Source organism: Humulus lupulus, chromosome 2 (assembly GCF_963169125.1).
Source record: "Humulus lupulus chromosome 2, drHumLupu1.1, whole genome shotgun sequence".
NCBI lineage: Eukaryota > Viridiplantae > Streptophyta > Magnoliopsida > Rosales > Cannabaceae > Humulus > Humulus lupulus.
Window position 1 is genome coordinate 271,584,102 of NC_084794.1, and position 72,089 is coordinate 271,656,190.

Genomic DNA, 72,089 nt, shown 5'->3' on the forward strand with positions numbered 1-72,089 from the left:
CCAAAGATATAAAAGATTTGACTTAGTATAACAAAGAAAAGTTTTAGATGTAGGCGTGGAAATTGTTGGAATGGAGACAAGAGTTGGATGATCGACTGACTTGGATGACTAAGGCTTAGAATTTGTTGTTTTGGACATCTAATTGGTAAAGACCATCATAAACTTGACCCTGAAGAAGTACTTGGTTCATTTTCTTGTCCTTATTATGACAATAAAGAGAGTCAAACTCTAGAGTAACATTATTGTCATTAGTGAATTGGGACTTTTGGTGGTGTTGGGAACATGTAAAATGTCTTTAAGCACTAAAGATTGAAACTTATTACTGGTAGAAATTGAAATGTGTTGACCCTGATTTTGGCCAACTGACACGGGGTCAAATTTGCTTGATATGGACAAACACGTTGAAATAAATGTGATGACAAAAAAACAATAAAGAACACAAGATTTTATAGTGGTTCGGCCCCAGAATTTGGTAACAACCTACGTCCACTTGAATTGTTATTGATATAGGATTCAAAAGAGTGATCAAAGAACTAGGGTTCAATGAGTTTCACCAACCTCTGAAGAACAAGACAATATATCAAATAGAATGACTCTAGTCTCAAATAATTCGAAAGCCAAAAGTCCATTTCTTGAGCTATCTTTTTCTATTTTATAGGCTCAAGGGAGATTACATTAATTTGTTACAGATATTCTTTCCTAAATAATCGGATACTCAGGAAATTATGGGAGTCAATCTCGGGATTGACTAAGATCTTTATAAAATCATCATGAGACACGCGGAACCTGCGACCATACTGGTCGCAAGTAAACGTCGACTGCCTTTTGCTTGCAATATCTTTACTGGTCGATACCCTAGCAGAACTCCGCCAGGTATCAGCCAAGTGTCCAGAAATCACTTGCCACGTCATCCGTGCTTGTTTTTTGGATAACAAATTGGAACCAACATTAGCAATAGAAAAGGAAGAACCATTACCTACAATGACCTTGGTTTTACCCTTGTAGTCAGTTCTTGTAGCAAGATTGTTGGGATCAGCAGTGAGATGGAAGTAGCTCCACTATCAATAAACCAAGCATCTGAACTTTTATTTGAATTTTGCTCAGTGAAATAGGCTTGAGGAGTAGTATAGGCATTGTTGAGAGAGGAGGATGGAGAATTGGATTCTGGCCCAAAGAAATTGATGGCAAGCCTGTGAAAACACTTTTGGACAGTGTGACAAACTCGACCACAAAGCTGGCACAAGGGTCGGTTTCCTCTCCCAGTAGATGGAGGATTGCCACTTCCAAAGTTAGAGTAGCTGCCTCATGTGTATCTGTAGGTTCCTCAATTTGGTTTGCCAAAGGAAGTATTGCTTTGGCCTCCTCGGATAGAGAGATTGGAAATATTGGCAGTCACCATATCAAGACTTGGAGTTAAGTTCTGCTCCAGACGCAACTCGTGACTTTGCTAAAGGTACTGCAGTTCTTGAATGGAGATGGACTCAGCACGACAAGTGAGGTGAATAACCATACCATAGCCTCATATTCTGGTCCAAGACCACTTAGAATATATATGATAAGATCATCTTCTTTGACATGTTCTCCAACGGAAGAAAGAGTATCAGCAAAGCCCTTCATCTTCAAGATGAATTCATCAATGGAAAGGGAGCCTTGCTTGGTGGATTAAAGAAAGAACTGAAGTTTTTGTAGTCTTGCCTTGGATTTGGTTTGAAAAAGATTCTCAAAGACACTCCATATCTCAGCAGAGGTGGTGCAATAGATAATGTGTCCCGACATAGATTCAGATAAAGAGCTCATTAGCCAACTCATCAAGAACTGGTCATATTTGATCCATTGAGTGTAAGTTGGGTTAGGGACATTACCAGTTGTGGTCAGCAACAGACAAGTGGTATTTCTGAGCAGGTAATCATCAAGGCTATGAGCCTTAGCTGCTGGAAGAATGAATGAACGCCAAAACTAGTAATTGGTCTGATCAAGTTGAAGATTCAACGAAAGAAGATGGTTAGAGAATGGCAGAGGTGTCACCAAAGTGAGGGAAGATGAAGAAGCATCGGAATTGTTGGATCTTGTCGGCTCTGATGCAATGTTTCAACAAAGCAATGGTGTTTTGAGCAGAGAAATGGTGATTTAAAGCAGAGAGAACTAATGTGAAAAATGAGAGAGTGAATGAATAAAACTCAAGTCTACTCTATCTGAATAGAGATGCCTCCTTTTATCTTGAAAGAATCAGTTAAATACAAATTGTAACTAACAGAACATATTACAAATGAATTAAAAAATACAACTAAAGTTGTTACAAAGCTAATTGTTTGGATGGTTAGTTATATCACTAACAAAGCCACTAAGAATATGCTTCTTATAATAATTGGTGTAGTTGCATGAATGATTTTTGGGTTACAATAATGATGTTTTGCAAAAACTAGTATCTTTTGTAAGGATATTTTGGGATGATAAAATATTAAATATGTCAAAAATATTTTAAAAGATATATTTTCAGTCAGTTTATTTTGCGTATTGATGTGTTTGACAAGGTAACAGCTTATTTTTTTTATAAAAAAAAAAAAAGAAGAAAGAAAATAAGTAATTTTTATTAATAAACTCAATTTGATATAACCAATTACAAGTTCAAACTTATAATTTTCAAAGGAACGAAAATACATTCTGAAACTTTAACTAAATTCAATAAGTCCAACAATTTAGCATACATAGAATCAATTGTAAGATTAAAAGATTTATTATTGAAAAATAAACAACAATCTATAAAATATGTGAAAATTGACGTAGAACAACTAACCATCACAAACCAAAAGGCCAGAAAGTGATCATAAAAGTTAAGAACCCCGTTAGCAAATAGTATTTGGAAATGTGGACTCGAGAAAGGGTTAATGAAATTGGAACTTGGATAACAAATAACTAGTCTTTGTATAATCATTTTTTTTCCTGAAATTTTCGAGAAGAGTGATACTGCAGAGTAAATTCTTTATTATTTCTATCTTGGGAACATGAGGAAATTACATTTTATATGAGATTTTTAATAATGTGTGCAAAAATATAGCTTTTTTTAAAAAAATGTTAATATATGGTTTTTTTTTAAGAATTTTTACTTTTATGAGTTTATTTTCTCCTATTTTTGTATAAAGTTAGTTTATGTCATAGTTTTCCTCTTAATTAAGTTTTATTAATTTGGAAGGGTATGTTTATAATTTACTTATTATTTTTTTATATATTATTTTTATGTAACTAATTTTATATTAAATTTTTCTTTAGTTGTTTTGCAATTTTTTTAATATGAATTATGTTTATTATTATTTTTTATTTATTATAAACTTTATTTTCCTTCTTTTTAGATTGTACGTTTCTTTTTTCAAATCCTAGATAAGGTAATCAACTACTTGATTGATTTTTGACAATTATGAAGAAAAAAAAAATCTAGAGCTATGTTAAATAACATGTACCAGGATGGGTAACCAGTTATCCTGCAATGAGTAACATTATGCCATAAGAGGGGTCACCATTTACCATAAGAGGGGTGATGGGTTACTCATATCAAATATGAAAAAAAACATCAAATATGAGGGAAAAAGAGGAAGAACAATTCATTAAAAAAGGAAGAAGAAGTAACTGGGTAAGGTAACCAGTTACTTGATTGATTATTTTTTATCACCTTTTCACACCTGAGTTTTTTTTTTTTTAAGTTCTGGATGTTCTCGTTAGGGTAACCTGTTACCATCTCAGGAGTAACCAGTTACTTATATTATTTATTGTAAACATTAGTTTTTTTTTTATTTATTATAAATATTTTTTCCTTTTTTTTAGATTGCATGTTTTTTTCCAAGTCTAGGTAAGATAACTAGTAACTTGATTGATTACTTTTTATCACGTTTTCTCATCTGATTTTTTTTTTTTTTTTTTACGAACTAGATTTTCTCGTTGGGGTAACCTATTACCATCTGAGGGGTAACCAGTTACTTATATCAATGGTAACCAGTTATCATCTATATAACATTTTATTATCTTAAGGGTAACCGACTATATATTATGAGTAACTGGTTACCATCAATATAACATGTGACTATCCATGTAAAATCAGAGAAGGGTACTACTATCTATGTATTAAGATATAGACATAGCATATTAAATTGACAAAGCCACAACAAGTATATGTAAAGAACAACCAAGGGAATGGTGGAGGTACCGCAAATTACTTTTTGAGATGGTTTTCATTAATTTAATGCTAGATGAAAGTTTGTGACCTCATTTTATTAATGGCTTTCTCTATAGCATGTACATCTTTTTTAAGGTTGAGCATTGTCCTGTGTAACAAAATAAAACAATCAATCATAAAAATATATTTATTATTTATTTAAATAAAGTAATAATATTTAACATTCTATTTGGTTTTCTCTTGCAAATCCCCACTCCTCTATGAACTTATTCTTGTTTGCTTCCATTCATCCACCCATTTTGGCAGTGTTCAAAGAAGCATGTTTAATAATTAAGAAGAAATGTTTTAGCATTAATCAATGTTCATTTAAAAAAATGCTACCATCTCTACAAATTTAGATTCACTTCACAATATATTGTATCAAATATACAGATTATAATGCATATATGATAACCTTCAAACCAAGGAAAACAAAGTTCCAATATTTGACAATAAACTTCAATTTCTGCATAGAGATAAACATGTTGCTAGTTTCGTAAGAATATGAGCAACATAATCAAAAGAAATGTAAGACTCATGGCCTATATTGAGAGGTAGAGACATCTTTATAAGAGCACTCTTAATGGATGAGCTAAAATGTATTATTCTTTATAATATAGAGGAAAAATGGTTATGTAGTATTCCAATGGATGATGTAAAGTTATATTTTTTTACCTAAATGAATAGTATTTCTCTATATGTAGTGAAATACTATTCATCAAGCTATAAATATTTTATTTTATTTTTTATAAACTTTTGTATATATATGAGTATGATACTATTATATTTAATTATTTTATTTCTTAAAATGAATACAATATAATATATAAATGATGTAGAGAAAAAATAGAGAAGCAGATGTATGGTATAATGTAAAAGTTTGAGGTAAATTATAAAAATGTATGTTTTGGTGATAGATTTTGTAATACATTTTCTCTATAATATTTAGCTAAAACTCATAAAAACATCTTCAATCAGCTCTTTTATACATATATTTATAATAGCTATGCACAAACTCCAATTAATCAATATCTACATTTACTTAACATTTACATATCATTTATATAATATTTTAATATTATTATTAAGCTTTCTCTCTCCATTTAGTATATATTTATTATTTCTTTTTTATCTTTCAATTATTTTATTTTACTTTAAGTAATAAAATAGGTTTAAAGATATAATATTTAAATGATGTAGATAAATATATAGAAAAATTGATGTATGGTATAATGTAAAATTTAGAGGTAAAATAGAAAAATGTGTGTTTTGATGAGGTATTTTAAAAAATGGAGTAGAGCACACATTGTGAGTGATCTAAGGCCATAGAACATGAGACTCCCCACAATAAAAAAAGTTGTCATAATTAAGAAGGTCATCAACATTGTTAAGCTTTAATTTGCATATATAAAAGAGATTTGCTAATACTCCTCCAACAAAGCAAAGCAAGCAATATATTTTCGGTTTCTTCGAAAAAAAATCTCATGTCACGTTTACCACCACAAATGAAGACGCACTAATCAAGTACAAAAAATTAATAATGCTTCAGCTCCACAAAATAGGCATTGCTTCAAGTTATTGACTTTTTCCCATTGTATATCCATGTTTCATCATTATCAAGTACCAACAAACACAAAGAAACCTCTTAGATTTGGAACAACTATCCAAACTCACTTGTAAATATATAAATATATATATATTTATATATATATATATATTTATATATATATATTTATTTATATATATATAACGCATAAAAGGGACATTTTATATATGTAAAATTTCTTCTCTAAATATATCATATTATATAACTTAAATAGCATTAACAAACCAAAATGCATAGAAAAGAGCTTCATTTCATCTTCCAATCCTCACAGATGTTAAAGTTAATCACCATTTATACACAGAAGTCAAATGTTGGCAGTGCAATTAAACTAAACATAATCGGTATATAAACTTAAAGTGACAAAAATCAAACACCATTTTCGTCGAGTAGGACAGAGGAAAAAAATGGGAACAAAACAAACCAAAGGTCTTGGATAACACAAGACTGAGAAAGCAATGAGTTGAGGACTTTGATGGCTTTGGACAATCATGAGAGGTACAAAGATTGGCTAACTCCATTCCATTTGACACAGTTGAAACAAGAGATAACAACTAATATATATATATATATATATAAATAGATGTTTAACAGTAAGTAAAGGTTAGTACTATCAAAGAGAATGATGGAGGAGATGCCTATGCATCGGTAGTTGGTCGGCGATATCAGAGAACCCATATTCTGAACGAAGACAACGAAGATGCTAGATCTTGTTCTCCGCTACCGATCGAAGACCCTAAAGAATAGATCTTGTAACGACCCCAAATTCACGAATATGGCTTAAGGGCCTTGATTAGTGTGTCGGGAGGGCATATTTGGTCCATGTGTGGATTAATTGATTAAATACATGATTATATGTTAAGAATGCCTGTTTGATTATATGAATGCTAAATTGTGATTAAATGTTATAATTGTGAGAACCACATTATTATGTGGGCAAATCTGCAGCGTGTGGCCTGAGGCGATCCTAAGGAGCTAGATAGCGGGAAAAGTCACAACGGGGCTTAATAGTTGACTTTGGATAAGTCAGGGGTATTTTTAGGTATCGGGTAGTTATTTAGACTATCGGGTTATGAAAATAAATATATGGAGATATATTTGAGGTTAGGAAGTCTATGCGGGAATATTGGGGAATTTTACCGTTTTGGCCTCGGGGACGTTTCCGGCACCCCAAGCCTCGGGATTGACTTAACGGGATAAGGATAGGCTAAAGTTAAAGGAAAACAGTAGAAAGAAATAAACCGACTTTTTTTTTCCTTCTCAGCTCTTTTCTTTCTCTCAAGGAAACTAAGAAGAAAACACAAGGAACATTGAGAATTTTGGAGAAATTGCTGGAATTTGAGCTGGGATTTCAGAAGAATTCAGAGGGGAAATTAAAGGCTAGCTCAAGGATTATCCAGGGAACATTTAATCAAGGCTAAGGTAAGAATTAAATTGTGTTTTGAAGTTAGAAACCTTGAGCTTTTGGCTGAGTAATGAGATGATTGTGATATTGATGTTTAAGGTTGAATTGGAGCTGGAAAACTTGGGAATTAATAGGGATTCAGCTTAGAAAATGAGTTCAGCTGAAGAGGTAAGTTATAATTCATGATTTAGAGGCTTAAATTCGAGTTTTGCATGGCTGGTTTTAGTGTTTGAAGTTCTTGAGTTTCAGAAATTGAAGATGGGATTTCCATGAGTTTTAGTTGAGTTTTCAGTTGAATTATGTTGTTTAAGTCACTCTAAAAGTGTTGGGATTAATTGGTTTTGAATTAGGAAGCTTTGGGGTGATTTTGGGTAAGGTATTAAGCTTGGAATGGAGGGATTTCTGGGTTCGAAGGGAAGGGATGCGACTCTGTTCTATAGCGCTACGGCTCTAGGATGAAGATGAGCCAGGAGGGCTCGGCCAAGGGTGAGCGCCGCGGCGCCCAAAACAAGGGCCGCGGAGCGTGTCTTCTTTTAGACATGCCCTTGGTTTTGTTTTGAGGTCAGGGCCACGGCTAGGCTTCAAGGGCTACAGCCCTTAGATGCATACTTGAACGTTTAGGGATTTTAAGCATGGGAATCGAGCCTAGTGTGCTCGGGATCTATTTCACCACCGTCCTTGGTGGGATTTGATTTCCCGGAAGTTAGTTTGTACCCAAAAACCTATATTTGAATATTAATGGAACCCAATACCTTGGTTGTGATTAGGTGCTAAAGTTAGGGCTTGGGAAAGGATCGTGCTCGAGGGACGTCGCTCATAACTAATAAGCGAAGAAGTTAAAGGTAAGAAAACTACACCCTGTTGAATAATTGAAATGGGACTAAGGGCTCCCTAATATGTATGTTTGAAAGAATGGTATTATACCATGTAAATAGTAAGCCAACGGCCTAAGCGTGCCAAGGTTAAACTAACGCACAGGGCGCGGCTCGGCAACTGGTAGCCGAGGACATCTTATTATGCACTGAGCTCGGTTTAAGCGGGCCGGAGTCAGTGGGTTAAACAGAGGGTGCGGCCTAAGTCGTCGGCCCTGATTATTGTGTATTTTTGCTATTAAAGATGATTAATGTGATTATTTGGGTAATCTAATTGTTAATGGTGTTTACTTGTATCTTGGATTATGATTACATGATATAGAGTTGATATGAACATTGAGTGATTGAACATGCTTAAAAGGTTACTTGATTGCTAAATACTGTATATGATGTGTATTGTGTTTTCTTGCTAGGCCTTGGCTCACGGGTGCTACGTGGTGCAGGTAAAGGCAAGGGCAAGCTCGATCAGCCCTGATTTGGAGAGCTCTGCGGGCTGAATGTACATGACCGGCTGCTCAGCCGCCACGGTTGAGAGGGAAGGTAGGGACGAGAGGACCAAAAATGTTTACTTTGCCTTATAGTATGGCTGATGATTGTCTTTAACTTCTGAGATTTTGTAAACCAACTTTTAAACACTATTTTCTTTTTGGGATCCCATATGTGAAACTGTTTAATTTTATAAAATGTATCTTTTCTGACCAAAACTTCTTTTAACCCTAGCACACCTATGATTAGTGCCACGTTTTAATTAAATGACTTGATTAGCAAGTCCTACACCTTTACAAACACACAGTGTAACGGTCTTGGCTATCCAGGACGTTACAGATCTCCACCACAGAAGCAAGTTAGGCACACCAAAACACTAGGGTCCATGGTTGTTGTCACCATCAACACCTAAACCAGAGATCGATGACGAAAACAATCCCCACTTCACAACTCCTCCGATCTCCAATGCGATTAGTTCTGATGCAAACCTGACATGCATAAGAACACGCCAGTGGGGATTGTTTTAGGGTCGACCTTGGTTGATTTTTCCCTCTTGGTGTTGAATTGTTCTTCAGTTTTTACTTACTATTTCATGTTGGGGTTTTATGCACTAATTAAAACCCAATTTTCTTTGTAATCTCATTTTATTATCAATAAAAGAATATAAATCAATTTTTGACTTGATCAATCACTTTGCTCACATGTTTTATTTTCATGATTATTTGTTTAATATGAACTTCTATTAAATCTCAAGCATATAGCTAGTCATATTTATAGTGACATAATCACAGTTGAATATAACTATGATTATATGTTCAAAAATAAGCTAGTCGTAAGATTAGTCAGTGCACAGGATTTACACTGACTTGCCAATCTACAATATGATCTACTTACACATCGCAGTGTTATGTTCTTTCCAGAACATTAGCAAAGTAGATAAGATCAGATGTATTTGTTACATCAGACTGGACCGATATTAACACTAGATAGGATAAGTAAACATACTGTTATTATCTATTATAGTCATATCATATAGTTAACCATAGGTCAATTCAATCTCAATTCTGAGTGGTTAGTACTCTAACTAATTGTATTATTTGAGTTATTTGACTTGTTCGTTACCAGCTTACCCTACGGGCTAGCACATACTTACATCTTGGGAACTCAGTAGTATAATTGAGTGGGAGTGTTAATCATAGATATGAACATCTATAGCCTCTGATAAAGAAGTGAAACGATGGTTTCCTTTTAGTTTGGTTCAAGGTGCTAAATAATAGAGATCTCATTTCAGTAATTAATATTAGTTTACTGAAATATCATTTACAAGGAACTAAGTGTTTTAAGGATAAAATACAATGAGGGGTAAAACGGTATTTTAGTCATATTTCAATGTAGACCGTCTATAGAGGATTAAGTGACAATTATAATTGTAATAATGGATAATTAATAACGTATCTATATTTGTTATAAGCGTTCTATGAATTCGAAAGTACAATTCTGAGTCTTTAGTGGAGTCACAAGAAATTAGTTAGTGAATTTATTTGTTAAATTATGATAACTTATTGGAGCTTGATTTCATAGGCCCATGGTCCCCACTGTACCTTGGATAAAATCTTCTAGATAGTCTCTATTAATTGATTTAATTATCAATTAGAATTATCAAAGTTGACCAGGTCAATTTTGAATAGTTTCATAGAGTTATGTAATTTAGAGAAGAAAAGAAAATTATGGCATATTTATTAATTAAGATAAATTGGTGTCTAAATTAATAAATAAGTTTAAATCAAGTTTTAAATTATAAATAATTAATTTGATAAAGGATTTAATTAATTAAATCAATAAAAAATAAAACAGGTCTTGATTTTAAGTCCAATGGGCTTATAATTAAATGAGAAATTTCACAGGCCTAAAGCCCATGAGAATTTCGACCTAATGGCTGATATTATCTATTATTTTATTGATTTTTTTAATTAAAATAAATGACATAATTGATCGGATAAAATGAATGCTAAGTGAGAGTTGAAAATACAAAAGTTTCAAGATTTTAGAAAGATAATAAGTAAGGAGCTGAGTGCTGGTTTTTTCCTTCTCCCATGGCGAAGAAGAGGAAACCACTGCGAAGGCTAGTTTCTCCTGCAGGAGACCAAGAGCAACAGTTGAATCGGGAAGGAAATCTGATAATTGAGAGCTTTGATAACTCTCGTGAGGAATTAGTCCAGGAAAATGCTGGTACGGGCGCAAACGAAGCTGGAGATGAAGACTTAGGGGTTCATCCGTTGGGTGAGGACGATGGGCTGGACGACTCGGAACAACCTGAAGGTTTCATCGAGGAGTTAGATATGGTTGATTCGAAGTCTAATCGATTGTCCTGGGCAGACAAAGTGGAGACGAATGAGTTTCAAGCATCCGCACAGAAACAATGGCAGAAATTTCAGGCGGGTAATCTCTCCTTCTCTGATTAGAAGCTCGAATTTACGGAACCTATTTTCAGAGAAGGCCGGAAGTTTGCTCAAATTGATGCAGAGGAGATAAGAATGCAGTCTGCTAATTGGAGTTCGGCAGTCATCTGTATGGTGTTGGGAGCTAACCCTCCAATGGCTGTCTTTGAAGGGTTCATTAAGCGGGTTTAGGGTCATCTTGGGATAGCTCAGATAGCTAGAATGACGATGGGGCTAACAATGGTCAAGTTCAATGATGATGCTACAAGAGATCATGTCCTTGAACATGGCCTTATCCATTTTGATAGGAAACCGGTCATAATGAGGCCTTGGACAACGGATTTGAGTGTCGTTCGCCTGGTTCGAACGGTCCCCCTTTGGATTCTCCTTCAAGACTTAGGGCTTCAATATTGGGGTAGCAGATGCCTCAGTGCTTTAGTTAGCACCATAGGAAGGCCGATTATGGTAGATAAATTTACGAGAGAACGGTCTCGTGTTCAGTTTGCTCGTGTTTTGGTTGAGACGGAAATCACAGATAATCCTCCGAAGAGTATTCAATTCATTAATGAACATGGTCATATTATGGAGCAAGGAGTTGAGTATGAATGGCTCCCGATTAAGTGCAAAACGTGTGCTGGGTTTGGGCACTCAATGGCTGAATGCAGGAAAGAGGTGAAAGCTCACTGGGTTAAGAAAGAAGCTAAGGCCCAAACAGAGGAGGAGAAGGAATTAGGGGCTCAACAGGATGGTCAGTTGAAAGCAGATGGGATTCAGGAAGATACAGGAGAGAGTAAGGAAATGGTGGATCTAGAGGAGTCCTCCTTTTCAGGCGAGAATGCTAAGGATGATAACAAGGTATCAGGTTCGGTTTCTAATCCTTGGAAAACCCCAAAAAGAGTTGCAGCTCAGCCTAAGGCAGGACAGAGAGTTGTAAACCAAGCTCAAAAAACAGGTCGTAACTCAAAAGCTTTGAACAAGTTTGATGTCTTGACAGAAAAATAGGTGTCTTACAAGGATGACAGATTGCATCCTAGCTCCTCTTATGGATAGATATAACATTTTAAGTTGGAACGTGAGAGGGCTCAATAAAGTGAATAAGCAGAGCCAAGTTAGTGCGTTATGTAATAAGTATAAAGTGGGTGTTTGTGGACTGTTAGAGACTAAACTTAAGGGTAGCAGTGTTAGCAAGTTCATGGAGAGTCAGTTCCCAAATTGGGACTATTATACTAGTTCTATTATTGAAGGGCGTATCTTAGTCATATGGAGAAGGTTGTTTATCAAAACCATCATTCTTGAAGAATCATCTCAAGCAATTCATTGTCAGGTGAAATTGATGGGGTTGCAGCAGGAAGTTGGGGTTACATTCGTTTATGGTCTCAACTCAATAGAGGGCAGGAGATGGCTTTGGGATGGCTTACACAGACCTTATCACTTGCATAAAGCTTGGATTTATCTTGGTGATTTTAATGCTCCTCTATCAGGCAAAGACAGAGTGGGAGGCAAGACAATTTCTTATTCAGAGTTGCATGACTCTATTAATTGGCTGGCTGGTGCGCAGGTGGAGCCTCTTAGGGGTATAGGCTCCTATTATACTTGGTCTAATAACCAAGAGGGTGCCTCTAGAATATACTCTAAAATCGACCATGTCCATAACAATGAGAAATGGCTTGATTTATTTGCTAACTCTACAGCTACTTATAGGTGGGAAGGCATTTCAGACCATTGTTCCTGTTTGATGAGTTTTCAAACTTCTGAGCATCTGGGTTCCAAACCTTTTCGATACTATAATTACTGGGCTGAGCATAAGGATTTCAGGGAAGTAGTGTTTTCTAGCTGGAGAGGCCCAATCTCAGCTTTGGGTATGAATGCTGTCTTTTTAAAGCTTTTGAGGCTTAAGCACTGCCTGAAAAGTTTTAATATGGACCGAATAGGGAATCTTCAAAGTAACTATCATAAAGCCAAGGATTGTTATCTTCATGCCCAGCTTCAAGCTCAAGCTCACCCCCTTGACCCTTTTTATCAAGAAGCTGAGAGGTCTGCGGCAGGGGAGTATGCTATACAGGAGAAATGTTATCAGAGTTTCCTTATTCAAAGGAGTAAGGTCACCTGGTTGCGGCAAGTAGATCTGAATACTGCCTTCTTTCATGCTTTCCTTAAGAAACAAAAGGCTGAAAACGGGATTGTTTCGTTCATGACAACGGAAGGGCAGGTGGTTGATAACTACACTGAGGTGGTTGCTCACTTTCTTGATCACTTTAAATCGTGTTTAGGAAGTCCTAGTTCAGCTTCTGGCAGGGTTAATTTGCAGTATGTTGACTTGGGGCCAAAGCTTTCAGTTGATCAACAAATGCAGCTCTTGAATCTGTTTTCTAAGAAGGAAATCTGGGAGGCCTTATTTAGTATTCCTAGTACTAAATCCCCAGGTCCGGATGGGTATGGTTCGGGTTTCTTTAAAGCTGTTTGGAGCAAGATTGGAGAAGAAATTTGCTCAGCCATCACCTGCTGTTTTGAATCCGGCAAGTTTCCTTCTAAGCTTCATGATACAACTATCTCTTTAATTCCTAAGATTGATAATCCTTCTCGGGCAGTTGATTATAGGCCCATTGCCTGCTGTTCTACTCTATATAAATGCATGGCTAAGCTGATTTGCAAAAGATTGGCTACTGTTCTTCCTAGTATTGTTAACCCCAATCAAGGAGCGTTCATTAAAGGTCGATCTATTGCTCACAACATAATGATCTGTCAAGATCTCATTAAGAATTATGGGAGGGCTGTTACTTCTTCGAGGTGTGCTATTAAGATAGATTTGAGCAAAGCTTACGATACCGTAGACTGGCTTTTTCTAGAAGGATTGCTGAAAGCCTTAAAATTCCCTATAAAATTTATAGGCTGGATTATGTCCTGTGTTAGGAGTACTACTTACTTCTTAGTGATGAATGGTCGAGTGCAAGGCAAATTTAAAGGGGGGAAGGGGCTGAGGCAAGGTGATCCTATGTCACCCCTTTTATTTGTGCTCATCATGGAATATTTGACTAGGAGTCTCCATTTTGCTGCTCTTAATTCTCTGTTTCGCTACCACCCGATGTGCAAGAGTTTAAAGATCATTAATCTTTGTTTTGCAGATGACTTGCTAGTGTTTTGCAAGGGTACTCTTCCAGCTGTGAGGAGTGTCAAGAGGGTTCTTGACGAGTTTGCCGCTGCTACTGGTTTAAGTATTAACTTAGGAAAATCTCAGATTTATTTCGGTGGGGTCTCATTGAAGGATAGAGCTCTTATTTCCCAGGAAATTAATCTAGCTGAGGGTTCTTTTCCCCTTAGATATCTAGGGATTCCTTTAAGGCCTACCAAGTGGAATCACTCTGACTGTGAGACTTTCCTTCAGAAATTTTGATTGAAAATTCAGTCTTGGGCTAGTAGGCACCTCTCTTTTGCTGGTAGGATCCAGCTTATAAATTCTGTTCTTCTTGGGCTTCGCAACTACTGGATGTCTATATTCATTCTGCCTCAAAGTGTGGTCAAGGAGGTTGAAAAGCTTAGTAGAGGGTTTTTGTGGGGAGTTAATGGGCAGAGAAGAAAATTGCATCTCCCTTCTTGGCAAAAAGTTTGTCTTCCCAAAGCTTATGGTGGAGTGGGGTTTCGAGAGGGTTCTCTTTGGAACCGTTCTGTTTTGGCCAAGTATATTTGGGCCTTAGCCTTCAAACCTGACTTACTTTGGGTTAAGTGGATTAATTCCATTTATTTGAAAGATAAAAGCTTTTGGAATTATGACTTAAAGGGGGACTGTAGTTAGTATTGGAGGAAGCTTTGCCACCTAAAGAATCATTTCAGTTTTGCTGCCATTTCAGCTGCTGGTCTGAAGGGAAAGTTCCGGGCATTGAAGTTATACAATAGTCTCCTAATACAACAAAAGGATGAGTACTTTCGGGTAGTTTGGAGCAGGTGTATTCTCCCCAAACACAGGTTCATGTTATGGCAAGTGATCCACTCTCAGTTACTGACTAGGGATAATCTCAATAGGATGCATATTCCTATGGTTTCCCAGAAGTGCCCAGTTTTTTATGGCTTCCTTGAGACTCACGGCCACCTGTTTTTTGACTGTCACTTGTCTGCTAGGCTGGCTCAGCATCTGTTCAGTTGGTTGGGTTTTGCTGCTTGGCCTTTGGATTATAAAGGCTGGCTGGTTTGGCTCTCTAGAGCTAGGATCGGTACCAAGGCAAAAATTGTTTCTATGGTGTTTGCAGCTACAGTTTATAGTATATGGACAAATAGAAATAGTTGTTATTTTGAAGGTTGTTCCTCTTCGGTGTGGAAGATGGTTCAGGATATAAAATTCATTACTAAACATAGAATTTACTTAGCTTCTAACAGATATAGAACAGCTAGAGATCAAATGTACATTCAATATCTCCTCTGTAATTAGTGGTCTGGTGTGACCAGCTTCTGTCGGTTCAGTTTTTGTAGCTGAATTTGTTTGTATTTGTTTGTTCTTGTTCAATGAAGTTTCCATTCTTCTTGATCAAAAAAAAAAAAAGATTTTAGAAAGACTATCTGACAGAAATCAAAAGTTCTAGTCTTGATGCTCTAGGTTTTAGATTCTCTCTACAGCATAAGTCATTTTCTAAGTCTCAATATTCTCTTTTTCTTCTTCTTATTGTATCTATTTCATGTGTTGAGAATTGCTCACTCTAGTCTAGGTGATTCTAAGGATACTTTGGAAGGTTGTGAAGAAAATTGAATAACGGTTCAGTTTCTTCGTGATACCCTGCGACAGAAAAGATACAATAGTTAGAGAAACTGAAAGAATGACTCAATCATTCCGCTGCACAATAATGTAAGCGTTCTTATCATTATCTCTAAATGAATTCAATTTTAGAAACATGTTCTAGGTTGTCTTATATTAATTTATTTAATATAATATTTACATAAAAATAAACAAGATCATGTATAAGTTTTCCCAACATTTCATTTCCCACAAATTCTTTTTTTTTTCTTTAATTTTTTGCATAAAAAATAGAGAAAAGTATAATCCCATATTTTTGCACAAATATGCTCTAAAAGCCATAATATTGAAAAACTCCCTGGAAACATTAAGAAAACTTCATGCATTATTAAAATTGTTTTAAGTTGTTCTGTCAATAACTTTGGTTAAATGTCTGACAGAAAAACAAACTTTGGTTAAATAAAATATGACTTTGTCTTCATCTCAATTTCTTTTTTTGGATCAAAATTGAAGTCTAACTAAACAAGATTTGGGTATTATTTATTTTTCAAATGGTGATTTTAGGTGATGACCATTGACCTTGGGTAAAAGCGTGCAAGCAAAGAGCACATGTGTTATTTCAATAGTCAAATTTTGATCAAAATAGAAGTCTAATTAAAAGGTAAAAAATTATATAATTAATAGTGTATGGAGTGAAATTCTTTGCAAAAAATAAAAATGAAAAGATTAAAAAAATGATTTAATTCCTTTTTTTTTAAATAATTAATTTAGGTAGCACTCGAATACAAATTTAGATGGTAAATTCACAAAAATACATTAACATTTAAAAAAATATGAAAAATTCGGTAAATTACAAAAATACGGAATTTTTATGAAAAACACGGATGGACAAAAATGTAAATACAGAGTAGCAGTGAAATACAATTTTTTTTGTTAATAGCTGTTACAAATTCGTAAACATATGTTAAAAATGCATAAATCAGTTACATAAAAATATTTTTGTAAACAACATTTACTAATATATTACTAAATTTTACAGATTTGTAAACAAGTTTTACATTTTTATAGACAACATTTACAAAATAATTCGTTGCTAAATTTTTTTTATTTTTGTAACAATAGTTTACATTACTAATTTTATAGCTAAAAAAATTTATATTTGTGACTAATATTTTTAAAAGTAAGTTGTGAATTTAGTTAATATATTTGTAATAAAAATATATAAAAGTAAGTTTGTAATTAAAAGATATAATTTTATTTTATAACTAGTATATACAAAAATGTTAAATTGCATTAAACAAGTAACATATGTTTTTTTTTTAAATTGTAACTGCTAATAAAGAAATAATTATGTTCATTTTAAATAGTTATAAGTAAAATAAATTTATTTGTAATTATTATTATTATTAGCATACCAAAAGTATATAAAAAAAACTAAAGTGTAGAAAATAAAAGAAAAAAAAGTAAGATATTTATTTTTCAATTTAAAAAGAACTCAAATATTTATGATTATATAAATATATATACGGGGACTTCTTTAGTCCCTCGGTTCCCATTTTCAGGACTTAGTCCAACATTATTATTAGCCATAGGATATGTTAGTTTTTAGAGTGAATGGTTGGATTTGAATGTGTTGATTTAATGATACAAAAATACACATATACCATTAGGAACCCCCTTTAACTGGGTATTGATTGCCATTTACCCTTAAGCAAACAAGAAAGAAAAAAAAAATTCTTCCTCTTCAACCGAGTATTACTGAGTAACGTCCTGCTTCTTTCTGCCATTGCTATATCGTTGGAGTGGGTTGTGGGTGGAGCGTGGTTACCTACTATTTAAAGTGTTCGGCTACGTGAGTTTTGGCTTTTGCAGAGTCGGAGTTGGAGAAAAGGGGTGTTCTGTTGCTGGTAAGTTGTTATCTCTCTCGGTGTTGTTTTGTTTTTTTGGCAAAAATCCTCTTTTTGTAATTACTAGTTAAGATATTTGCATGAAAGTTGAGTTTGGGTATTTATGAAACTTCTGATGTTTGGAATTTATTCGGGCAATTTTTTTTCTTGAAATGTAGAAATTAGTGAAATTTGCAGTGGGCATTGGTTCAATTTATGAAATTTTTTGAGTTGTAAAGTTTGAGATGCATTTTCGGAGTTCGATAATGCTAAGAATGTAGGGCTCAATTAAGAACTTCACCACAGAAAACCAACCTCCAAGAATCACAACTAAACAACCAAGTTAAAAGTCACAATAACTCACAAACCAATCAGTAAAACAGAGGTGGAAAAACACAATCTTTTACGTGGTTGGAATTAGAGGCAAGACAACTGTAACCTACATCCAGGGGCAGTCACTTTTATTAGAACTTGATCTTCAACTTTATTTGAGTACAGATGTCACTACTCTCTCTTCTAGTATAGAATGTCTCAAATTACAAGTTTTTTCTCTGTTTCTGGACTATACAATAAAAGCTATATATATAGTAATAGCAACTGACTATTAACTGTCAAAAAAGATTTACAAATGATAGAAGGGTGTTATAACAGAATGTTGAGTGAGCCAAATAAGTAACAAATCTCCATCTTGGATCAGTAACACTTCCAGATTTAGTGACAGCACTTCAAGCCCCCTAAAGGGCTTAATCTCTTTTCAGCTGAATCAGATCCAAGTAGTGAAAGAACTTACTGCTTGGAAGAAGTTTGGTGATCATATTTGAAGGGTTATGATCAATAGAAATCTTCTGAAGTATAATTGATCCACGAGCTATAACTTCCCTGACAAAGTGTAGTCTAATGTGTACCTGATTTGTCCTTTCATGATAGACTTGGTTGTTGGACAGGTGAATGGCACTTTGGTTATCACAATAAACTGTGATGACTTGGTTTTGCAGCTTCAATTCTCTAGCAATGCCTCCTAACCATAGAGCTTCCTTAACAACTTTGGTGAGTGCCATGTATTCTGCCTCAGTGGTAGATAAGGCTACAACCTTTTGCAAGTTTGCTTTCCAGCTGATAGCAGTGCCAAAAGCAGTAAAAACATAGCCAGTGAGTGACTTCCTTATATCAAGACAGGTAGCATAGTCTGAGTCGACAAACCCTTCAATAACAGTTGTTCTGCTCTTCTCTGTAGCTCCACCATAAAGTAAAACTCTTCCAAGTGATCCTTTGATATAACCTAAGAATCCACTTTAGAGCTTGCCAATGAGAGTTTCCAGGATTTGACATAAATCTACTGACAATACTCACTGCATAAGCTATGTCTGGACGAGTACAAACCATAGCATACATTAGAGATCCCACAATATTTGCATATGGTATACTATCCATATATTCCTTATCTTCATTGGTCTTTGGTGCTTGATACACACTCAGTTTATACTGCTGAGATATTGGAGTTATTACAGGTTTGGAATTAAACATACCAAACTTACTAAGGATCTTCTTGAGATATATTTCCTGAGACAAATACAGTAGTTTCCTTTCCCTATCTCATCTAATCTCAATTCCAAGATCTTCTTTGCAGCTCGAAGATCCTTCATCTCAAATTCCCTTCTTAGATTTTCTTTTACCTTTTCTATCTCATACTTACTATTACTTGTTATTAGAATATCATCAACATATAACAGTAATATAACAAAATCATTGTTAGAAAGGAACTTGAAATATACACAATTATCATACCTGCTTCTCTAAAACATGATTTTGGTGATGAAGTCATCAAATCTCCTATTCCACTATCTAAGGGATTGGTTTAATCCATATAAGGACTTATTTAACTTGCATACATGATCTTCTTTTCCTCTGACTTAAATCCTTCAGGTTGAGCCATTAAAATGTTTTCATCAAGCTCACCATATAAGAATGCAGTTTTTACTTCCATCTTTTCCAATTGTAGATTAAATTCTGCTACCATTGCCAAAATAATTAATATTGATCTATGATTAACCACAGGTGAAAAAACATCATTAAAATCGATACCCTCTTTTTTAGTGAAGCCACAAGAAACAAGTCTTGGTTTAAACCGAGCTGGTTCAACTCCAGGAATCCATTCCTTCCTTTTGAAAATCCACTTGCAGCTTTCTATTCTAAAGTTTGTAGGGTTTACAATCAAGTCCCAATTATGGTTGTCATGAAGGGACTTTATTTCTTCATTCATAGCCTTAAGCCATTCATGCCCCTCCTTACTAGCTAAAGCTGCCTTCAAACTTCTTGATTCTTCTTCTAGCACTTCACTTGCAGCAATGAAAGAGAATGCAATTAAATCTGCATATCCATATCTTTCAGGAGGCTTAATCTCTCTTCTGCTTCTATCACGTGCTAACCAATAGCTATCAGTTCTTTGCTACTCTTTATCGGGTTCCTCCTCTCCAAGTAACCAACTTCTAGTTTGTTCTTCTTCAAGTTTTCCATTACGCTCCACCTCAAACTGTACACTTTCAGTACTATGAACTTTTCTAGGATTTAAACTGGACTGAGTCTTACTTGTAGGATTTAAAAACATCTAGTAGTTCTTACTTGTGGGATTTCATGGAATGAAGCATTGATATAGTTGAATGACTGTATTTGTCCATATTAATCTATTACTTTTATTTTCAACCTTGTTATCTAGCGAAGTGGACTGCTTACTTGTACACTAGTCATTGTTACTTGAGAAGGACTGTGTTTGTCTGTAAGAATCTATTACTTGATTACTTGTATATTAGTAAGTATTACGTGAGATTGAAATTAAATATTTGATTGCCATAGTTGTTATATTTTTCAATGTTTGAAATATATATACACAAGTTAATGATAACCAATTGTAGTACCTGAGTTTGAATTAATTTCCACTGTAGATCATTGGTACTTTGTGTATTTATTTTTTTTCCCCATTAATTGAAAAGAATTTTGTTGCCCTATTTCATTGTGTTCTCTTTTATTATTTTAATGGCAGGTGAACATTTTCTTCTAAAGTGGATTTCAAAATGGTTGAACCTGATAAATTAGACTATAGATGCTCTCCTCATAGGATCTTCAGCCTTATTTCCCATATGAATGGGGGTCAAAAAGAGATGCTGAAAGAGTTGGGATTCGGGGCACTATTAGGGTTGAAAGATTGTAACTTGAGAAGAAATCTTATATTTTGGTTGTTGAGTAGGTTCAACGTAGATGATGGATCTTTGGATGTTCATGGGAAGCACTTCAAACTGGACAGTAAAGTTTTTAGTGCTACCATGGGTGTTAATGATGGTGTCGAAGATTTACAAAGACATGGTAAGCCTGTTGAACAACCTTTTTACAATAAAGGTGAGAAGAATACTATTAGTTTGTTGGAGGAGAAATTGAGGCGTCGTGAATTGGCCGACATGTCCTTTGTTCGGCAATTTTTGTTATTTTTGGTTAGTGTTTTTTTGCTGCCTAATACGTCTCTCCATGTTGCTCGAGAGGTTGAGGGTCCTATAATGTCCTTAACTGACGTTGCCGCTGTTTGTCGTGTTAATTGGGCGTCAATGGCATATACGCATCTATGGAAAAGCATAAGACGGTATCATGGCAAAGCATCCAAGTTCGTTGGAGGATGCGTGTATTTTTTACAGGTACTTTTTTCTTTTTAGTTTTTGCAATAATGTTGGCATTGGTGAATGGTGCATAATAATTTTGTATGTCTTTGCATTTTGTAGGTATTTTACTGTCACCATATTATTTGGAAGGAAGGGTATGTAGATAGGTCCCTATGCCCTATTGGTGTTTGGTGTGACGATAATACCAAGGCTTTGCTTGAGTGGGTTGAAGAGGAAGGGGGGTTTGAGTCGAATACAGTAAGCATGGGTTAAAATTTAGTCATTTTTTTCTTTGTTGTTATGATGGCAAAGTCTATAATATGTCGGAGTTAATAATATTATGTAAAAAAAATTCAGATCCCCATGTTAGAATTGCAAGAAGGGGTCGATCAATTGAAGTTACCCGCCACGATATCGTCTTTGTGTGTAATGGTTGAATCTTTGGAGAAGAAATTGTTTGCTAAGGAGAATGAAATGGATAAATTTAAAGAGGAGATGAAGATTGAACTGGAAATGGGATTGCAACTCTTACAACAAAGTTTGAGTACTTCAAATCATCACATCATTCAAATTGACAATTTTAAAGAGGAGATGAAATTGTATTTTGACAAAGGATTTGAACGATTACATCAAAGTTTCAATACTGCGATAGGTTCAATGGTTCCCGGGAATGCTTCCCCCCATATTAGCAAGGAAGAGGCTTCTAAGTGTGTGCAGTTTGGGAAGTTTACTAAAGACCCAATCGAGCCAACCATTTACTTGCATGAGAAAACAAAGTTGAGCCAGCATAAGATGACAATTGACCCGATTTTTTTGGAGTGCGGCATAGGTCGTCCAAATGACTTTGAAGATTCTTATAGAAAGGGTTCAATTTCTAATATCGAGAGGGAAAAAGGGGGCAATACAAAATGATTTCAATGATTATGAACCAACTTTTTTACCCTCAGACAAGTGCAATGTTGATGTTGGGCCTTACAATGTTATCCAGAATGTTGATGGTGTGCTATCATGTTCAGGGAATGAGAAGATAGATGTTGAGAATGAGATTGGTTTAGAAGATGATGCTTCTAAATTTCGCATGGAAGGGAAGGAGAAGGAGAAGGAGGACTTGGGTATTTTGAATTTTGAAGTTATACCAGAAGATGTCATTCCATACAAAGCCAGTGTGTATGGTACCACAGACACTCCTGTTATTCACGAAATAGAGGACGATGACAACGTGAAGATCGATCCTACTATTTTAAGGAGAGACAAAGATCTTTGCAAAATGGACAAATCATTTCAGGATATGATTCTTAAGTATAAAAAAAGCAAAGGCAGGTAGATTGGTGCATTCAATTTGAAAGTAGCCCTACCATAGTCCAAGTTCGAACTTGGACTTTTCCTATTTGACTTTAGTTTGTCGTTGCGGTAGGTGATAAATTCTTATGTGAATAATTTTTTTGGCTATTGACATCACCATTTTTCCTTTGTTTCAATCATGTTAGGACACTTTTGTTCATTAATGAAGTCAATAATTTTCAGAGACGTGTTGGTCGATAATGTAATGGGACAGTTGGAGCGGTGGTACTTCAGAAGCCTTAGACCTGAAGCTGAGGTGGACATGAAGGTAAATAATGTTCTATTTAAAGCTCACCTTTGTTGAAGTAACAAAATTATGATCTTGTAGCACATTGCCCAAATCTTTTTTTCTTCAATATGAAGAAGTTGAGAAAAATATTTGACACTTCATACTGCTTTGCAGATTATTGATGCCTTTGGGTGTGTATTAAGATATAGAGACAACCCTGATGGTGTAATGGATGACGATGCTCAAACTTTGATTTTCCCAACCTATTGGCCCGGCCTGGTATGTTGTAATACAAATTTGAATTTCCTGGGTTCAATATTCCATTTTTTTGTTTTGAATTTAAAAAGTTATTTCAATAAAATAACTTGAAACAGCGATGTCATAATGGTGCATATTTTTGGGACACTGGCAACACTGCCTTTCTTGGTACCAATGTGAATCTTGATATGCTGCTCAAGAAAGTGTAGAAGGTAGTTATATTAGATTTATTTTACCACTTAGTGCCTTCTCAAAGTGAATTAGCTAATTGAGTTTTATTGTCTTCTTGTTAGATCCTAGTGCCAATGAAGGATGTCGAAAACAATCATTGGATACTAGCCATTATACACTGCCAAAAAGGTTGTGCAAGCGTGTGGGACTCAGTGTCTGGTCGATATAGGACACGGGTCAGGACACATATACTAAGCGAACTGGTATGGGTGTCTCCTAAGTATACTAATAGTATTGTGACATGTCGTTTTTCATTATATTAAATCTATTTATACTTCTTTGATATATTTAAAGAAGCTTGACGTGTTGCTTCATACGACCATGGGTAGTGCTCGTGTTGGTGGTCCCGTTTTTTCCGTTTTTAGTGTAGTGCCCTCTGGTCAAGTACCTCAGCAAGAAAATGGCCATGACTGTGGTGTTTTTGTCATGAAGTTTATGGAGTGGATTGTGGATGGGGAATCACCCCCGAAGTCCTATGTAAGTTTTTACTAGTTAATTAATATTTTATAAACGCTTTATTAAATAAGTCATAAAATAGCAGTTTTAGATTTTAGTTTTTCAGCGCCTTGTTCTGATTTTGCATAAAGCTGCGGATGCTGCTAGACTCGAGATTGCAATCGATATCTTGACCTGTGAGTCCAATAGGCTTCGATTGGGAGTGAAAGATAACGCAGCGACTTATTATAAAGCTTGTTTAAGTAGCGTTGAGAAATCCCCTGACTTAAAAGAACGGTCTTGTTATCCTCCAAAAGCTTCAGCTGTACCTCCCATGCTATCAACGAAAAAGGCTAGAGACAAACACTGGTCCAAGTTGGGTAAGAGAAAGAGGAAGAATTGATTGAACTTAACCACCATCCGCCTGCCTTGTAAAATTTTGGCACTACTTTCATTTACCATTAAATTAACTATATTTCGTAGGTGCAACCATCAAATTTAAAACTTTATTAGTTTAGTATTTGTTTACAAACAATTTACTGTTTCTTGCACATATTTTTCCTTCACAAATTTGGGAGGGATAATGAGCATAAAGCAGAATGTCACAATATTTGAATTGAGGTCATCCACAAAAACTAACAATATAGGTGACCTCCTTTGACTCCTACAATGCCTATAGTTGAAGAAATGGCCCAAATTGGGGTTATGTGATGATAATATGGAACTTCTTGGAAATTATAATGCCAAGGCATTCGTCTCTTTAACTTTTAATAATGGTAATGTTTGCATTTTAATTTTTGAAGTTAAAACAAACCACTTCTTTAGTTAAGGTTATATGAATGAACAATAATGAAATTTAATAAAAAACAGTTATTATTGGTTCCATCTGAAACACAAGAGTTTGTAAGATTTTATACCAAATAATATAACCAAATTGAGGGTTCAATCTCTGATTCAAAATTGATATCTTAAAATTTTTTATTTTTTAATTTTTTTGACATGGTAAACGTGTAGTATGAAGGATTTGTCCTTCAATTGTACTTAACTTTGGTGGCCCCCACAGAAGAATATGAAAATGTTAGATTTGCACCCAAATCCATTTATTTGCCATTGTATCCCACAAAATCAGGTACACCATGAAGAGTAAATATATTCCTGACATTGAGTAAAAACCCTTGTTATTTTGTGTTAGGTCCACCCACTACTACAATAGCCTCCTAATGTATTGATATGTGCTACGAATTGGAACAGTACAAGGTAAGGTGGCAAATGAACTACTCAAAAAAAAAAAAAAAAATTCTAAAATAAAATCTCATCTTCAATAAGTTATGACCTAGCCAAAATCTAATTTTTGTCTTCCTAATAAAAAATATAGCTCATTATCGTACTCTGACCACTTCAAGACCGGCCTATAGTAGTCATAAAACTCCATGTTGTAGACTAATTTATAATTTACAATAACTTAGTTACAACATCTAACTTAAAGCAAGGAGTTAACAAACAACAATAAGATTACCAAGTATTTCTAATTACCTCAATATTAAAAAAGTAATCATCCCGAGGTAGATAATATTTGTGGTTATCCCCTTCCATTATCCATGGACACCTCATGGCCGACAAAGTTATTTACTCTTTGCTCTAGGTATTCTTGGTATCGATTTATAGGCTCCTCCATCAGGTGGTGGATCACTTGCAAAAGTCGTTCATATACGATCTTCAACTCCTCATATGAGTATACTGCATCATGGATCAATTCTTGTAGCTTGTTCATCTTCTCACCAAGCTTTGCCTCCAACTGCAATATCTTCTCTTTGACTGACTTGTTGTGTTCCTCCAATAGGTGCTTGTCCTGGTTGATTGAGAAAATCTCGTGCTCCTTCTCGTGTAAGGTCTTCTTTAGATTATTAATGTATCTGATTGGGTCAGGTGGGAGGGTTGTGAGTCTGTACTCACTTGAATGTTCCAAATCCAGGAGATATGCTTCTCCCCATCATAAGTCGGCTACCACCTTCACATTGCAGGAATTGACAGTAGAGTAAGAATCCATAAGCAATTCCTGCAACCAAAACAAAAAAATAATATTGATATTTTGTTCCGAAATTAAATTATTTTTATCAAGTGAGAAATGTTCAATAAAGGGTCTACTCCAACTACCTGCTCTATATCTTGTAATGATGAATTTGATGACACATCTCAATTATATCCATTATGTGGGCCCTTGTGTACTATTGAACTTCTTCTTATAGCACTCGTAACTTGTAAAGGGGGAGAAACATACAACACATAGAACCATATTAGTTTATTGGCTGGGTGGACCCAACTATGTCTGCCTCCATGTGGTGTTATTGAGAATTTAGTTTAATGATGGAAGAGAAGAGATTTAACCACCATTTTTATATATATTGGGTCCATAAAGGCTGCCTTTTATATAAGAAAAAAAAACTTAACGGTGTGCTAATTACTTTAACTGTACATATTAAAAGTTAAATGACAATCAACGTTTGACTCACTCCCATAACAGGTTACGTGTTTCAGAATTTTTATGTGAAGTAATGTCATACCTTATGGAAGTAAGTAAGATATACAGACAAGTCAATATGTTAAATAATCAAGTAACTGACTTATTACCTGTGTGTTATCACCTAATTCAGATCATATGCAATCTGTAGTGCCTCGTTTACTGATAAATCAAATATCACTACCAAGTATAACTTGTACACATGTTACCATATACTAGCATGCACTACATCAAATCCGTAAGCCACAAGTTATATATATATACGTGTAGCCCTTGTGTTATGCTCACCTTTTATCTAAATCATATTACCCTCTCCTCTTTTCAATTTTAGTTTTCTATCTACCATGGATCATACACCCTGTGGAGATGGTAATGTATTTGGGTGCCCATACTTTGATGAATTACGACTTGAGCAAATGGAATACATCAACTACATATTGTTGGAGAACTTGAGGTTGGCAACCGAGCAGAGTGAGTTGGAGAATATGTGCAATGCCACAAACATGCAACACTCTACGCTAAATTCAGAGATACATGGGCTAGAAATGGCTTTAGGGATGATGCAGAAGAAGTCCATGGAAATGGCAAGTGAATGAAGAAAAGACCTCCAAGCCATGGTTGCCACGATCGAGGAGCTCCGTACCGGGCACATGGCAAAGAACACAACTATCGTCCCAAGTCAGAAGCCACCCATGCAGTAGTTACATATTTATAATTTTATACTACGTACGCTGTAGTGGTATGTATGTGTTATATTTGATTTTGGGTCCATGGCTCGAACAACCACACTAGTAGAATGTTCTTTTTGGGTTCGCAACTCCTAGTGTTGCTGGTCTGTTTTAATGAGTTCTGAAGACTCTTTTCCTTGATGTGTAAGACCATTGCAACCCTTGTCCATGGTCAATGTTTACTTCTTCCTAATATATGATGTCATGTAACTACTGTAAGTATTTAATGTGACTGTTTGTTATGAAGAATCAAGTTTTTTTTTTCATGTTTATTACTCAAAATAACATCTAACACAATTTATATAAATTACTTAGAATACATTTTTCAACTTATTTACTTAAATAAATGAACCCAATACATCAGCCTGTCCAATTCAATGAATTATTAATGCCACATAACAGGTCACAACAAACAACAACCATCTCATTAAATGACGAAGATAAATTGTATATATAGGTGTCACATGCGTGAACTCAATCTCAAAAAACACTAGCTTAACCCATTGCTCTGATTTTGTTGATGCAGTGTGATAGGAAGCCCCATTGTTTTTTATTCTTCAGTTTTACTTGTAAGTTGTTGAAGATAAATTAAGAGGTATATGTCACCAACTTTCATCAAAAAACATTGCTGCATAAAACACTTACTTATGTTGGCTTCGCTTTTTTTTTCAAACCTTACACTTTCGCTAGCTCTTATACTTTTCCATTTTTTAGTTATCATATTTTTAATTTTAGCTAACTAAATGTATGATTAAAATGCCATCTTCATTGCGGTTTTTCTAAGTAAACCTATGGTTTGATCTTGAGCATATGCAAAAATGTTAAGGTACGAGGAGGACGTATTCATGACACAAGTGCATTGAACTACTCTCTTAGTTTTTTATACATAAAATCACCTCCTCTCTTGTTGCAGGATGTTCTCAAACTCTATTTCCATGATTTACCGTACACCCTCCAGTAAGTGTTAAGGCACCAAATTATAGCCTCAGTTTGTAATAGTGTCACCGATATCCACATTGAAGATTGCATGGGGCCACATTGAGATACAGGTCAGAGTTTCTCTTACTGTTCCCATACTTTTATTCAATCATGACCTAGGTGACAAGTGAGGTGTCCACTTGATAATGTGCGAAACCATTACAATTTTTCATCTGTTTTGCATATAACATATTTAAAAACAATACATTAGTAGAGTTAATTTAAGAATCGACCATTATTAAGGGTTAATCAATTTATTCTCATTCACTGTTTCCTAGATCCATAGGTAGTGTTTTGGCGAGAATTTAGTGAACACACTGGATCTTTCACAATGCTCACTACATATATGTGTATATATGTATTTATAAGTTGCTTAAGTGAACCAGTGTAAGAGAAAATATACCCCCACGTACTACTATCTTCATTCCTACCATTACCAAACCATGTCACCCTCTAAGTTATGCGTGAATCTATTCCCTGGTGATGTTAAAGTGAAAATAGAGATTGAATCACCAACCAAACAATTTTCAATTCCCTTCCTTGTTAATTCCATACCCACTCCACTTCCATCCACACAAACTACTGAAATCACACCCCACCAAAATCAGTCCTTAGTAAGTCTAGGGGACACAATCTCACCAACTCATGCAGGGAAGAAAACACCAAGGGTCGGGTTTAGAGGGAAGTGCAAAAACTGCTTCAAAAAGGACGTAAAGATTGAGAAGCTAACAACTTTCAAAAATGTAGTTGCTAAGAAAGGCAATACTTTAAGGATGGATTCAATGGACATTAGTTCTTTCCTTTTTCAGCAGCGCCAAATCATAGACCATGTTGGTTCTATGGTGAAACGCCAACAGGCACTAAGTAGTGAGTTATGTGTTGAAGCGAATAATCAGTCACCAAACGACATAGACATCATCCTCTTGGACTAATCTTTTCTACATGTACTACATTTTGTTATGTGTTAGTACCTTAGTACATTGGACTACTATGAGTCCCATCTTCATGTTGTAGTATGTTTAAGTCCATTTCCCCTTTCTTATTAATGCTTGTAAGCATTTTCATGTAAGCTTAAGTATCTATCACCTCCAGGTACTGAGATTACCATAATCAATGGTTTTCGGTAATGGAAGTACCCATTGAAGGTCTTTTGAAGTCGGTGTCTTAATTATATGGTCGTACTGATCAATGCCCTTAAAAGTTTGATGAATGTATATTTCATATTATGCATTTTGTACATGGCTCAACTATGTTATTGAACTATCTTTTTCAAACCCCTTGTTTTGATTTTACGTGACATAACTAAGAATGGGGTCCGCCTATATAGATCAACTATATGACCACCGAAAATGGTCATTTTTATAAAAATTAGAAGGACCTTTATTTCTATTGTTTTACAATAACTTTACACTAAGGTCAAGTAAAAGATATGTTTGCCTTGTAAACATAAGGACAACTTTCCAATAAAATAAGTACACAGTATATTTACCTCATCCACCATATTAAGCTGAATGTTAATTAATGTACACTTAAATAACTCTTTCTTTGAGGCAGTGAAATGGTAGGTCAAACCCTTGAATTATAATATTGTATATAACATGTCCCATGATGCAATTAAATAAAATAAGTTATTTGGCCAAAATATACGAAGATGAAAATAAAAATTTCGTTAGTCTATTCATTACATATTTTTGGTTTTTTATTAATTATTAAGAAAAACAAAAGTAACAACCTAATGCAGCTTGATGCTTGTTGTATTTACCGCCCCAAAAATTCTAACTGATTACCATATCAATTAATTTTTTGAATTACTCAGGTAGACAAATACAAATGTAAGATATGGAGAATAAAATGGTCACAACACTTGCAGAACTTCAAATTTACAACAAGCAGCCACATGATCTGTCAAAAGAAGACATCATAGGCAAACACCTCGAAAGTCTCGATAAATGGGAAGAGTTTTTTTTCGAATACTCGAAATGGATGGGGTTTAGATTTCGCAAGGAAGATGTTCGACGTGACCATGAAAACAACCCGTGGCAACGTAAATGGGTTTGCTCAAACAAAGGTTTTCGACGCGACAAGTGGACAAACCTTCTAAACCGTAAGAAAAAACCAAGACCTATCACAAGAACGGAGTGTCTCGCACTTCTACGCGTGAACTTGGACAGGACGAAAAACACTTGGGTGGCGAAAGACTTCAATCTGAAACATAATCATGAATTAGCTTCGAAAAGGGAATTGCACTTCTTGCGATCTAATCGAGCCATACCAGAGTCAATCGGAGCCCAGGTAATGTCAATGCGACGATCAGGTATACACACTTGCCACATATTCAACCACCTAGCACAAGAAAGAGGAGGATGTGAGTATGTACCCTTCCTGAAAAAGGATCTTTACAATTGGATTGGTCGGCAAAGACTACTTCAACACGAAAAAGAAACTGACGCTGAAGGAGCATTGGGGTACTTGGCATGTATGGGCCGCTCTGATGCTGACTTTTTTGAGACACACACAATTGATGTAGAAAATAGGTTGGCAGACCTATTTTGGGCTGATGGAATTTCTCATCGTGATTATGCTTGTTTTGGGGACATTTTGGCTTTCGACTCCACCTACAAGAAGAACTCATACAATAAGCCCCTGCTTATCTTTGTCGGGTTGAATCACCATTACAGGACAATAGTCTTTGCAGTTGCTTTGCTATATGACGAGACCGAGGAGACATATACTTGGGTTTTAGAGGAGTTTCTAGAGTGCATGAAAAACAAACCACCTCCTGTGGTGGTCACCGACGGTGATCATGCTATGGCGAAAGCAATACAAAAAGTTTTCCCAACTTCTGTTCACCAGTTGTGTGCTTGGCATCTTCAGAATAATGTAACTATTAATGCGCCTCATCCGGTATTCAAGTCCAAGTTCAATGAACTACTTTATCAATACTGTACCGAGGAAGATTTCAAGGATACATGGAATAGAATGGTTTCAGAATTCGAATTTGAGGATAGTCGATGGGCAACAACTACCTACAATAGTAGGAGGAGTTGGGCAGAATGTTTCCTACGAGGGCATTTCTTTGGGGGACTAAGAACTACTCAAAGATCAGAGTCAATTAATTCCTACTTGTCCCACTTCCTGACAAGCAAACTCAAACTTAGAGATCTGGTTGGCCAAGTAGACAAGGCCATACAAAGTATTCGTCACACAGAACGGGAAGACGAATTCATCAGCAACCATAGTACGCCACAATTACCATCGAACATCCTCCGACAGTACTATGAACAAGTGGCTTTGATTTTGACAAGGAACATGTACAAAAAAGTTGAGGAACAGATCACGAGTGCCCTGGCTTACTCAGTGGAGTCCACCAATGTATCCATTGACTTCAGGTTCTACTCACTGACGCGGTTTCCAAAGGGACTTGTACGAAGTAGGGTGCGCTACCATATTGTCGATGGTCATATAAATTGTACGTGTATGTTGTTCGAGTCGGATGGAATTCCATGTCGACATATATTTGCAGTTATGAAGCACCTCAACATACCATGCATTCCTGAATCTCTTTATAAGGACCGGTGAAGAAGGATGCGAAAAACACGATTGGGTTAAAAAAATTATCCCAGTCAACGGTGCCACCGGATGTGCTAGTTTGTACAAGATGGGGATCTTTAACTTCGCGTTTCAATGCAATGGGATACTATGCCACAAAACATAATGAAAATTTTGAAGAGTCAATGAATGAAATGTCACGTATGGAACAAAAATTTAAGTCAATGTCAGTGGAGGTCCAATCTGTAGACCAAGTTTCAAATGTGGCTCCTACTAACAGTCGCGATCACCCCGCCAACAGAGGAATCTGAGACCCAACTGTGGTAAGAACGAAGGGGAGGGAAACAAACAAGTCAAAATCAAAAGAGAAGGACACAGAAAATGGGAGATCCAGGAAAAATAGGTGTCGCAACTGCAACCAGTTAGGGCATAATAAGGCTACTTGCAAATCTAATCCCGCAGCTCACACAATAGAAAAATATTACGAACCTTCTTGTAATAGTCCAACCACTGAAGCAGAACCGTGGCTATACCTCATGCCGTCTCAATTGAGCTTCACCGGAGACAAAAATCTTCAATTCCATCAATGGTATAGTGATATTCCCACTAGTTCTAATATTGGGCCTAAGTAGGATGATAGTAGTCACTTCATGTCAGCATGTGAATTAAATCATATATGAAAAAGAGTATGTTATATGTTTCAATGTTTAATAGTAACCTAACGCGATTAGCCATTGGTTGCCCATATTTTTAGACAAAGAACTCTATCACTCCTCACACACTTTTAGTGATTGAGTAATTGTTTTTTGGCACTTAACTTACATTATCGTACCACCCACTATTCATCTATGAAATCAGCTCCATTAACAGTTAATATTTAAAATCGCGCCACACGATGTTTATGTAAGTTTTCAATTAATTATGTAACTTCTACAGACCTATGGACAGTAGGGTCGTAACAGGTGTTCATTTGCCTAAAACTAGCGATGATGTCTATTAAGCTAATCCAAGTTTATTTCGACTACAGATATTTTGTACTGAATACCAAAACTAAAAATACTACATAAAAAAATACTCATTCGTCAATATTAAGGATGTATCTGCGATAACTAAAGTCTCTGGAACACATAATTAAAAATTATTAATAAGGGTAGTATCTTCAATAATTAAGTCATTAACATAGATTCCTCATTCACTTTCACTAGAAGTTGAAATGAAAAAAATAAACGAGTCCACTACCCTCGTTCTCAATCTTCAACAAAGAGTCACCAACCTAGATGCTCTACAATTTCTCTCGAATAGCTTCAGCATGTTCGTCGATCCACTGGCACATCACGTCCCACTATATTCTTCACTTTCATGTGAAGATACTATTCGTATTTAGTAACCGCTTCCTTCTTAAGCTCCTGCACTGCTCGGGACATCTGTTGATACTCGGGCGTGAGAAGACCCGACCGTAGTTCCTCTAATTTTTTTGTCTTAACTTCCACCTCTGCTTCCAATTCTGTGATCCTCTCTTCCAAGAAATTGTTTCTTTGTTCCAACATACGATTATCGAAATTTATAAAAAAAAAATTGCTTTCCCTTTGCTCCAATTTCTGATGCAGATCATTGATGTACTGTATAGGCTCTGGGGGCAAGTTTGTTACTCTGTTGTGACTAAATTCTTCCCACTCCGGCGGGTCTAGACTTTGTCGGTTGAGCTCGGGGAACACCTCAATATTACATGAGTCAATTGATGAATCGGAATCCATTGCCAACGTCTGCAAAGAGAGTTGAAGGTAAATATGATAAACTAACTAAGAAATCAATATGGAGGAGGTGAGATTTTGAAGAATGGAGTACATGATCATTTATTGTCCAATACGTAGGGTATTGAAGATTTGGGCCCGCAATATCTTTAGGGTATGGACAAGTGATACTTCAGTCTTTGGTATTTCCATAATTTTGTTGTATCTGAAGTGAAGAAATTGGTCCCCACCCATTATTTGGCTATTTGGTTGGAGCACACACTACACTTAATAAGTTCACCCATAATAATGGGTAGAATATTCAGAATTCCATAAGAAAGTGAAAATCGAACACTGAAACAAAAATCTTTTGTTCACCTAACACTTCCCTTTAATAAACTAGTTCACTATCATATACTTGATTATAATGCGACCATATGAACTATTTAACCTTACATATATATTTTCAGTATCTATATGATGGGACGTACTCCAAACTAGTGGTTAACATAATATATATATTTAAGACTATATGGCACATCCGTTTAAATCAAAATTAAGTTGCTAAGCTAAAAATTACTTTCAAAGCACCAATAATTTGAAATGAAAAGGTGGTGGCACGTGTTTTTCCATGATTCGGAATTGTTTTTATTAACAAAGTTATTCTTTGGCGATGTACTCTATATAATGCCCAAAGAACTTGCAATCCCCACTAACTGCACGCACGTAAAACAACACAAGCATCCCATTCCAATTTTCTTTCTGACTCCGAGAGGTTAATATAAGATTTTCCCATTGGAGAACGTCATGACGAGCTCCAACAAAGATTCAACTGAGGTGAAGGATGTCAACATGTCTGAATCCACCTCAAAGGCCGATGAACGCGTGAAATCAATCTGGGATAGTAGCAGGAATGCCTACCTTCTTCATGTACCCGAGTCATTGAACCTTCAAGTAACCGAAGTGGCACCAGGAATGAAGTTAACTACCCTGGGTCCCCGAGAGGTTGTTCCTAAACCAGCGCACAAAGAACCAGAGAAGAAAGAAGCGTTGGACGTTGATCGTTTCATTCGTGAGGAGATTCAGAAGTTTGATGAGGCTATGAAGAACGCACAATTCGTCTGTGCAAAAATTGAAAAGAAAGGATTGAACTACAAGAACATTGGTCGAATGCAGGATGCATTAGACACTATGAGTCTTTGCTTCCAAGAGTTGGAGAACATCGAGTTCTGACAACAGGGAAGAAGCCAAAGCTTAAGATGTATCACCTAGTAGTTGAATGTTGTGTATGTGGGTTATCACCTTTTCTCTTTTAGTTGACCTTAGTATGTCATTATCCAATATTTTTGGTATGTCACATTCTGTATCCTCTCTATTTTCCCAATACTAATGCATGTGTGGTAGCACTTTATTGGAGTTGGCATTATTTGACAAATTTTCCTTGTAAACATAGTGCAATGGTTTAACCGAAGCTGATTTAATTTAATCCTGCTACTAAACCATTTTTGATAGACCACCAACATCAGCAAAAGATATAGACTAAAATGCAACTACCATACTTAACGGTCAACATCCAACTCCATTCTCTGTCTAGTCGGCTGTCAATTCATTGAGTAGTGTATGGTATAGTGATGCTTCTGCATTAGGTGGCTTGTAGACTCCTACGTTTAGTAGGCTGGTAGTAGCTACTCATTTGGTTAAAAATAAATGTATTCACATGAACCTGAGCAATGAACAAGTATAAGAATAATTACTTACACTTTCTTTAAGCAACTAAAATACAGTTTATTAAATGGCATTAAGATAAATATGTTACAATAGAGTCGATCATCAACATGGGTAGAACTAATAAGATAAATATGTTACAAAATCGTAGCCAACTGAATAGATTATGATTTACAACAAGTTTTGATATAATCGGTCGCGTGAACCTACCAACTGCATCTAAACGCACATCTAACTTGAACAAGGAAGAACCACATGTACATGAAACAACAGAGTCCTCTCTTTAGCACGGACATCCATCCATTACCACATCACCACCCATGATTTTCTTCACTTTCAGATCCAGAAACTCTTGGTATCTGGTAATGGCTTTTGTCTTAAGTACTTCAATAGCCTGGGATATCCGTTGATAATCAGCCATGATACAACCCGACCTATGATCTTCAAATTCCTTGGTCTTCTCTTCCACCTGGGCTTCCAATTGCGATATCCTATCTTTCAATGAACGGGTCCTTTGTTCCAACCTAAAATTCTCTAAATTTATAAAGAATATTTCTCTTGCCTTCACCTCCAATTTCTCATGAAGATCGTTGATGTATTGTATAGGTTCTGCTGGCAGGGTTGTTATCCTATAATGAGTGAACTCTTCCCACTCTGGCGGGTGTGGTTGGGGTCGTTGTACGTCAGGGATAACCGAGGGATTACACCAGTCTGTTGATGAATCACAATCCATTATATTGCACATGCAACAATAGATAAATAGGAATATATGAGATTTAAACAAAAATATTCATGTAAATAGCTTTGGCCGAAATTTGCAAGTACTGAACTTCATTTTATGAGTATGAGGGTTTGAACTTCATTTTATGAGTATGAGGGTTTGATGAAGAGAGGTAGGATGATGGTGCCAATATGTACCCTATGCGTAGGGTCTATTTAAAATAGTATATTGATAGTATAGGATGAACATGTGGCATAGTTATTGAGTACAACAATAGGATAACTGAATTTTTTCAGTTGATCATGAACATTTTGCAGCTGTAATATTTTGCTCACCTAACATCCCACATAATGTGTTGTGTTGACCAATGACCTCAACAATTAAAACAAGTGATAGGATATGATATATTTAGCCTGCCATGCTATTCTATACTTACTCACTACAAGAAAAATAATTTTTACCTACTATAGCTACCAAATATATTTGGTGGCAATTAGTTATATTTTACTATTAAATTATGGTAGCAAAAGAATTCAGTTGCAAAATCTAAAAATAGAAGATCTACTATTTTTACTACCAAAATTATTAGTACCTAATGAATAATTTTAGCTATTAATTTCTTTTGGTAGCTAAATATATGGGTGCCAAAATATAAATTTTTTAACTTTATATATTAATTGCTTCCATTTTATTTTGATAGCAAAACTCAAATCTTTAGCTACTAGTTTTTTGGTAGAAAAAAATAATTTTTTTAATTATATTTTGCTACTAATTATTTTGTAGCAATATAAGTATTTCAACCACTAATATTATTCTACTAAAATATCGATAGTTAGAAGTATAAAATATAAAAACTTAATAAATCATATTTATTTTGAACATATTAATAATTAATTTTTGATAAGATAATTATATATCCATATTTTAATCATCTAGATTTATATATAATAATACATCTATACGTATCCATGTAAAAATTTGTATTCATATAACATCAAATAAATTAACTATGTATAAAATAAATTAAATAATTTTAAATATATATTACTATTAATATAAATACTTTATTATGTTAATAAAACATAACTAACCATAAAACTGTCAATTACTTGCACACTCTCTCTCACACACACTTTATTTCCACTACCACTAACACTATCTAACAAACCACTTGCATATATAAATATATATGTTGGGAATTAATTATAGGATTATCACTGCATGGGCCCATAGTGTTATTGCAGGGCACGGCCCTAGATTGCATTACATGCTAGGGTGTAACCTTAATTGAATTATTATATGTTTGAATGATTATTTCGAGTTGTACTATATGTGATTATAGTAAAATGAACGGCAAAGGAGCCGAGAGCGGCGAAGGCCGAGAACAGCAGTGAGGCCGGAAGTAACACTTCGCACATGGAGTGCTTATAGTCAGGGTGGGACCCAATGGATACATGGGATATCCTTACGGTGAGGACCGAGACCCCAAGCTTTGGTAATGCTTCTAGGACGACATGGCCGTGTTTGTTTAGTGTGATGGACTACTTGTTTATCTGTGGATTATCTGATATGTTAACTATATAATATGCATATATTATATACTGTATGAGTTTTCTTGCTGGGCTTCGGCTCACGGGTGCTCTGTGTTGCAGGTAAAGGCAAAGAGAAATTCAACCAGCCATGAGTATGGAGAGTGTGGGGGCGGCGCGTACATGTTTGGCCTACCCGACTGCTTTGGTTGGGGGCATTTTGAAAAAAAGGTTGTATTAACCTGTGATGTTGATAGATAATCAATTGTAAATCTATTTTTGAGTTGTAAATATTTTGTAAACCTTATTTTGGGATCCCAGATGTTTGATACTTGAAGTTTTCAATGAAACAAAGCATTTTCAAAGATTACAGCCTTAACTTTTGTTTAGTCACACTTTTGTTTTAAAAACCTCGTACAGCAAGTTAGTTGCACATTTTTCGTTTTAAACTCACTTAGTAACGGCTCTAAGGTAGTAGGGCGTTACATAAACTGTGTACCATCTTGTACTTTTGTATCAATAAAGCAATTTTAGTTTGAATCTTCAAAGGTGAACACGTGAAATGAAGACTTTAATCACAAATTAAACACCTATTTCCTATTTTCTCATCAACAACCATAAAGTGGACACATTAAACATATGTCTACCATACTAATAAGCTTTTGCTGATTATGAACATAAATCATATCACTGAAGTTCCAAAAAACAAAAAAAATCGCTTCGATGAAGTGAACGAGTACATTTACTAACTAAAAGTCACTAATAAATATTCACTAACGGAATGCCTGGAAATCCCTAATTAGGTCTAAGGGTCAAAGTAGTAGGCCGTGAGGGCCGTAACTGATTTATTATCTCATTTAACTATTACATGCATGTTTATGTGAAATATATTATAAGATGATGTTAAATGCATGCATGCGGGTCAACATTTCCTCTCAGGGGTATTTTCGTAATTTGCCCCGTTGAGACCGTAATTGTACAATTGTATTCACATAGGTGAACTGTTGATGAGACCACATTATAATGTGGATTTTTTCAATCTATTCGGCATGAGACGATCTTGGAATTCAAATTATCGGTTTGGTCATAACAGGGTTGAGGTCGGGGCTCGGGGTGCGTGTCGCGGTGATTTGATGATTACAGAGTTACCGGGAGTAAAAGGGTAATGGATATAATTTTATTAGTATTTCAGAATAACAGGAATTTGAGAGTGTTAATTATGAATTTGAGACTGTTACTTATGAATTTGAGAGTGTTAATTATGATTAAGGATGAATTAAGCATGGAGGGTATTTTGGTCATTTCACCTAGCCTATTATAATATGATGTTAAATGGATGCATGTAGGTCCACATTTCTTGATAGGGGCATTTTGGTAATTTGACCTGTGGAGGGCGTAATTGTGTATTTTCATGCATGTTGGTGAACTATTATTGATGCCACATCACAATGTGGATTTTTTTGAGACATTCGACATGACACGATATTTCAATATAAATTAACGGTTTGGTCATAACAGGTTTGAATTCGAGGCTCGGGGTGAGTCTCGGGGTGGTTCGATGATTAGAGCATTTTCGGGGATTAAAGGGTAAAGGGATATGATTTTATTGGTATTTGAGAATAGTGCTACGAATTGGAGAGTGTTAATTATGATTAACGAGATAAGTGTAAAAGGACGGTTTTGCCCTTGGCGCGTGTGAAGAGGTTTTGAAATGAGTTCGAAGGGGAAAAATAGGGATTTTTGCCTGAGTTTCAAGTGGGGCCGCGGATCTGTTCTGGAGCGCCATGCCCCAACCTCATTGAAGAGGAAGGGAGAGGTTGCTGGGTCGTTGGGCCGCGGCATGAAGAAGGACGGCCGCGCCCCGTGTTGGGGAAATGGATTTGTGGCCGTCTCTATTTGGGGAGGCGGGCCGCGACATGGTTTTCCACCTTAACCTATTAATAAAAGCTACAACCACGTTTATAACCAAATAGCTCGATTAGCGAGTTAAGCACGATTCAAAGTTCACAGTAACGGTCCTGGAGTAACCAGGGCGTTACAATCGCCTCAAGCCGACATCACAAATGCATTCACAAAATAATCAGATCCTCAATCATTTAACATATATACTCAAATTTATACCCTCAACAAGTCAAAATTACAAACATGGCCTTATTAACAATAACAAACCCATATGCATATGTAATACACGTAAACATGCACATATCCACATATTCAACCACATAAATCATGTATGCGACGTACTCACACATTTATTCAAGTAATTCCACATAATTAATCTAATTATTCTCTCCAGCACCATAAACAAGGCACTCAACCTTAATACTAAATTCGGGACGTTACAGACTTACTCACTAATTCCTTTTACCAGTACGATACCCAAAGAAACTCTTACCAACACCTCACACACTCTCTTTAACGTTTATCTATCCTGAACTTGGAGCTTTTCAGATTTGGTTTGGAGAAACTTAAAGCTTCACTTACACAATTGAGGTAAGGTTATGCTCTGTTTATTTTTTTTATATGAATTACATGCAGTTGTTTAAGTTTTAGCAGAGTTTTAAACCAATGGCTGGGTTTTTATTTGGGTAAGAGATTGGGGTTGGTTTTTAAATAATTTTTTAATTAAATTTACTATAATATATGTTAATTTATTTTATTTTATCATTCATTTAGTATTATCTTTGTGGGGAACTCATTTACTAATCTATATTTTCAACAATTGAGGAAAATATATTAATTTATATATTCAATGGGACCTATGTATTTTTTTTATAAAATATTATCATATAAATTTAGCGAATTATTAATTTACGACACAGTCCCCGACTCGGGGCCAGACAATAGTATAATTTAAGCGAGTTGATTAATTAATCTGGTATGAATTTGTAGATATTTTACTATATATATAAAACAATATATACATGCTAATAAATTATAATAATTGTTCATGTCGCCATTTAGAAAATTAAATTATACATCGTAATAATTGAAATCATAATCAAAATATTTAGTTTATTTAACTTCGACATTAATCATTCTACTAATTTATGTTAAATGTTGTTCGAAGTAGTATTTTTGAAATACAAATTTTTTTTTCGGTGTACCATATTGGGTCCATTACAAAAAAAAAAAAATGTATATCATATTAGGCCCATTAAAGCCCCAACTCTTCCTAAGCCTCCAAACACCAACAATAAAAGCATCGGCAGTCTCCCAAATGACTTCAACAGTCAAGATAATTTAATGCAAAAAACGTGTGTTGCAAGCAATACATTTCTTATCACATCACAGTGCTGTCACATACATTATAAAGAGGTATGCGATTCGACAGCTCCACAGAGTAGCCATCATTCCCTAGGGTCTTACATCTAAGAACAACTATTCAATTTGTAAACACCTCAGGAAATTCATTAAGTTTAGTTCAGTTACCCATTTCAAAAGGCTTCCCATTTCATATTCTCCATCTTCAGAAATAGTTATTCCGACAAAACAAAAAAATGCGCTTCAAGACCTTCGCTAACCGCCGACGAACAAATGCCAGTGAACGGCGGGAGGAGGAAGGTGAGTCGTATCCGCCTACGTTGGTGGTCTGTGAAATGTTGGAACAGAAGAAGCCCCGTTGAAGGCCAGGAAAAAAAGTGGTTCCTCCACTACCGAAAGCTCAACCATCGGAAGGTGACTGTATGACTCAACCTTTGCCCAAGCGAGGTCAAAAGTTTATTCATTTTTTAAAAAAACCAAAAAATGTAGTTTTAGGTGTAATAAGTAGTGATTTGGTGTTTAAGTGGCCTTTTCACAGTGCTATTTAAGTCTCTTCATTTAGTCACTACTTTTTTTGTTTTAATTATTTCGGTGTAATGAAGGACGACCAAGAAGAAATGAATATGTTGCATTCGAAGGACCATCTGCTCCAAGGACCAAAATAATGCGTCGCCGGTGACCATATCGTCTTCCAACTCGGAGGTTTCAGATGCAGAGATAATCATGAGCCGAACCACTTTCCAAAATCTGACTTTCAGCATGTTGTTTAATCTGCGTACTGATGTGGAGGAAATCAAGAACAAAGGGTGTTGCCATTGTTGTACTGACAAATCAAAGGAGCCTCATACCGAAGTTCTTTCTCCATCTCCACCACATCGCCCCTCTAAGACCAAGTAAGCCATGTCCAGAGAAGACTGCTTTTGTGTATAGTCTAGTGATGTTTAATCAAGTGAAATCCTTTTACCTTATGTCTGTTTTTGAGAAGGAAAAAAATATCTAGTTTATATCTTATATCAGGTTGTAATGTAAACATGTATTACGGACAACATCCTCGTGTGAAACTCTTTAAATCGGTTCAAATTATAAAAGCAAAGTAATTTTGTGTTGTTTATGATTTCGATTACATGCTTCAATTAACACCTTATACAATTTTTATTTCGTATTTAAAAACAAAATGAAATCATATTAATATTATTAACATGAACATATCCTTAATTGAATCAACCCTAAATTTCACCCTAAGAAACATGGTTATGAAACGAGACAGAAAATAGTTGTTTTCATAAAATATGATAGTGAAAATGAATTTGAATTAAATTTATGTTGAACTTTATCATCAACTTATGCATCTGGAGTTTAGGGAGGATGACATACGACATACACGTTCCTACATAGAATGCATGAGCAAATATTTGGTTCCCACCGTGCCATGGGATTAAACTTTGGAGGATGCAAGACAAACTTAATACCAAATACATATACCAACTTTTAATATCAGCCAAGAATCAACTTTTAATTGTACAAATATATTGTTATTTCTATGGGGGCATAAATTAACTTAGTATGCTAGATCTTTCCTATATTACTTATGAATGAGGCAGGCCACTAAAACAAAAATTGGCCCAACAAAAATTAATTGCTATGTGTTAGTAGAGGTTCTGCACTCCAACTTATTTAAAGCTCCCAATTTGTAAAGAACAAGTTGCACAGAACATACTTCTTCCATAAATATTAGCAAAGCAATAAGAAAACAAAATCCTCTCCATTGGGGTAAGATTGAGCTGCATATGGTCATGTTCATGGCCCAACAACCATCCATTGAAACTGAATCAATTGGGCTCATTTCTGAAGGAAGCTCTGAAGGAAGCTAAGCGACCACTCCAAATACAAAAGGTAATTTCAAAATAACTACCCATATCTACTGCATTCAACCTTGGTCAGTACTTTACACTTTCATCTCACCTCATTTCCCAATTTCAAAATCTTATATTTCATTTCATTTTATTTCCTATTTGCGAAATCTCAATCTTCGTTGTATTTTTCCAACTCCAAATTTTATTTAGTGTCATCAAAAAATTATGAAAGAAAAACTTTTCAAAAAAGGACTTGATTAATCACTGTACTATTAATTTCAAAGTGGGTCTTACTTTGGTAGCCCATATATATACCCCAAAGTTGTTCACAATAAAAGCAAAATAAGTAGCCTTCCTAGTCTGGGCTAAGAAAATAAAGGCATTTTCTAAACAAATTTTGTGTGGTAGATCATACTCATCAATTGAATCCAAAAACTTTTTTTTGTTACACTGCAATATGTTATTCCCCTCCTTATGAGATAATTTTAATCGATTTATAGGTCCTAATAATTTTTTTCTTTGCCTGACAGTATTAATGCATCACTAATTTATTCAGGTTAGAGTAAGTACGAACATTCCAATCTCAACAAGATTAAATAATGTCCAACGACGAAACAAATTTTTAGGACATTAAACCAATTCAATTAATTCACTGTATAAAACACAGAGAATTCCGCTTATGACCCACAGAAGGACAAGCTCCCAACACACCTATTGCGACATGTCTCACTCCCAAAGCGTCACACACACCCATGTCCACTGCCATTTCCAACTGCCAAATACTCAAGATTTAGAAATGCTAACGGAAGACATGCAATTTTTATATTTGACGAAGGACAATGTGGTGTATATGCTATTGTTACAAATTCGGTAAGTTGCTAAACTCACCCCTTAATATTCAAATTATTAATTGTCATTCACATTTTCAACAACATTTTATCTAGCCATTCACACTACTACAAAAAAAGCCTTTCTCTGCGGATTTTTTACTCAATACACTGTGGTTTTCGAGAGTATTGAAAAGCGCAGTGTATTCGACCGCAGAGAAAAGTGTTACGCAAACCGCGGAGAAAAGCTACACTTTTCTCTGCGGTTGTAGTAAGCCAACCGCGGAGAAAAGAAAGCTTTCTCTGCAGTTGTAATAAGCAAACCGCGGAGAAAAGAGAGATTTCTCTGCGGTTTTCTTATTACAACCGCAGAGAAAGCTTTCTTTTCTCCGCGGTTGGCTTACTACAACCGCAGAGAAAAGAGCTTAATAAAAAAAAAATTCAATTTCGGTTGATAACCCAGCATTTTTATTTCTAAAAATAATTAATTTTCAATTTTAATTATAAATAATTATTTTCAATAGTATAACTAATTTGTTAAATTGTTATATATACATTTCATATCTAATACAAAATAATTGGCTAGTAATGAATCAAAGACTTTAATCATTCTAACCATTATAAGTTAGCACTTTAATCTTACATACATACAAAAATTTAGATTTCATAAACAAATGGCATTAATCTAGCTAACCAATCACTTTGTAGAGGTAGTAGATCCTCTTTGACATTGAATTGCTTTTTGTCAAACCACTGCAAAAATTGAAAAGTTAATATAGATTAGATAATTAAATACTATATCTAGTTTTTCTTAAGCAAAAAAGAGTTTAAAATATAACATACTTTCTTCTTGATAACTTCTGCTGGATTCGGTGCATTTAAGATCATAAATGTATCTTAGTACATAATAACCACATTCATGACTTTCAGGTTGTTTTGGACAAGAACCTCTCACCAATTTTGTAAATGTGCCGATGTATTCATTTTCCAAACATTGTGCGTATGCTCTACAAAAATTAAAATTAATTAAATACATATTATGCTCTCAACTTTTAAAAATTAATAATGCATACATTACAATTGAAGAACTTACTTTTCCATAACCTCCGTAATTATTGGTGGAGATTTATGATTTTTTAAAAGGTCCAAAATTATGGTCATCCCCTGCATCATCACGAGCACCAACATCCAATGTCCACTAAAATAATAATAAAATATGATTATTATAAAATTAAAATTCAACCATAGTAGTGATAATGTTTAAGTAGTTCGTTCTTACTCAAAAATCCAAGGAATGAAATATATTTGGCCTCGTCTATCCATAGTCATCATCCATTTGGCTATAAGATCCACCGTATAGTTTTTACTTTCATCATTGCCAATAGAAAGATGTTCGGTGTCAAAAAAATTATATAATTGTCGTGAATTTGGGTGCATGCTTTCCCAAATGCATCTGTAGAGAATCAATCATTCATATTACATTTTCAATTAATAAATTAATATCGTCAAAAAAAAATTGGGCAGAGCTTCCTCTGTTTCTATAGCATATCCAAAATTATTAGAACCTATAAATTCAATTCAGACAAAGCATACAACAAACAACATGCATGTTCTCAACCATAAGCCACCGCATCACACAAAATTCGCAGAACCTACTTCACTAAGACACACATGTTCTCAACCTTCTGTTATCTCCGCAGCACACAATTTCATCTCAGAACTTACTTCACTACGGATGAATATCTAATATATTCAAACTCCTCTAATAGTTTGTAATGACATAATAGATTGATACATACCTCATACCAAACAGCATAGCTGAGGATCCAATATTATCCATGGAGGCTGCTTGATAAACATCTTCCGAAGTGATGAAGATAACCTCGCGCTCTCCTATAAACTCCAGGTCAACGGGAACTTGTACAACCCCATCTATTCCTTTATTGGAATAATACTCCTTCACTATAAATTTTAGACTCAGATCAATTTTGTCCCATTGGTTATCTGTTAACCAATTTGAAGGTTCTGGTTGAGTTATTTCAGGGGGGATAACTACATGAGATCCAACCGATGATAAATGTGGGCTTGGTGATAGGGATTTGTGATTAGATGAAGATGGACCCTACATAATAGCATTAAACATATCAGTATAGTGTACCCATTTAAAAATAAAATTTAAATATCTAAGCAAATAATTTTATACCTGACAAGCGACAATTAAATTTTTAGGCCAAGGCAGGAATGTGTCTCGTGTGTCCCCAACATATCGTACGTTACCAAAGGGAATAGGGATCTCAGCTTCTTCTTGTAAGACATCTATAAGCCAAACCCTCGCAACTGAATCATCAAGTACATTTCCATGGACGGTAATTTGGCTACCCATGTTTGGTACAATGAGTACACCCTTAGCCACCACATTGTCAATATTATCAGAACACAAATAAACTTCATAGCTCGGTGGTGGCGGAGACTCATAAATTGATGATCCATCATCTTCATCAAAAGGATAGTCTTCGGTTTGATGAAAATGATAATCTGCGTTAGGGGCAGGTCGATAGACTTCATCACTTGTATTATCATAATATTGTCCCTCATCAAATTGCCCTTCATCGTAGTATCCACACTCATCGTTTTCCTCATTATATTCTTCATTTTGAGCTAATTCCTCTTCTGTGCTAAATTTATGTCTTTTTAGCTCTTCAATCTCAGCTTTTAGTCGAGCAATCTCCTCTCTTGCTGTCATTGTTTTATGTTTTTTTCCAAACATTTTGGAAACGGTCGCAGTGAACCTACAAAAAAAAATCAATAAAGTCCATCAATAAACCAATCTAAATAATTCTTAAAAGAAAACAACTATTATAAATTATCATACCCGCCAGCTCGAACACGACCTGGGTGTTCTGGTGTCCCTAATGCTTGAGTCAAGATGTCATCTCGACCCTGAGCTGTAATTTCGCCACGAATCAATTTTTCTTTGACGTCCTCCTACTCAATATATTATTTGGTTAAATTAGTTTATATAACTAAAAACAATATATTGATTCTGTGTAACGACCCACTAATCTAGACTACTTGGACCATTAACGAATCTATACATAAAACTTACATTTTTGCGGAAATACCATAATTTTATTGAAAACTTATGGAAACAAAGGTTACTTTCATAAAATAAGTAGGATATGGGTACCCATTGTCTTTAAAACAAAAATAACTTAAAAACTAAAAAGAGTTACATAGAAAATGCGGAAAATACATTTAAAACCATAAAAACATAAATAAGACTACATCCTCGAATCGAATAACGCCCGGCCCCTTGACTCCATTCACCATCGATACACATCCTCTAAGCGTCACGAATCTTTCCACCTCTAAAGCTTATTTCCTGCACATAAACAGAAAGGAATGAGCCTAATGCCCAGCAAGGAAAAAATCTAACACATAGTCATAAACATAAACATAATTTCATAATAACGTAAAGACATATCATAACACATAATTCACTTATTATAATGGCCATTATTACTTGGGGTCCCATAGACTAAACAAGCATATGCCCATGGGATTAGTGGGGTCCTACTAGCTAAGTAGGTCATATGCCCATAACCCATTTGGGGTCTTGTTAGTCATATGGGTCATATGCCCAAGCCTACAAACATACACATATACATATCATAACACTTTTAATAACATAAAACATATAGATAACATAAGCACATAACATGTTGATTCTAGCCTATTTTCCTTACCAAAGTTACCGGGATTATGGACTGAGTTGGGACTTTTGGAACACTCCTAAAACCATAAGAAAGAGTGAGTCTAAAGAAAGGAGATGAAATGAAAGAGATGGAAAGACTAAACCATAAAAACATACTTACCAACTTATATGCTTAAGAGCTTGGATTCCCTAACCAAAATAAGAATAAGGTTAGGGGACTGAGTAGAAGGTTTTGAGAAAAGAAATTACATAAAATACAGAAAGGAACTAGAGTTTTGGGTTTACCTCAAAGATTGCAAGATCACTCTAACCTTTACCGAAATACTATAGAACTCACTTCCCAAAGTGTTTGATAAGCTTATGTTGTTTAAGCTTATAGTTTTTCCCCAAACCAAGTGTTTACACTCTCACACTCACTTAACACTAGCAGCCTCTGAACTTAGAGCAAATGGTGAATAATGGCTGGGTACTAGGTCCTATTTATAGAGTTTGGGAATGAAAATATCTTGATTTTACTTGAATAAAAATAATGGCTTTTTAGGTGAAAATCATTTGAATAATCGTTCAGCAGAGGCTGAAGACTCGTTCAAAAGATGCTGGACTGTTGAAGGAGTTTGAATGGCTGAAAGGAAATGAATTCAAAAGAGTTTGAATCCATGCTGAAGGAGGCGATATATCGCCCCCTGTAGGCGATATATCGCCTGGGCCAGTATGCCCGAGGCGACCGTGCATCGTTTCGTGTTTTCCGTATCTACGTGCTGCGACATATCGCCCCCTATAGCTGCGATATATCGGCACACGCTGAATATTTAAACACGAAATTACACATTTTTAGCTAAGTTTGAATGGAGTAAACAGCCTTGACTAAGCCCTCAACGTACTCAAAGCTGCTGACTGACCCTATAACATTCAAACTTTACTCCTTATTATATTTAATCCTCAAAAATCTTAATCCTTAATTACCATTCAAAACATGTGCTTAAAATCCTATTGGTTGATGTCTAAACCTTATAATATAATAATATAATCCTTAATATCAGTCACATTAATCAAACCTTAGGTTATACTTAATATTCTTAAACTATAGATTAAACTTAGAAAATCTATAAGTACTACTATGAGTGTCCAAATAATTCCTGGTTTGAACCAAAAATCCTCAGTAACAAAGATAATGCTATAAATACTATCATACTATTATCTATCTTAGCTAAGTAAAGTTCTTGGACTCTACAATTCTCCCCTACTAAAAAGAATTTCGTCCTCGAAATTTACTTATCACATAACTCCGGATACCGGCCTTGCATGTCCTCCTCCAACTCCCACGTTGCCTCGCATTCAAAACTATTGCTCCATAGGACTTTGACTATAGGAAAGCTCTTAAACCGTAACTACTTCATCCCTCTATCTAGGATGCTAACCGGTTGTTCCTCATAACTTAAGTCTTTCTGGAGTGCTATTGTATCGTACTTGAGGACGTGAGATGGGTCTGACACATATTTGCGTAACATTGAGATGTGGAAGACGTTGTGACTATCAGCTAGTGCTGGCGGTAGGGCTAGTCTATACGCAACTGTTCCCACTTTGTCCAATATCTAAAAGGACCTATGAATCGGGGACTAAGCTTGCCTTTCTTTCCGAACCGCTTGACACTTTTCATAGGAGATATCTTCATGAAGACTTGATCTCCAACTTGGAATTCCACATCGCGTCGCTTGGTATCCGCATATCTTTTCTGACAGCTTTGAGTAGCCAGCATACGCTGTCTAATAAGCGTTTCTGCTTCTTGAGCTTGTCTAACAGCTTCGGGCCTTAGAAGCTGCCTTTCTCCTACCTCGTCCTAGTGCAACGGTGATCGGTACCTTCGTCCATATAGCAACTCATAAGGTGCTATTCCGATCGTTGACTGGTAGCTGTTGTTGTACGAGAACTCGATCAGTGGTAAGTACTTGTTCCACGATCCTCCGAAATCAAGTATACACGCGCGTAGCATATCCTCTAAGATCTGAATCGTACGCTCAGACTGCCCATCTGTCTGAGGATGGAAAGCTGTACTAAGGCTTAACTTAGTACCCATAGCTTGCTGTGAGCTTCTCCAAAATCTTGACGTAAATACTGATCCTCTATCTGACACTAACGTCTTGGGGATTCCATGCAATCGTACAATCTCTTGGATGTAGATGTCTGCATATTGGTCTGCCGTGCATGAAGTTTTAACAGGCAGGAAATGAGCCTACTTGGTTAGTCTATCTATTACTATCCAAGCGGAATCATGCTGCTTATTCGTCTTTGGCAGATCCGTCACGAAGTTCATGGTTATGTCGTCCCACTTCCATTCTGGTACGCTAAGCGGTTGCAATAAACCTGCAGGCCGCTGATGCTCTGCTTTCACTTGCTGGCATACCAGACACTTAGATACATACTCCGCTATGTCCTTCTTCATCCTTGGCCACCAATAGACTGCCTTGATGTCATGAGTCATCTTGGTAGACCCTGGATGAACTGAGTACGGAGTATTGTGCGCTTCTTCTAGGATTGTCTTCTTAATACTTTGATTGTCTGGCACGCATACCCGATCCTTATATCTCAATAATCCTTGTCTGGATATTGAGAAATCTGTAGTCTTGCCTTCTCTGACTGCATCCATATGTGGTGCTAGCGATTTCTCATGTCTCTGACCAATCCGTATGTCCTATTTGATTGGATAGACAAGTAAGCCAGCTTGCCTATAATCACATCTATTCCGGCACTGATAAGCTCCTGCTATAGAGGCTTTTCAATTCCGGATAAGGCTGCTAAGTTCCCATAGCTTTTCCTTACTAAGCGCATCGGCAACTACGTTCGCCTTCCCTGGGTGGTATAGGATTTCGTAGTTGTAATCCTTGACTAATTCTATCCACCTGCGCTGCCTTATGTTGAGCTCCTTCTGTGTAAAGAAGTATTTTAAACTCTTGTGGTCCGTATAAATCTCGCACCGTTCTCCGTAAAGATAATGGTGCCAGATTTGCATCGACCATCGCTGCCAACTCCATATCGTGAGTTGGGTAGCGTTGTTCATACTCCTTCAACTGACGTGAGGCGAAGGCTATCACTTTGTCGTTTTTGCATCAACACGCTTCCCAATCCTAGCTTTGATGCATCGCATTAGACAACGAACTTATCGTCGGGTGTCGGTACACTAAGTACTGGTGTTGAGCAAGGCTTATCTTTAAGCAACTGGAAGCTTTCTTCACACTTATCGTTCCAGTTAAACTTTTGTTGCTTCCGGGTCAGGTTGGTGTGTGGAGTGGCTATCTTAGAAAAAGCCCTCTACAACTTTCTATAGTAACCTGCTAGCCCTAAGAAGCTTCTTACTTCTGACGCGTTCTTTGGTCTAGGCCAATCCTTCATGGCCTCTACCTTCGATGGATCTACTGCAACTCCGTCTTTTGATATGATGTGCCCGAGGAACGCCACTTGCGAAAGCCAAAATTCGCATTTCTTTGAACTTGGCGTAAAGTTGATGCTCGTTTGATCGCGTCAAAATCATCCTCAATGTTCTTCGTGCTCTACTTCATCCTTGGAGTATACTAAGATATTGCTGATGAACACAACGACGAATTTATCCAAATAGTCTTTGAAGACCCTATTCATTAAGTCCATAAACGCGGCTGGTGCGTTAGTAAGACCCAAAGACATAACCAAGAACTCGTAATGTCCATAACGAGTCCTAAAGGCTGTCTTAGGAATATCTTCTCCTTTTACCTTGAGCTGATGATACCCGGACCGTAAATCGATCTTAGAAAATACAGTCGCACCCCAGAGTTGATCAAACAAATCATTAATCCGAGGTAGCGGCTACTTGTTCTTAATCGTTACTTTGTTCAGCTCATGATAGTCTATGCACATGCGCATACTTTCGTCCTTCTTCTTCACGAATAGTACCGGAGTTCCCCATGGTGAATGGCTTGGCCTAATGAAACCCAAGTCTAGGAGTTCTTGTGGCTGTGTCTTTAACTCCTTGAGTTCCGTAGGTGCCATCCGGTATGGTGCCTTAGAGATAGGCTCGGTGCCCGGTACTAATTCTATCGTGAAGTCTATTTCTCTAGTTGGCGGCAATCCTGGCAAGTCATCGGGGAAAACTTCTGGAAATTCTTGTATAACCCGAACATCTCCAACTTTGAGTGATGTCTCCTTCTCCACATTCGTGATGCTGGCTAAGAATGCTTGGCATCCTTTCTCTATCCTTTGTTGAGCTTTGAGAGATGACACTAACGGGGTGCGTAATCCTGGAGCTTGTCCCATGAAGCATCGTCTCTGGTCGTCAGGAGTCTCGAACATCACCTTCTTGCGTTTGCTGCCGATCGTTGCGCCATGCCGTGCTAGCCGATCCATGCTTAGTATTACGTCGAAGTCCTTGATCACTAGCTCTATCAGGTCTCCTTCTAGTTCTATGTCCTCAATCTTGATCGGTACGCCTCGTACTATTCGTGATGATAGAACTACTTTGCCCGAAGGCAACTCGGTTACAAACCTAGTTCTAAATCTTTCACTAGGTTTGTCTAGTTTTTCTATCATTCCTAACGAGATATACGAGTATACTGCTACCAATCTAGCGATACATAAACTATTGAGGATAGGATCTGACCTATAAATGCTTGTTACTAGCATGGGTTCCTCCTTGGGTCAATGCAAAGACTTTGGTCTGGAACCATCGTTTAATCCCTCTTAGCATTCCTCTGAATCCTTTTTGTTGTAGTTTCCAGGTCTGCTAGCTTAACCCCTAATTCCATCTTTGGTCTAAGTCCTCTGACGAACTTGGTCAATCTCGTAAAGTCGGTTGGGACCAACTCTGGTGCAAACTTGACTAATCTGTTGAACTGACGAGCATATTCTTCTACCATTAGCGATGACTGCCGAGGTGTAATACTTCTTGTGGAACGGCTCCACAAATCTTGTCCATATTATGGTGGTGACATCGTTAGTCTGCTGAACTAAGTCCCACCATATTCTGGCATCCTTCCTTAGTAATGACGAGACGCAGGATATGCGGTCCGCATTACTGAGGTTCATGCGCGTAAGAATTGGCTTCACATTCCTTAGCCACTCTTATGCCTCAAAGGGGTCTATAGTCCCTTCGAAGTTTGGAGCGTGCTGCTTGCGGAACCTTTCATACACTGACTCCATATTCGTTACTGGATGTGGCGCGTAGTTCATCACTGGCCATCCCCCATATGGACCAACTTGTTGGGGTGCTAGGGCCATTTGTTGTAGCTGCGGCTGCGGTTGCGGCGGAGGCTGAGGCTGCGCCTGTTGACGTTGTTGCTGCAAGAGTTCCTCGACTTGTTGTCGCCGTCTAGCGATTTCCGCGGTGTTAACAGCTGACGGTGTCGGTGCGTTGCGGCTAGTAGTAGCACGCACTCCTCTTCTGCGAACTGGAGGGCATCATTGGTCGTTGGAACAACGTTGGAGGCGTTTCCGTTGGTGCGTGCAGATCTTCGGAGCGACATCTTCACCAAAAGTTCTAACAGTCGAGAACTTGTTAGAACTTACCCTAATAGGCTCTAAGGCAAAAACTTATTCTAAAACAAACATATCTCGGACCTATGTATTATGACTTCTTATGAAAAATTATATAGGTCTTTATTTATTATTAGAGTGGGTTTCTATACTTAGAAAAACAAGTCATCTTTATTTTCTAAGTGTGTTTCTAATCATCCTATATGACTTAATTCTCAGGCTCGAAACTTATCTTTGTTCCAAAGTTAACCATATTGAGGGAGGGCTGGGATCAGTAAAATCGTTCCCACTACTAAGGCCCCCTAACTCTCAATAAGGAAACTTGGTTCATTGATTTGTATCCACCCTCACTGAACTTGGTCATTATTCATTTTATTTATTACTTATTATGATTGCGAAAATAAAATCAAACTCATACATGATAAAATAACATGAAATTAATTTGGAAAAAGATTTTCACTTATTACAATCATAAAATAAAGAAATAAACAAAACAAACAATGAAAAACTAGCTATTCTAAAAATCAGGATCTTCTACATCCGATCCTTCATCTAGCATATCATTATCTATCTCCTTATAGTCATCATTGTCTTGAGCCTCAAAATTTCCTCGGGGAAGATTCAAGAAGATCCTATGTTGTTGCTCATTAGTGAATTGAAACTCTAAATCATAGGTGAACTTAAGTATGAGAGAATAATATCTTAGGGCTGCTTGTAAGTCATCATCATTATTTATATTCTCCCATATTTCTTCTAAAGTTAAAATTGCTGAAGGAAAATCTTTTAAAAGCCTAATTACTAGGACATATTGTTCTGCAGCTCTCATCATGATTTGCTTAGACTCTTGAAGGTGACCTATCTCTTTGTGGAACAAGATCAATCTTCGAGTGATCTTTTCTAGTGCTCCTACGGTGTTTCTTGGCTCCCTTATTCTTTTTAAAGCCTTAATGGCTCGGATATCCTCATTGCTTAAAGCTCCATTCATTCTTAACTGAAACATAAACACTAAAGTCGTTAGCTATACACATAGACAAAGTAACTTGTAACTTAAACACTTACTTGGCGGTCCGATTCGGAGCTTTGAGCATGTGTATCGAGGAGAACTTCATGCGAAGGAACCGTTTTCTCTGATACCAACTGTAACGACCCACTAATCTAGACTACTTGGACCATTAACGAATCTATACATAAAACTTACATTTTTGCGGAAATACCATAATTTTATTGAAAACTTATGGAAACAAAGGTTACTTTCATAAAATAAGTAGGATATGGGTACCCATTGTCTTTAAAACAAAAATAACTTAAAAACTAAAAAGAGTTACATAGAAAATGCGGAAAATACATTTAAAACCATAAAAACATAAATAAGACTACATCCTCGAATTGAATAACGCCCGGCCCCTTGACTCCATTCACCATCGATACACATCCTCTAAGCGTCACGAATCTTTCCACCTCTAAAGCTTATTTCCTGCACATAAACAGAAAGGAATGAGCCTAATGCCCAGCAAGGAAAAAATCTAACACATAGTCATAAACATAAACATAATTTCATAATAACGTAAAGACATATCATAACACATAATTCACTTATTATAATGGCCATTATTACTTGGGGTCCCATAGACTAAACAAGCATATGCCCATGGGATTAGTGGGGTCCTACTAGCTAAGTAGGTCATATGCCCATAACCCATTTGGGGTCTTGTTAGTCATATGGGTCATATGCCCAAGCCTACAAACATACACATATACATATCATAACACTTTTAATAACATAAAACATATAGATAACATAAGCACATAACATGTTGATTCTAGCCTATTTTCCTTACCAAAGTTACCGGGATTATGGACTGAGTTGGGACTTTTGGAACACTCCTAAAACCATAAGAAAGAGTGAGTCTAAAGAAAGGAGATGAAATGAAAGAGATGGAAAGACTAAACCATAAAAACATACTTACCAACTTATATGCTTAAGAGCTTGGATTCCCTAACCAAAATAAGAATAAGGTTAGGGGACTGAGTAGAAGGTTTTGAGAAAAGAAATTACATAAAATACAGAAAGGAACTAGAGTTTTGGGTTTACCTCAAAGATTGCAAGATCACTCTAACCTTTACCGAAATACTATAGAACTCACTTCCCAAAGTGTTTGATAAGCTTATGTTGTTTAAGCTTATAGTTTTTCCCCAAACCAAGTGTTTACACTCTCACACTCACTTAACACTAGCAGCCTCTGAACTTAGAGCAAATGGTGAATAATGGCTGGGTACTAGGTCCTATTTATAGAGTTTGGGAATGAAAATATCTTGATTTTACTTGAATAAAAATAATGGCTTTTTAGGTGAAAATCATTTGAATAATCGTTCAGCAGAGGCTGAAGACTCGTTCAAAAGATGCTGGACTGTTGAAGGAGTTTGAATGGCTGAAAGGAAATGAATTCAAAAGAGTTTGAATCCATGCTGAAGGAGGCGATATATTGCCCCCTGTAGGCGATATATCGCCTGGGCCAGTATGCCCGAGGCGACCGTGCATCGTTTCGTGTTTTCCGTATCTACGTGCTGCGACATATCGCCCCCTATAGCTGCGATATATCGGCACACGCTGAATATTTAAACACGAAATTACACATTTTTAGCTAAGTTTGAATGGAGTAAACAGCCTTGACTAAGCCCTCAACGTACTCAAAGCTGCTGACTGACCCTATAACATTCAAACTTTACTCCTTATTATATTTAATCCTCAAAAATCTTAATCCTTAATTACCATTCAAAACATGTGCTTAAAATCCTATTGGTTGATGTCTAAACCTTATAATATAATAATATAATCCTTAATATCAGTCACATTAATCAAACCTTAGGTTATACTTAATATTCTTAAACTATAGATTAAACTTAGAAAATCTATAAGTACTACTATGAGTGTCCAAATAATTCCTGGTCTGAACCAAAAATCCTCAGTAACAAAGATAATGCTATAAATACTATCATACTATTATCTATCTTAGCTAAGTAAAGTTCTTGGACTCTACATTCTGAAACCTTAGAAAACTTACTATATTTTTGGCAATTTGTTGGTCTAGCTCTGTCACAAGAACTTTATTTTTTTCACGCGATCTAAGCCAAACTTGATACCTCTCTGGATTTTGAATATTTCGTTCTTTTTTCTGCATTGTACAAGATAATTATAGTTATATGTTGCGATAATATCAACCATTATTTAAACTATAATATCAAATATACTTACCAAATCTTCTCTTATATTAGCCATTCCTCTACGAGAGGTTCGATGCCTTGACTTCATTAGTAATGCACGTTTTTTTTGTTCTTGATGCACTATTTGAAACTCTGGACTTAGACGACTAGTTACAAATTGTAACCATTCTCTCTCGTCAATTATATCGCTATACCTCTTTGGGGGAAATTTGAGTTCTTCCATCATACCCATTTCAGCCAAAGGTTTGATGTACTCGGTAGAGAGTTCACTTTTAAAATCTCTCATTATTTGACCAGCTTTTTTCAAAATCTCATGTTTGAAGGTTTGAGGAATGTTGTGACCACCCTGAGAATATAATTAAGAAAAGTAATTATTAAATTTAGATATCACACATAAATAAATAAATAAATATCATAATGATAATTTCTTACAATGATATCCTCCCATAGACCATCTTTCAAATCTTGTGGGACCTTCCTCCAATCACCTGAATTGATAGAAATCGTGGCTCGTACTCTAGATCCAAAATATGATATTATGTTTGTATACACATCACCTATTGGTTGTCCCAAATCATTCCATTGAAGATTTTTCTTGATTCCTTTGGCTTTTTGTTGGATCATGTAACTCATTCTTGTTTTACCACGACCTTGTTGTTTCTCTTTGTCATCTCTGTTATCCGCCATCTGCATCACACAAATTACAAGTGTTAATGCATTATACAAATAAATAATCACAAGTGTTAATGCATTATACAAATAAATAATCACAAGTATTAATGAATTATATAACTTACTAAACATGTTTTCTTCTTTTTCTTATTTTATTTCTGGTCGATTCACAATCGACCCATATTCCTTCTTCGATGTCAGTTCTAAGATAATCACGATCATCGCTATCGCTTTCATTATCATGTTCCTGAATATTCTCAACTTGTTCATGTATCGGTTGTCCAACAATGAAACAGTCATGATATAAATCATAATTTTCATCGTACTCTTCTTTTTTGAGAACTTCCGCTCGGGAACTGATAAAACAATGGACCATTTATCATTAACTGGATCAAGAATGTAAAACACTTGTTTCGCTTGGGAAGCCATGATAAAAGGATCGTTCTTGCTTCCCTTCTTTTTTAAATCAACCAGAGTGAATCCAAGTTCGTCAGTTTTAACTCCAGTATTGTTGTCTACCCAAGAACATTTAAGAAGAGGAATACGAAATAATGAATAATCTAGCTCCCATATTTCTTTAACAACCCCGTAGTATGTCATTGTGCCTGAAATTGGGTTATTATCTTTTGCACTGGCAAAATGCATAGCTTCTGCGACTAAACTTACTCCACTATTTTGAACCAGCCGAGCATCATCTCTTGACTTAGTATGAAATCGTTTCCCTTCAACAATGTAAGCTTGATGCTTTATTACATCAATGCTTGCTCCAAGAGATATGCGCTTCAACTCAGTCGACAGTCCATGATTTTTTTCTCCCAACTTCGTCAAAATTGTATTCTTCAGCCACTGGCAAAACGTTTTATTATGCTCATCTATAACCCATTTTTGTTTATTTTTAATCTTGTTTGGAATCATCGACCGTAATAACTCTATGTGATCACTGAAACATAAAAGAAATAACAAAAAGTTTAAACAACAAAAAGAAAATCACTACTCTAATATATATGATTGAAATATATTTTCTACTTACATTATATATGATTGAATCTCAGGATTATTTTGAAACACAACTAATTGAGCTTGATCTAATTCTGCCCTAGACACGGTGGTCACTGTTCCATTCCCTCGTAGTCCTTTATCAACTCCATCTGAGTTATTTCGTGGTTTGCTGATTCCGATTGCTTCAACCCCACTCATGTATTTTGAGTAAAATTCTACTGTCTCTTCCGATATATAACATTCAACCATACTAGCTTCAGGACGATAATGATTACGCACATAACTTTTCAACACCTTCATACTTCTTTCAAATGGATACATCCATCTCGACCAAACTGGTCCACACAACTTGGCTTCCCTTACTAGATGAACCATTAAATGAATCATAATGTCAAAGAAGGATGGCGGAAAAAATATTTCAAGGTTGCATAGAGTTTCCACTATCTTATAATGCAATGCATCCAATTTTTTCATTTCTAATTCTTTTCCGCATAAATGATTGAAGAATATGCAAACATTCGTTAAACAATCTTGAACTTTTTTCGGTAATACTGACCGAATAGCAATCGGAAGTAATTGTTGCATCAACATATGACAGTCATGTGATTTCATACCCATCAGCCTCAAATCTCCCATGGATACCAAGTTTCGAATGTTGGATGAATAGCCATCAGGCACTTTCATCTCTGCAAATGATTTACATATAACTTTTTTCTCTTCTCTGGACAACGTGAAACAAGCAGGAGGTAAATATGTGCGTTTACCTTTCTGTTCAGGTGCTAAATCAGTTCGTATACCCATTTCAACAAGATCTAAACGACTAGTTAAACCATCCTTAGTTTTACCGGGAATATCAAGTAATGTACCTATAATACTTTCGCACACATTTTTTTCTATATGCATGACATCCAAATAATGTCGAACAAGTAAATCTTTCTAGTAAGGGAGACGAAAAAAAATTGATTTCCTTTGGAAACATCCACTTACTTTCTTATTTTTCTGCATTTTTCCATACTTGAAATCAATTTTCTCTACTTCTTTAAGAATTTGTTGCCCCGAAAGTGGCAAAGGAGCAACACCTTGTTCTTTATCACCATCAAATGCTTTTTTTTGTCCCTATAACGATGATTTAGGGGCAAATATCGTCTATGACCCATATAACAAATTTTGTGCCCATTAGACAGACGAATAACCTTTGTGTTAGTGCAACATATTGGACATCCCTGGTAACCTTTTGTGCTTAACCCTGATAGATTACCATAAGCTGGGAAATCATTAACAGTCCACAACAAAACAACTTTTAAGTTAAAGACTTCTTTCTTAAAACCGTCATATGCCTCAACACCATTTTCATACAAATCTTTCAAATCATCAATTAATGGTGCCAAATAAACATCTATATCGTGTCCCGGTTGTTTTGGGCCTGAAATCATTAATGTGAGCATCAAAAACTTTCTTCTCATCACTAACCACGGAGGAAGATTGTACATAACAAGGAAGACAGGCCACGAACTATGCCTACTACTTAGAGATTTATGTGGATTTACACCATCGGCAGCTAGACCTAGACGAAGATGTCTTGCTTCAGTTTTAAATTCTGGATTTAAGTTATTAACTTTTTTCCAAGCCTGCGAATCTGCAGGATGTCGAAGTTTACCATCTTTCACTCGCCTAGTCTCATGCCATATTAAGTTTTCAGAGTGTTCTGCACTTCGATATAATCGCTTAAGCCGCGGAATCAAAGGCAAGTACCACATCACTTTTTGAGGAATAAGTTTTCTGATCTCCTTACTCTTGTTAGGTTTGTAGCGGGGTGAATCACATTCTGGGCAAGTGTCCATGTCTGCATACTCTTTACGATATAACACATAATCATTCGGACATGCATGGATCTTCTCATACTTCAAGCCTATGCAATTTAAAGTTTTCTTCACTTCATACGTAGACTCAGGGAAGCAATTATCTGACGGCAAAATCTCTTTAAAAGCAGCTAAAAATTGACTAAAACATTTATCACTAACTCCATTTTCTGCTTTTCTGTTGTAAAATTTTACCATCGTTGCTAATCTTTGTTTCAGACAACCATTCAATAATGGTTTATCTGCATCTCTAACCAATTTATCAAATTTTGAAGGATCATCAACAAACTCTTCTTGTGCTTCATCGAGCAATTCCATAGGATGATCGTCAAAATCACTATAACCCAAATCATCAACCCCTCGCCTCCCGAATGGATATGGATTATTATTTTTCAATGATTCCCCATGCCAATACCATGTACGATAACTTGTATCAAATTCCCGACAAAATACATGATTTTTTATCATGGTAATATTTCCTTTTGTTCCATTACCACAATCTATACATGGACAATAAATTCTTTCCGGATCACTACAATTTGTTTGGCAAAACTCTAAAAATTGGTTGAATCCAACTTGAAATTGTTGTGTTTCTCTATCCTCAAGAATCCATGACTTATCCATAATGATAATATCTACCTAATTCCTAAGTTGATTAAGAAAAGAAAATTAGTATAGTAATACTCTAAAATTATGTTCAATTATTAAATTATAAAATGAAATGGGCAGAGTTTCATTTATTTCTATAACATATCCAAAATTCACATGTATTTAAAATTTCAACAAAAACAAAAACAAAAACATTATTATTATATACATTAACTTATAAAACATGTTCAACTAATATCATCAAAAGAAAAATTGGGCAGAGTTTCCTCTGTATTTATAGCATATCCCAAGTTATCTACCTATAAATTCACATCAAACAAAACATATAACAAACAACATGCATGTTCTCAACCATAAGTCACCGCAGCACACAGAAAATTCACAGATCCTACTTCACTAAGGCACACATGTTCTCAACCTTCTGTTATCTCCGCAGCACACAATTTTATCTCAGAACCTACTTCACTATGGATGAATATCTAATATATTCAAACTCATCTAACAATAGTTTGTAAATATAAAAAATAAAAATAAAAAATTAAGTAGTAATTACTACTTACCTTAAAAATTAATATTCACCAATTTCAACATCGAACAAATATTTCAACCTTGAGTGGGAGCTCACACTCAAACAAATATTTCCTACAATAAAAAGTTAAACATTAGTAAATATATGGTAATTGAATTTATCCTAAAATAATATAATTAACAAAAATATACTTTAAAAAAATCATTACCTAAATAATATACAAAATTATGCAAGCACTAATTAATTTTTAATATAAAAAATTATGTAAACAACATTATTCTAAATAAAATAATACAAAAAAACCCTAAACCGAAATATACATTAAATAAATTAAGTTTTAGTGATCAATACACGTTTTAAACAATGAAAATGTCTTCCAATCCTATATAAAATTTCAAAAATATTACAAAAAATAACCATATGAACATACATAGAAACCACCATTAAACCCACACAATATTTCTTCATTTTTACCCTAAAACTTCAAAATAACTCAAGATTAACTATATATACATGATTTCAAGCTTTAATATGTAAGAAAATGGGAAAAAAAAACAAAAAGAAATAGACAATGTGGGGCTTACCGTGGGTAGGACGGCGTGGTGGGAGAGAGCTTCGACCGTGTTCAACAAAGAAGAAGATGAGAAATATGAGTGGGAAAAATAGGTTTTTGGGCTTTAGTGGGTGGAGACCACCTTTCTCCGCGGTTTTAGCCCCCAAACCGCGGAGAAAAGTGTCTCATTCAAACCTTTCACTGCGTTTTTTTAAAAAACCGCAATAAAATAGGGCGCGGACATTAAATATACTTTTTTTGACTCTTTCAAACCTTTTCACTGTGCTTTTTATTTATTGTTTAAAAAAAACCGCAGAAAAAGCCTATATTTGTAGTAGTGTCAATAATTTACTTTATGATAAATGCCCTTGCAGGTGAAACTTTCTGTGTTCAAAAAAAGGTTTCCAGAAGGTATTGTACGAAAAAACTCCTACCATGTGCTATATCGAATGGAGTAGCCATCACAACGACAGGATGCTCTGATCAATATGAAACTATAACTATGTACACAAATGGCTTCCACAAAATTGTTGGATTTGCAAGCTGGGAAGACCACCCATTCTCATGCCTATTCACATATGTGCACAAAAATTGTACAGATCAAAACCAACCTCAACAGGAGACGTACCACTGCCGCGCGGCCAGTCGGAACCTTTTGTTGTACGGAAACATCGAAGATAAATTCATAAAATTTATTGATCTAAGAAATGGGGATATTAAAATGCATAACGATGTTGGACTTCCCATACAACCAATCCAATTCTCAAAACCAACTGCCTAGAGTACCAATGAATGTGTTATACTACACTGTAGCTACGGATTACGAATATGAGACTTGTTTTGTAATAGGGTCGTACAAATAAGACATCTTCCATCAGTGGGAAACACAATTAAGGCATTCACAACCATTAAAGACTTTAACAACAACCAAATCCATCTTCATAACAGGTACTACTTTTTTCATAACCTAATCTTCGATATTCATCATTACTCTCTTCGAGTTTTATATTGTTCAACTAACTTGACTTGAAATTATGTACATTGTGAAATTGTCTTTTCGGTCTTTCCAGAGTGTGAACTAATGAACAGTTTTGATGTACAAAAAATACAAATTAGATTCAGTCTGCATTCCTCTACATCAACTGATTGGACTAAAACTCTCATCATTGTATCATGTAAGGTTACAATCTCTTGACCTACTATTTGCTCCCGAACTTTCTAAAATTGGACTTAAGCACAGTTCAACTGTCACAATAGAAAGCAGTAATAAATGCAGTTTCAGTATTTGCCAATTTTAGTGGTTCAAAACGATCTTCACACTCAAGCTAGTAAATAGACTCATCTTAGACGTCATCTTCTATTCAACATTGACAAATGTTGTTCTGGGTTCTTGTATTATGTTGGTGAGAGTTTGAAAATTAAAAACAAACTTCTTATTCAAATTATATAACTTTGTATTCATCTAGATTTGTGCTTACTAAAGAGTGTTAGTCACATCCACTTGATTTAGGTCATACTTGTTTGAACCAAGTAAATTTCTTATGTTGTTAACATGAGTATCATTTATCTAATTCTCATTTTGTCTAAAAATGTATTACTAGTGCACTGTTGTCAACATCAGTAATGAAGTGAATAAAGCTCTCTATGATGATCATGAGACAACTAAGGCTCATGAGGTGTGCTCATTCAATTCCAGTCATTGTTGGATATTTTTTACTCTTTTACTTTCAACTAAAACATTATTACTCACCACTCAATTAAATATTACTTACTAGCATACAAATGTTACTTATACGCAAAAAAAAAAAACAACAAAATTACTTCAAGGTTTTTTACTTTTTCATAAAACGTTATTACTGACCATTTCATTAAACATTACTTAGCCGCATAAAAAAATTACTTACCCAATATAATAAATAATTTCAAACACAATACATATTTTATCTTATTGCCCTCGATTGTACAATTTTTGGACTGCAAATTACTTTATTGTCCTTACTTTTCATAGTCATGCCAGCACAACTTTTTTCATCCCGTTTACATAACCAGTTCATCAAGTATAAAGTTTAAAAAAAAAATCACCAAAATTGTTCAAAACTTGACAATTGGAAAATTAATTGGGTCCTACTATAAGTTCAAAGCTTAGATTACACAACCGTGATTGTGGATGTTCTACTATAACACATATTCGTACAATCAACACATCCCAATTACTTGACCCCATCTTCCATGCAATCAATAACAAATTATTAATTTCCTCGTCAACTAAGCCGCCAATGTGGTTTGCAATTTAAACCTATGTACTTCACCGTACAAGTCAAATGAAGTTACAAAAGTATAGTTTGAATGATTCATCAATTGATCATTTTTTTATATTGTATGAGATTAAATTTTTAGTCTCCATAATCACACTTTTTTTAACGAAATAGTGACTCCTAATCGAGCAACCATACAAATATTATAACTTAAATATGGTACGTTTAGTGGTATTATTATTATTATACTCTAATTGTGTTACACATCAGAAGATTATAAAATAACTTATGCAAATGGAAGTTTTACATACCAAATACCATATAATGGCCAAAATTCATTCTAAATTAACTATACAACCTAAAACTACATAATCAATGGTAATTCATTATTCTAACCATTAAACAAGTCAAACAAAACTGAGATATTCACTAAGACAATTCATTTGTTAATCACAAAAAAACAAACAATAATTACTTTCGGTTTTTTTACTTTCAGCTATTATGTTATTCCTAACCACTATATTTAATATTACTTACTGACATCAAAATGTTACTTATATGCAGATGAGTTACTGGAAATTCATTACTTTTACATGCAACATTATTCCTGACTACTCCTTTAAAAATTACTAAGTGACTCTTAAACATTACTTTCCCAATTTCGTAAATATGTTTGAACACAATACTAATTTTACCTTATTGCCCTCCACTGTAAACTTTTTTTACATGCAAATTACTATTTTGCTCATACTTTTCAGACCATGATTCAATTTTTTTTTTACAACCGGTTTACATCACCGGCTCATCAAGTAAAATCATGTAATAATAAAAATCCCAAATAATTCAATAGCTTGATACTTGACAATTTATTTTGGGTCCCACTTATTGGACTAAATAGGGACTTAAGAAATGATAATTGTGTGGGTGTGTAAGAGACAGAAAACCTGAGAGTTAATATAAAAAATTAGAATTTATCTGAAAAATTTGTAATTATTTTATATATATCCTTATATTTAGATTTTTTTTCGTATTCACCGAGTTGTTTGTAATTATCCCTCAAATTAGAGGCAAAATTATATGAAAAATAAAAATTTTGAATGATACCACAGAAAGAAAAGGAAACCTGACAAAAAAATTTTAAAAAAAAAAGAAAAGAAAAAAAAACATTAAAATTCCATTGAAGGATTGAAGATGGTGTGTGCCTTTCCGCGTCAATCAGGCACAACCAACCAATAATTTATATTCTCTCTCTTTCTTTACACCATTCTCACCACCATCCTCCTCTCCGCCATAGCCATCTCTGCTGGATCTCCAGGTACGGTCTCACCTGATTTCCTTTCTCTTTCATAGATCCCATCCACCGACACTCTTTCTTTTTCCTTCAATTTGAATTGAATCCGAATAAGTAGAAGTGTAGAAAGCCATGAATTCGAATTATGGAAAGAACTTCGATTTCGATCTGGGGTTGGGATCTTCGAGACCCAAATCCCTCAACGACAAGAAGAACATTAACAACCCTTCGTATTCTTCTTCTTCTTCTTCTTCTTATTCGTCGTATTCTTCTGCGCAATCGAAACCGGCATGGCAACCCAACAAGCCCTCGTGGACCCACCAGCCGTCAGCGAGTCAGGTGACCAGACCTGGATTGCCAAACGGACCCACTTCCATGGTGGGTGATATACTTGGCAAGAGTTGGACTTCATCCACTCCTTCTACTGGTTCGTCTGTGGCGGGAATTGGAATTGTCGATAAAAACCCTAATTTGTTTGGGGATTTGGTCGGTTCAGCTTTGGGGCAGGGCAAGAGTAGTAATGGTACCAATGTTCCTTTGAAGAAATCGGCGACTGTATCTAGCAAGAGCTCATTATCAATGGGAAATATGGCTGATTCGCTTCCGAAAACTAACCCTAATTCGGTGAAAACTGGTTTGAATTGGGGACCTTCAGGGAATATTAGCAGCAATACCAATGTTTACAACAATCGGACTCCGAATGTCGGCGGTCCTCCGTTGCAAAATATCGGTGGTGGAGGCGTTGGTGTTGGTGGCGGGATGAGCTCAAACTCAAAGGACCCATTTGGTTCTTTGCTTAAATTTGCTCCAAGGCCATCTGGTGATCTTAATTCGAAGAAGGACAATACTAAGGTTAATACTAGTGATAATATTTTTGGGAATTTCCAGAATGCTACGAAATCAGAATCGAATCCAAGTACCAACAACACATTTCAGCCTGGTTTGAATATGGATGATTTTGTGAAGCTCCCAACTCAGAATTCAACGCAATCACCTGTTAGTGATCCTCTTGACGTGTTATTTCCCACGACCAAGGTAAATTCAACTGAAGGCTTTGGCCAATCTACTTCAAATGGATCCCAGCAAGCTTCGGAGATGGATAGTTGGGGATTCGAACCCAATTTCGGAGATGATGGAGGTTCCACCACCGAACTTGATGGGCTTCCGCCTCCTCCTGCTGGCGTAAACTCATCAATGGCGAAGAACAAAGGAATGGATAACTACAAGCAAGGACAGTATGCTGATGCCATTAAGTGGCTTTCTTGGGCAATCATTCTTCTTGAAAAAGCAGGTGATAATGCTACCGCATGGGAGGTCTTATCCAGCAGAGCTTCATGTTACAAAGAAGTAGGGGAGTATAAGAAAGCTGTGGCAGACTGTACAAAGGTACTTTGATTTCATTCTTTGTAGCTCTTAATAATACATAACAGTTTTTTATGCATTTCCTGTTATCTGAAAATAAAATGTCTGTTCATTTGAGCGTGATTATAATTTCGTATAAACAATGCTATACACAGTAATGATCGTACAAAACTTATAGATCTCCACTTGATTCTAGTATTTATTGATTATTATGAAGGGGGTATGCTTTATAATTATGGATCAAAGACACTGACTTTGTCAAAACGTGAAAGTAGCTCATGTGTCATAGCTACTTGTATGTAGACTCAGTACTCCACCAATTAAGTAACATAACTGGATATTTCCGTGTTAATTGACTGTTATTTTGAATTTTGAACTATGTAAACTTTGAAATTTGAATCTTTATTCTGGGGCAAGATTTATTGGAATGACATTATATTCTGACTTCCTTGCCTGTAATAACAAGTGAGTTTATGACATATATATGTTTTTGTAGGTGCTGGAACAAGATGGTGCAAATGTATCTGTTCTTGTACAGCGTGCACTCTTATATGAAAGCATGGAAAAATACAGACTTGGGGCAGAAGATCTGAGGGCTGTTCTCAAGATTGATCCTAGTAACAGGGTTGCAAGAAGCACCGTTCACCGCTTGACCAAGTTAGCAGACTAGAGTTTTTTTTTTCATTATTCTTTTCAAACTTCATTTCATTATGTTTAGTGTTATTACTCTCTCGAATTTATACCCTCTCCCCTATTACTACCCAAAAAAAATTATGGGGAAAATATAATTTCTTGGTTGAATACCTGGACAAATTTTCTATTCTTTTTGCTACCATTTGGTCTTATGGATATTTTTTTTACTTGTATAATGTTGTACTTTGGTTCTTTGTTTGATTGTGAGTGGAAATAGTTTGTACTTACAAAAATGGTTAGCTTTTTTTTATCTACTTCAGTTTTGTCTGTGTGATTATCCGGTTTTATTTGTTACTTTCTTCCTACCACAAGTATGGGGACAAATTCGTCTCGTATAAGAAGGTTCCCATTTGAGAGTACTCATTTCATTTGCATCCATGAAGATTATTTTGATTAAAAATTGTTTTTATTGTTTATATGCTTTGTTTTGTCTTGGTTCTTTATATCTAATAATTCCCTAATCATTTTTTATTTACTTATTAATATTGTAATGTTGATTGTGAAATATGTTATTAGGGAACTACTGAATAACGGCCTAATGTAAAAGGCTTAATAAAATTAAAGTTGATCAAAATTTCATTGATGGCTATGAATCTTATGAATTATGATATTAACCAAGTGTCCATGAGGTTTTTCCAGCAAATTAAAAATAATGGGGATGTTCAACAAAACATGCTTTTTGTTTTGTTTTTTTAAATATAAAAATATGTTGGGAAAAGTTGATAACTGCCTACCCCAATTTTAGGAATAGGTAACTAAAGTTAGACATTAAATACAAAGAAATTCACAAAAATACTTTGGGTTTTAAAAAAATACTAAAAATATGAAATCTGTAAAGTTTTACAAAAATATAGTTGCATAATCGTAAATATGAAGTTTCTTTTTGTAAACAACAGAAAATAGACGATTACAAAACTGTAACAAACTGTTATCTGTATTTTTGTAATTTTTGTAAAATTTCGTATTTTTCAAACTTTTTTAAAATTTACAGTGACAACAGAAAATAGACGATTACAAAACTGCAACAAACTGTTATCTGTATTTTTGTAATTTTTGTAAAATTTTGTATTTTTCAAACTTTTTTAAAATTTACAGTGCTGTGTAATTTTTCCTTAAATATTTCTCAAATTATTTTTATTTGAGAATATGATTATAAATGTTATAGTGTGTATTATGTGTCATATTATAGTTAAATTAAAAATTCATTCTAATTGTTTGTTGAAATGTATAAGGAAGAATTAAAGGCTCGTAACAACTCATATTAGGCTCAAATAGTACTAGTTTTGAAATACCTTATAAGTGTTTGTTAAAATAACTCGTGGAAGCTAAATTTCCTATTGCAAAACTGAAATTTTTATGTAATCATATCTCTTCTAAATAAAAAATGTGTAGATAATAGAAATTTTTGTTGTAACGGTTTTTTATTTTTTTCCGTTAACTTTAACGGAATATTCTTATATTTAACAGTAGAATGTAATTATGACTTAAAATTAAATAAATAAATAATTAAACAAATTAAAATATGATATTTTTGAGATATTTTACAATGATAATTATTTAAAAAATAATAAAACTATACATTTTATAACTTAAATAAAATTTAATATCATATTAAACATATAATATATAATATTTTATTCTCACTACCAAATTCAAAAGCTAGATCAAACATAAACTTAAGCAAAAATAAATAAATTAAAATAGAATATTTTTAAGATATTTTATGATCATTTAAATAATTAAATCATATTCATTTAAAAATAATAAAGTCATATATATCATTTTTTTTATCTTATAAATTTGTGGGATAGTTTGTTTTTTATCAAGTGATTGAAGCTCTTTTTCTTCATAAAATTAATCAAAGGATATTGCAAGATATATTAGCAACTAAAAATAGTTGATGCATATATACTACTATTAACACTATGATTTTTTCTATTCTTATTTTATTTCTATTATTAATTTCTTTTTAAATATTATTGTATTTTATATATATGTCATGTAGCTATGTAAATATATATATGTCAACGCTGTGTTTAGATGTCATATATGTAGAGATTATTGATATAAATATTTGTATATACTAGGCTTAAAATTTAAATTACAACCCTTTAAGAGTTAAACCACAAAGCTTAAAATATAAACTTACAATTCTTTAAAATATAAACCTCAAAGACATAAAATATAAATCGGGATCATTTAAAAGTTTAGCCTCAAAGCCTAAAATATAAACCGCAACTCTTCAAAATGTAAACCATAAAGCTTAAAATTTAAACCACAAAACTTTTAAATTACAACTCTTTAAAATTTAAATCCCAAGGCTTAAAATTTAAATCACGACTTTTTAAAATTTGAATCACAAGACTTAAAAATTAAATTATTAGGCTTAAATTCTAAGCCATAACAATATAAAATATAAATCACGATCCTTTAAAATCTAAATTACGTCTCTTTAAAATTTAAATCACTAGTCCTTAAAATTCAAACCACAAGACTTAACATGTAAACCACGTCTCTTTAAAATTTAAACCACATGACTTAAAATTTAAATCACGACTCTTTCAAAATTAAAATCACAAAGCTTAAAATTTAAACTACATCTCTTTAAAATTTAAACCAAAAAGCTTAAAATTTAAACCACGTTTCTTTAAAATTTAAACTAAAAGACTTAAAATTTAAACCATTAGGCTTCAAATTTAAATTACGGCTCTGTAAAATTTAAACCACAAGACTTAAAATTTGAACCACAACTTTTTAAAATTTAAACCACAATGCTTAAAAGTTAAACTACTAGGCTTAAAACATAATCCACAACCATATAAAATATAAATCTGGTTCTTTAAAATTTAAACCACAACTCTTGAAAATTTAAAGCACAAGACTTAAAATTTAAACCATGACTCTTTAAAATTTAGGGGTTTGTGCAAAATGACTCTTAATGGTATGTGAAAATTAGGAGATGTCCATGTTTTTAATTTTGTAGTAAAATAGCCTAATTACCTTTTTAATATTACATATTACCAAATATATCATTTAGCAAATTACTATTTTATTCTAAATATTTTAATATTATGGTATATGTATATTAGTTTTTATTTTAAAGCTATTTTTATATTATTTTTTATTTTTATGGGTTGTTGAATTATATATCATACCACAAAATACATATATTGAGTTGAAAAGTAATATACTAACAAAACTTACAAAATTATTACTAAAAAATGTATATACTATGCTTACAAAATTATATACTAAAAAATGTATATACTATGCTTACAAAATTATATATTACCATTAAAATGTATATACCATAATACAAAATTATATAATACCATTATGTATAATAAGATAGAAACTATATATCATAAAAAAAATGATATATCATACCACAACCCATAAAATACTTAAGAACATATACACTAGTTGGAAAATAAATACCAACAACCCATAAAAAACTTAAAAAATAAATATAACTTTAAAATAAAAACTAATTGAACAAAAATAATACTTATATATCACTATATTAAAGTCATACGCTCATAAATAAATTATAGATTATAGCAATTTAGGTAATCAACAATGTAAAAGATTCACATCTATACAATTTTAAAAATGAGGACATTAGCGTTGTTTTGGGTCATTTACTATAATTTCTCTAAAATTTAGACCACAAGACTTAAAATTTATACACATCTCTTTAAAATTTAAGCCCCAGAACTTAAAATTTAAACCATGACTCTTTAAAATTTAAAACACAAGACTTAAAAGTTAAACTATTAGGCTTAAAATCTAAACCATAACTATATAAAATATAAACCATAATTATTTAAAATCTAATCACAACTTTTTAAAATTTAAATCACTAATGTTTAAAATTTAAACCAAAAGGCTTAAAATTTACACTATTACTTTTTAAAATTTAAACCACATGACTTAAAATTTAAACCACATCTCTTTAAAATTTAAACCACAAGGGTTAAAAATTAAACCATAAAGCTTAAAATTTAAACCACTATTTCTTAAAATTTAAACCGTAAGACTTAAAATTTAAATCATGATTCTTTAAACTTTGTGCTTCATAATTTAATTCATTAGCAATGTAAGAAAGAAATGATAGAATTAACTCAATATATATAAGCCAAAGTTAAGCATATATAGAAGAAACTATTGTGATACATTTGCAAGTTTGATAAGAGAGTCCTTAGAGGGAAACGATAAAAACATGCAAATTTGTTTTTTGATAGAAGCAAAACTCGAAGAAAAGTAAAAAAACTCCAGCAACCTAGCTAGGAAGAACACAGTCCCTTCATTCGATAAATCCAAACTGAAACTAACATGCCCTCCTTTTGCGTTCACCTTCAATCCACCTTTTTCTTATAAGAACTAGATGATAGATCTCTCATTTCCATCATCAAATGAGATTTATTAGCCATATCTCATAGCAAGAATACACACAACCACGACTATGTTACAAGTACGGAATATCTGAAATGATAACAAGAACCAACAAAGAAAAAGCTATATCTTGTAATACAGCCGTTACCAAAAAACACCACAAATTCATTATAATCTAATAGCAGAGAAAAACGCAGAGATAAGCAAAATAGAAAACTAGTGTATTACTGAATGTGTAATCGCGTGTGTTTATGATACAAGGGCTTGGGCCTTATATAGAAAAGGAGCCCTGGAAACTAAATGGTAACAATCAGGCCCAAAGAGTAACAAATACAATTACAGCAACTAATTTACATTACAAGCTAAATTGAGTTAGTTTAAGACTAACTAACCATTGAGACTATATTAATACACCCCTCAAGATGGAAACAGTGCCTTGGTGAAAATATCAGCTAAGTTACTCTTTGGAAGCAACATGTACCATCTTGAGTGTTTCGGAGGTAACCTTCTCTCTAACGAAATGACAATCAATATCAACATGTTTTGTTCTCTCATGAAAGACTGGGTTTTCGGAGATGTGGATTGCAACTTGATTATCACAGTAAAGTATGGCTGGTTGTTTGTGAAATATACCAAAGTCTTGAAGAAGAGCAAGGAGCCAAGTGACTTCACAAGTGCATTTGCCATGGCTCGATATTCTGCTTCAGCTGAAGACCTTGAGACTGTAGGCTGCTTGACTTCCATGAGATGAGAGAGTGGCCGAGAAACACAAAGTAGCCTGAAATAGAGCGCCTTGTATCTTTACAACTACACCAATCAACATCATCAAATATTTGAACTTGTAAAGCACCATTTTTAAGACTGGATTTTGTATAAGCGGACAATTGATGGGAAGAGTTAGATGGAAAAAATAATCCTTGACTTGGGGTACCTTTTAAGTATTGCAGTATGCGATGAGTTGCTTGGAGATGTGGTAGCCGAGGAGATTGAAGGTATTGGTTGAGTCTATTGACAACAAAGGAAATGTCAGGTCTTGTTATTGTAAGATAGATTAGTTTTTCAATGATGCTTTGGTAAGTGGTAGGATCTAAAAGTAATTCACCATCATCCTTGCTTAAGTGTAAAATTTGGTTCCATTGGAGTATTGGCTGGTTTTGCTCCAAGGTGGTCAGTGTCATTAAGTAGTTGAAGAGTGAAAGGGCATTGAGAAACTGATATGCCTTTAGAAGTGCACCCAATTTCTAAGCAAAGAAAAAATCTCAAAG

At 34.9% G+C, this 72,089-nt stretch overlaps 2 protein-coding genes and 1 long non-coding RNA gene across 3 annotated transcripts; all 3 read left to right on the top strand.

Annotated features, from left to right (window-relative positions):
• The first annotated feature begins 22,477 nt into the window (after positions 1-22,477).
• Positions 22,478-23,107, top strand: LOC133816683 (uncharacterized). The gene is made up of 3 exons (XR_009885410.1): positions 22,478-22,668; positions 22,783-22,867; positions 23,003-23,107. It is a non-coding gene; the product is annotated as an uncharacterized LOC133816683 (long non-coding RNA).
• Positions 23,108-29,815: 6,708 nt separating this feature from the next.
• Positions 29,816-31,555, top strand: LOC133815492 (protein FAR1-RELATED SEQUENCE 5-like). Its single transcript, XM_062248329.1, has one exon. The coding sequence runs from the start codon at positions 29,816-29,818 to the stop codon at positions 31,553-31,555; it is 1,740 nt and encodes a 579-aa protein (XP_062104313.1).
• A 32,659-nt stretch (positions 31,556-64,214) lies between these two features.
• Positions 64,215-66,788, top strand: LOC133819416 (uncharacterized). The gene is made up of 2 exons (XM_062252673.1): positions 64,215-65,760; positions 66,233-66,788. The coding sequence occupies exons 1-2, from the start codon at positions 64,507-64,509 to the stop codon at positions 66,404-66,406; spliced, it is 1,428 nt and encodes a 475-aa protein (XP_062108657.1). The 5' UTR covers positions 64,215-64,506; the 3' UTR covers positions 66,407-66,788.
• Positions 66,789-72,089: the final 5,301 nt, after the last annotated feature.

Excerpts from the sequence above, each read along its gene's own strand:
- LOC133815492 (XM_062248329.1), top strand. The coding sequence starts at position 29,816 with ATGGAGAATAAAATGGTCACAACACTTGCAGAACTTCAAATTTACAAC.
- LOC133819416 (XM_062252673.1), top strand. The coding sequence starts at position 64,507 with ATGAATTCGAATTATGGAAAGAACTTCGATTTCGATCTGGGGTTGGGA. Across the intron at positions 65,761-66,232 it reads CTGTGGCAGACTGTACAAAG|GTGCTGGAACAAGATGGTGC; the intron begins GTACTTTGATTT and ends ATGTTTTTGTAG.